The sequence below is a fragment of the Tachyglossus aculeatus genome, chromosome 5 (assembly GCF_015852505.1).
Source record: "Tachyglossus aculeatus isolate mTacAcu1 chromosome 5, mTacAcu1.pri, whole genome shotgun sequence".
Classification (NCBI taxonomy): domain Eukaryota; kingdom Metazoa; phylum Chordata; class Mammalia; order Monotremata; family Tachyglossidae; genus Tachyglossus; species Tachyglossus aculeatus.
Window position 1 is genome coordinate 284,452 of NC_052070.1, and position 72,089 is coordinate 356,540.

A 72,089-nucleotide genomic window follows, 5' to 3' on the forward strand; every position below is an offset into this window, starting at 1 on the left:
TGACCTTAAGTAGTACAGCCTACTGGGTTAGCTTTAATTCTATTTGTTCTGATGACATCTATCTACATGTTTTGTTTCATTGTCTGTCTCTCCCTTCTAGTCTGTGAGCCCATTGTTGGGTAGGGACCATCTTTATATGTTGCCAACTTGTACTTCCCAAGCACTTAGTATAGTGCTCTGCACACAGTAAGCACTCAATAAGTACAATTGAATGAATGAATAAGCACCCAACCCATGTGGAGTGGTCCTACTTTAGACTGTAAACTCTTAGTGTGCAGGGAACATGTCTACTAACTCTGTTACATTGCACTCTCCCAAGTGTTTAATACAGTGCTCTGTACACAGTAGATGCTCAACAAATGCCACTGATTGACTCAAAGGATTGACTACTTCCCCTGCATGCCATACCCTAGTTTCAGTTCTAGACTGTAAGCTCATTGTGAGCAGTGAATATGTCTGTTTATTGTTATATTGTACTTTCCCGAGCACTTAGTATGGTGCTCTGGACATAGTAAGCACTCAGGAAATATGATTGACTGACTTAACATCTCCAAGCCACATTAGCTTTTTAAAGAACCATCCTGAACTGACAGCTTCTGGCCAGCCAGGCACCCCCAGGTCCATTGTCTACTCTTAGTATACCCTGTCTTTCTCCATAACCTTTTTTATGGTATTTGTTAAGTGCTTGCTATGTGTGAGGCACTGTACTAAGCACTGGGGTAGATGCATGCTAATCAGGTTGGACACAGGCCATGTCCCACTTGGGGCTCACAATCTTAATCTCCATTTTACAGATGAGGTAACTGAGGATCAGAAAAGTTAAGTAACTTGTTCAAGATCACATAGCAGACAAGTGGCAGAGCTGAGATTAGAACACAGGTCCTTCAGACTCCCAGGCTCGTGCTGTATCCACTAGGGAACATTGCTTCTTCAGAGCTGCTTGGCTCATTCTTCGGTTCATGCCCTTGTGAAGTCTGCTACTGAACTGCAGCTTGTTTATAGAAAACCTCTTTTCAATTTTTCCAACTCATTTCTAGTTCATTTCTGTCTTTCAGACTGTTAACAAGGCAGCCAGTTGGAATGCCTGCTGCCAATGTAACAAGCACTCTTTGGATTCCTTCCTTCATTCATTCAATTCTATCATATTTATTGAGTGCTTACTGTATGCAGAGCACTGCTCTAAGGGCTTGGGAGAGTACAATATAACAATAAACAGACACAATCCCTGTCCACAGTGAGCTCACATTCTAGGGTAGGGGAGACAGGCATTTATATAAATAAATAAATTACAGATATGTACATAAGTCCTGTGGGGCTGGGAGTGAGGATAAACAAAGGGAGAAAGTCAGGGTGATGTAGAAGGGAGTGGGAGAAGACTAAAGGGGGGCTTAGTCAGGGAAGGCCTCTTGGAGCAGATGTGCCCTCAATAAGGCTTTGAAGGCAGGGAGAATAATTGTCAGATTTGAGGAGGGAAGGAATTCCAGGCCAGAGGCAGGATGTGGACAAGGGGTCAGTGGCAAGACAGAAGAAATCAAGGCACAGTGAGAAGGTTAGCATTAGAGGAGCAAAGTGTGCAGGCTAGGACAGTACTCACTACTGACCTAAGAGGGGGCAAGCTGATTGAGTGCTTTAAAGCCAATGGCTTTAAAGTCAGGACACCAGCAGTGACAGCAAATAGATACAGTACCCAGGGAACAACCCTCCTAGGGGGATAGTGAGTTACACATGATTTCTCTCATACAGCCCAGCATCCAGCAAATAGTAGCTCTCCACTAGACTGTAATCTCCTAAGGGCAGAGATCTTGTTGACTAACTCTCCTGTGCTCTCCCAAGTGCTCTATACTGTGATCTACACATAGAAGGTGCTCAGTAAACTACCCTTAACTGGTTGGTTGATGGAAAACTGTACTTTCTAAATTTATCATGTGGCAAAGAACCAAAGGTTTGACAGACTTATATAGATTACATCTAATGTTTCTCTTTTGTCTAGGTAGCCTGTCACTACTGTGACTAGTGAGTGAATATGTCCATGAGGACTCGGGTATCTCAAATTCACATTGTTTGCCATCTAGTATCCCAAATTCTAAAATAGATCACACATCATATCCAGGCTTGACTACTGTACAAGCCTCCTCACCAACCTCCCTCCTCCTGTCTCTCCCCACTCCAGCCCATACTTCACTTTGCTGCCCAGATCATTCTTCTACAAAACCATTCATTCCATGTTTCCCCACTCCTCAAGAACCTCCAATAGTTACCCATCCAACTCCACATCAAAAAGAAACCCCTTACGAGTGGCCTTAAATCAAGCAATCAGTGATATTTATTGAGTGTTTTCGATGTGCAGAGCACTGTACTAAGAGCTTGGGAAAGGCATCGTCAACATCATAATAATCATTATGGTATTTGTTAAGCACTTACTATGTACCAAGCACTGTTCTAAGTGCCGGGGTTGATACAAGGTAATCAGGTTGTCCCACGTGGGATTCACAGTCTTAATCCCCATTTTACAGATGAGGTAACTGAGGCACAGAGAAGTTAAGTGGCCTGCCCAAGGTCACACAGCAGACAAGTGGCTGAGCCAGGATTAGAACCCATGTCTCCTGACTCCCAAGCCAGTGCTCTTTCCACTAAGTCAAGCTTATCATCAAACCAAGATCATCATTATCAGTGGATTTATTGAGTGCTTACTATGTGCAGATGTCCATTCATTCATTCATTCAATCGTATTTATTGAGCACTTACTCTGTGCAGAGCACTGTACCAAGCGCTTGGGAAGTACAAGTCGGTAACATCTAGAGACGGTCCCTACCCAACAATGGGCTCACAGTCTAGAAGGGGGAGACAGACAACAAAACATGTGAACAGGTGTCATCAGAATAAACAGAAGTAAAGCTAGATGCACATCATTAACAAAATAAATAGAATAGCAAATATGTACAAGTAAAATAGAGTAATAAATCTGTAGAAACATCTGCACAGGGGCTGTGGGGAGGGGAAGGAGAAGCAGCGTGTCTCAGTGGAAAGAGCCCGGGCTTTGGAGTCAGAGGTCACGGGTTCGAATCCTGGCTCTGCCAACTGTCAGCTGCACGACCCCAGGCAAGTCACCTCACCTGTCTGGGCCTCAGCTCTCTCATCTGTAGAATGGGGACTGTGAGCCCCCGTGGGACAACCTGATCACCTTGTAACCTCCCCAGCACTTAGAACAGTGCTTTGCACATAGCATCATTATTTATTAAGGAGGTAGGGCGAGGGCTCAGTGTGGGAAGGCCTCCTGGAGGAGGTGAGGTCTCAGGAGGGCTAAGAGGGTGCAAATATGTACAAGTAAAATAGAGTAATAAATTTGTACAAACATCTGTACAGGGGAGGTGGGGAGGGGAAGGAGGTAGGGTGAGGGCTCAGTGTGGGAAGGCCTCCTGGAGCAGGTGAGCTCTCAGAAGGGCTAATGGGGGGAGAATATGTACAAGTAAAATAGAGCAATAAATCTGTACAAACATCTGTACAAGGGCAGTGGGGAGGGGAAGGAGGTAGGGCAAGGGCTCAGTGTGGGAAGGCCTCCTGGAGGAGGTGAGCTCTCAGGAGGGTTAAGAGGGTGCAAATGTGTACAAGTAAAATAGAGTAATAAATCTGTACAACCTCCACACACACACACACACACACACACACACACACACACACACGGCCCTGTCAGTGGCAGCCACCCTCTTAGTCCTCCTGAGACTTCACCTCCTCCAAGAGGCCTTCCCACGCTGAGCCCTCACCCTACCTCCTTCCCCTCCCCACCACCCCTGTACAGATGTTTGTACAGATTTATTACTCTATTTTACTTGTACATATTCTCCCCCCCCTTAGCCCTCCTGAGAGCTCACCTCCTCCAGGATGCCTTCCCACACTGAGCCCTCACCCTACCTCCTTCCCCTCCCCACCACCCCTGTACAGATGTTTGTACAGATTTGTTACTTTATTTTACTTGTACATATTTGCACCCTCAGCCCTCCTGAGACCTCACCTCCTCCAGGAGGCCTTCCCACACTGAGCCCTCACCCTACCTCCTTCCCCTCCCCACCTCCCCTGTACAGATGTTTGTACAGATTTTTTACTCTATTTTACTTGTACATATTGTCCCCCCCTTAGCCCTCCTGAGAGCTCACCTCCTCCAGGAGGCCTTCCCACACTGAGCCCTCACCCTACCTCCTTCCCCTCCCCGCCTCCCCTGTACAGATGTTTGTACAGATTTGTTACTCTATTTTACTTGTACATATTTGCACCCTCTTAGCATCTGTACTAAACACTTGGGAGAGTACAATAGAGTTGGTAGTCATGATCCCTCTCCACAAGGAGCATACAGTCTAAGGGGAGACAGGCATTAAAGTAGATTAGAGATAGGGGAATAGTAAAGTATAGGAATATTTACATAAGTAGCATGAGGCTGGGGTGAATATCAAAAGTACTCAGCTGAGAGCATTGTCAGTACAGAGGGGAGTGCAAAAAGGGGAAGTCAAGGGATTAGTCTGGGAAAGCCTCTTGGAGGAGATTAGATTATAAAAGGATTTTAAAAGTGCAGAAAGTGGTAGACTGTCAGATATGAAAGGTGAGAGAGTTCCAGGTTTGGGGGAGAATGTGAGCACAGAATCGGCAGTGAAGCAGATGAGACTGAGGAAAAGAGAGTAGGTTTGTATTAGAGGAGTGCAGAGTGCAGGTTGGGTTGAGCAGGAGATCAGTGAGGTTGTGTAGGAGGGAGAGAGCTGAATGAGTGCCTTGAAGCTGATGATCAGGAGTTTCTGTTTGAGTGAAGTTGGATGGGCAATGACTGGAGGTAGTTAAGGAATGGGAAGATAAGGATTGAATGTTTTTTTTAAAAAAATGATCCAAGAACCAGAATGCAGTATGAACTGGAATGGGGAGAGAGAGAAGGCAGGGAGGTCAGCGAGGCAGCTAATGCAGTAAACAAGGTGAGAAATGATGAGCGCTTTGATCAGTGTGGTAGTAGCTTGGATAGAGAGGAAATGGATGGCAGATTCTGGAGATATTGTGCAAGTGGAACGAACTGGATTTCATGACAGACTGCATATTGTACTGAATGAAAAAACAGAGTTGAGAATAGGGCCCAGGATATGGGCTTGGTAGACAGGGTAGATGGTGGTGTTGTCTACAGTGTGTGAAAGTCAGAGAGAAAATGGGGTTTGGGTGGGGAGGTGAGGAATTTTGTTTTGTACCTGTTAAGTTTGACATGTTGGCTGGACATCAAGGCAGGAAGAAATGTGAGACAGCAGAAAAGCACAGAGGTCAGGCCTGAAGATATAGAATTGGGAATCATCCATGTAGAGATGATAGTTGATGCCATGGGAGCAAATACTTCATTCTATACTTCACTCTGCTGCCCAGATCACCTTTGTGCAGAAATGCTCTGGGAATGTTACTCCCCTCCTCAAAAATCTCCAGTGGCTGCCTGTCAACCTCCGAATCAAGCAAAAACTCCTCACTCTCGGCTTCAAGGCTCTCCATCACCTCTCAACCTCCTACCTCACCTCCTTTCTCTCCTTCTGCAGCCCAGCCCTCACCCTCTGCTCCTCTGCTGCTAATCTCCTCACTGTACCTCATTCTCTCCTGTCCTGCCATCGACCCCCAGCCCACTTCCTTCCCCTGGCCTGGAATGCCCTCCCTCCACACATCTGCCAAACTAGCTCTCTTCCTCCCTTCAAAGCCCTATTGAGAGCTCACCTCCTCCAGGAGGCCTTCCCAGACTGAGCCCCCTTTTTCCTCTCTTTCTCCCCATTACCCCGCCCTACCTCCTTCTCCTCCACACTTGTATATATATTTGTACAGATTTATTACTCTATTTTACTCGTACATATTTACTATTCTATTTATTTTGTTAATGATGTGCATATAGCTTCAATTCTATTTGTTCTAATGATTTTGACACCTGTCTACATGTTTTGCTGTCTGTCTCCCCCTTCTAGATTGTGAGCCCGTTGTTGGGTAGGGACCATCTCTATACGTTGCTGTAAGCACTCAATAGTAAGCAGTATAGTAACAGTAAGCGCTCAATAAATATGATTGAATGAATGAATGATTATAATAATGATTGTGATATTTGTTAAGGGCTTTCTATGTGCTAGGCGCTGTACTAAGCGCCGGGGGTGGATACAAGCTAATAAGGTTAGACATAGTCCCTGTCCCACGTGGGGGTCACAGTCTCAATCTCCATTTTACAGAGGAGGGAACTGAGGCCCAGAGAAGTGAAGTGACTTGCCCAAGGCCGCACAGCCAGCAAGTGGTGGAACTGAGATTAGAACCCATGACCTTCTGACTTCCAGACCCATGCTCTATCCACTAGGCCGTGCTGCTTCCCCAGTGTGAATGAATTCTCCGAGGGAGTGGGTGACGAATAGGTAGAGGGAACTGAGGCACCGAAAAGTTAAATGACTTACCAAAGGTCACCCAGCAGGAAATCAATCGTATTTATTAAGTAGCGCTTTCAGTGCATAGAGCACTGTTCTAAGTGCTTGGAAGAGTGCATTATAACGGAGTTGGTAGACATGTTCCCCATCTAAAAGGAGCCTATAGTCTAGAGGGGGAGACAAACATTAAAATAAATTTTGGATATGCACATAAGTGCAAAGCTGGAAGTCTTCTGACTTGCAGGCCTGTGATTTTTCCACTAGACCATATTGCCTAGTGGAAAGAGAAGGGGACAAGTCGAGGTGCCAGCAAAAATTGTGACAATCTGCCCTTCCCCCCCACCAACACACAAACATACACACACACTGATCTAAGATCCTGGCACTCACCTCTGGCTTGATGTGGAGTTTGTCATGTGTCCTTCCAGCTGCTCCCATTCAAGCAGCCTCAGTCCTCCTCCTCCACCTCCACTGTGGGAACAGCTTTTCTCTGTGTTTCCATGTTTAATGTGTGGCTGTCAGCCATGCGATTTTCTGGTTTGTACCACCTTTTATCTAAACACTAGGGTGGTTTGAAGGGTTCTCTCTCGGTCTTAAATTGACTGTAGATTGATTGGTTGAATGATATAGCTGTTTCACCAAATAGCCAGATTCTGGTTCAATCTCTCATCCTATCCCGACTGGATTACTGCATCAGCCTCCTCTCTGATCTCCCATCCTCCTGTCTCACCCCAGATAAGTCTACACTTCACGCTGCTGCCTGGATCACCTCTGTGCAGAAACACTCTGGGCATGTTACTCCCCTCCTCAAAAATCTCCAGTGGCTGCCAGTCAACCTACGCATCAAGCAAAAACTCCTCACTCTCGGCTTCAAGGCTCTCCATCACCTCGCCCCCTCCTACCTCACCTCCCTTCTCTCCTTCTACAGCCCAGCCTGCACCCTCCACTCATCTGCCACTAACCTCGTCACTGTGCCTCGTTCTCACCTGTCCCACTATCCACCACCCGACCCATGTCCTTCCCCTGGCCTGGAATGCCCTCCCTCCACACAGCTGCCAAGCTAGCTCTCTTCCTCCCTTCAAAGCCCCATGAGAGCTCACCTCCGCCGGGAGGCCTTCCCAGACTGAGCCCCCTTTTTCCTCTCCTCCTCCCCATCCCCCCTGCCCTACCTCCTTCCCCTCCCCACAGCACCTGTATATATGTTTGTACAGATTTATTACTCTACTTGTTTTACTTGTACATATTTACTACTCTATTTATTTTGTAAATGATGTGCATCTAGCTTTTTTCTATTTATTCTGATGTCTTGACACCTGTCCACATGTTTTGTTTTGTTGTCTGTCTCCCCCTTCTAGACTGTGAGCCCATTGTTGGGTAGGGACTTTATATGTTGCCAACTTGTACTTCCCAAGCACTTACTACAGTGCTCTGCACACAGTTAAGTGCTCAATAAATATGACTGAATGAACAGAAGGGGACCCAGAACTGAACCCCTACAGTTAAGCTGAGGCATATTAAATCTGTCACCAAAATGGGAAGCAGCATGGTGTAGTGGATAGAGCACAGGCTTGGGAGCCAGAAGGTCATGGGTTCTAGTCCCGGGTCCGCCACTTGTCTGCTGTGTGACCTTGGGCATGTCACTTCACTTCTCTGGGCCTCAGCTACCTCATCTGTAAAGTGGGGAATGAGGTTGTGAGCTCCGAGTGAGACAGGACTGTCTTCAACCCGATTTACTTGTATCCACCTTAGCCTTTAGTACTGTGTCTGGCACATAGTAAGCACTTAACAAACACCATAAAAAAAGCTGTCAGTTCTACCTTCACAGGATTGCTTAACTCAGTCACTTCCTGCCTTCCAAAATGCTGCTATTCTTATCCAGATACTTTTCATATCCCACCTTGATTCCTGCATCAGCCTCCTCACTGACTTCCCTGCCTCCTGTCTCTTCCCACTCCAGTACATTCTTCACTCTGCTACTCAGATCATTGTTCTAAAAAAAACACTCAACTTACACCTCTCCACCCTTCCAAAACCTCCAAAGTTCGCCCATCCACTTCCACATCATAATTTACCATCGACTTTAAGGCATTCAATGAGTTGTCTCCCTCCTCCCCAACCTCACTGTTACCCAACCCACACACTCCACTCCTCTAATACCAACCTATACACTCATCTCAATCTCATCTATTCCTCCACTGACCCCTAGCACACTTCTGCCCTCAGGTCTCCCCCTTCATATCTGGCAGTCCAGTACTCGCCTCACCTTCAAAGCCTTATTAATAATAGAAGCAGCATGACTTAGTGGAAAGAGCACGGGCTTGGGAGTCAGAGGTCTTGGGTTCTAATCCTGCCTCCACAATTTATCAGGTGTGTGACCTTGGGCAAGCAACTTAAATTCTCTGTGCCTCACTTACCTCATCTGTAAAATGCGGATTAAGACTGCGAACACCACATGGGACAACCTGATTACCTTGCATCTACCCCAGTACTTAGAACAGTGCTTGGCACATAGTAAGCACTTAACAAAGATCATGATTATTGTAATTATTATTATTATCATCACAGCTGCTCCAAGAGGTCTTCCCCAAATAAGACCTCATTTCTCTACTCCCTCTCTCTTCTGCATCACCCTTGCACTTGGATCAGTACCTTCTAAGCACTTATGTACATATCCATAACTTATTTTAATGTCCATAGGAGTTTGCAAAAGAGAGGGAGGAGTGGTCAGAGAGGAGAAGCAGAATCAAGAGAGGACAGTGTCAGTGAAGTCAAAGTCAGATAACGTTTCAAGAAGGGGGTGCTCCACAGTGTCAAAGGCAGTGGAAAGGTTGAGGAGGATTAGGATAGAGTAGAGGCCATTGGATTGGGCAAGGAGGAGGTTTTTGGTAATCTTAGAGAGGGCATTTTCTGTGTAGTGTAATGGGTGGAAACCAGACTGCAAAGGATTGAGTAGGGTGTTGGGGGAGAGGAAGGGGAGGCAGAGAGCATAGGGCCCAGAAACCACCTCCCCCTCACTCATCTTCCGGTGCTTACATCCAGGCACAGACAGGAAAGGGACAGTTCTTCTTTGGAGGAAAGGACAGGCAACGGCTACTTTAGAGGTGGGCAAGAAGAACCAGACTTCAAGGAAGTGAAGGGGTTTGTCTAGAGTCACAAATCAATTTCTTAGCAGAATCAGTATTCTCCCTAAGCTTCTAACTCCTAGAGTGTTGAGAAGACATTGAGAAGACACAGCTTCACTGCTCAACACAAGGAAATTAAAGAGGGCATGGCCTCCTTCCATGCATGCTTGCAGCTTAAAATGCCACAGCAGGGTCAGTGAACCAAAGTCAGGGTAAATAAGCCATGCAGCGCAAAACCAACAGAAAGCTAAAAATGTGGCAAGAGCACTATATAACAAAACACTGTTATGCTTACCTTCTGGGGGGCAATGCAGCATCTAAAGTGATTTTATATTGCCAGTATGCCTTTCTGATGCTTCCAACACATTTTTTTCTATGAGACATTGGCATCTCAATTTCATTATGTTTTTGAATATTGCTTGTCAGAGGTAAGTGCGAGTATGTGAGTAAATAATAATATTTTAGGTTTCCACAGCTCCATTCTTCCTAGAAATAAAAAACCTCCCTCTCAGCCACTCTCATTTTACTCTTTCATCCATCCTGGGAGCTAAAATGAGTCAGGGATTATCATTCCGATTTTACATTTGGGGAAACTGAGGGACAGGGAAAGCAGAGAACTTGTCTACCAACTCTGTTTTACTGAACTCTCCCAAGCTCTTAGTGCAGCATGGCTTGGTGGATAGAGCATGGGCCTGGGAGTCAGAAGGACCTGGGTTCTAATCCCAGGTCCACCATATATCTGCTGTGTGAACTTGGGCAAGTTACTTGTTTTCTGGGCCTCAATGATCTCATCTGTAAGATGGGGATTAAGAGTGTGAGCCTCATGTGGGACAGGGACTGAGTCCAACCAGATTAACTTGTATCTATCTGTCCGTACACAAGACAAGGTTTGCATTGATAACAGATGTACGTGCACATGATATGGTTTGTAAAAGTACCAGTGATGCAAGTCACGCAAGGGCTATGTTTAATAAGTAGATTTAATAGGGAAACAGTACTCAAACCCCAATCTGTGCAGGGAGATGTCAACACAGCTGCCCAGGAGGACCGCAGGGAGCACAACAGACCAACATCGGTATCAAGTCATAATGGCGTCTCAACGAATTGGGTATAGTGTTCTGTTTAAATAGGGATTGATACATTAGCAATCCATCATAGCATGACAAGGGGGTAGAGTATGGAAATAATAGGCAATCAACATACCACAAGAGAAAGAGCATATTACAAAAATATGTAAATCACATAGATAAGGGGGCACTGAACATCGTTACAGTGGAAGAGGAGCCTACTCTGGTACCCCTAACTGGGCCATCCATTCTCCATAAATGCTTGCAGGACAGCTGCATCCTCTGGGAAGTCTCCTCCTCTTGACCAAGACCAGCATTTCCCCACAGCTCAGACTTTTGTGTTTGTCCTTGCTCAATGAGATAAGGACTACATTCCTGGAGTTGGACCATTCTGCACCTGGTGCAGGGATGTGGTTCTTCTTTATCAGGGGCCTTCTTCCCAGGAATATGAATCAAGGGGCCCACAGTTCTCGGATTGGCATTGGGAGATAGGGGTTGTGTTCATTCAGGCCTCGCAAGTTAGATTAGTTAAGTGCCACTAAGAGCCCTCTTCGTTATTCTTCTGTGGCATTCCCTTTACACTATCCCAGGTCTTAGAACAATGCCTGGCACACAGCAAGTGCTTAACAAGTATGATGATGATGATGATTATTGTTGTTATTATAATGAGTGGGAAAATTCATTAATTTACTGATTTAACAGAGAGGTTAAATGACTGGCCCAAGGGCACCCAGACAGTAGAAGAATTGTGTCGGGCACCCATATATGGGCATTTATCATTCATACTTTCTCCCAAGAACACTGTGTCTGCTTTTGAGCCTTTCTGCAAAGCTGGTTTTCTCTGCAACAACTCTTACAGAGAAAACCAACTTGTCCCCATAAACAGGAAAGAAGCAGGATACGCTCTGGGGCCTGACTTTGAACCGACAACAAGTTTTACCATGGCCAATGGTTATTAGAGCAAGATTGAGCCCAAAGAAGTCCCTTAAGGCTGCCACAAATCAGATGTTCCAGAAGGGTAATGGATTTCCAAAGGACCACGTTTTACAGTCCTAATTAGAAACCCGAGTTTTCTGGCCCCAAAGAGGGCTAGGGATCTACATTAAGGTTTTATTTTGTTTTTATGAGAGACATAAAAACTGATGTAAAATCTTCCTCCAGCATTCAGAGAACACTTACTTGGTGCTTGTTTCCACCATCCATTTACAGCTTCTAATTTTTAAAAATAAAACTTCTATACTTTTTTGTTTACAATTGCTGGCATAGGGCTTGAGAAAGCTTGGTTCTGATTCTCGCAATTTCTTTCTTGGTTCCTCCTGGCTTCTAATGGGTCCTGAAGCAGGTGGTTTCGTTTAAGGAACAGGGACTATAAACCAGCCCCCAAACCTGTAGATAAACATACACAGGTTTGTACATATTTGTTACTCTATTTATTTATTTTACTTGCATATCTATTCTATTTATTTTATTTTGTTAGGATGTTTGGTTTTGTTCTCTGTCTCCCCCTTTTAGACTGTGAGCCCACTGTTGGGTAGGGACTGTCTCTATATGCTGCCTTGTACTTCCCAAGCGCTTAGTACAGTGCTCTGCACACAGTAAGCGCTCAATAAATACGATTGATGATGATGATGATAAACACCAGAAATGCTTTATGATATTTTCATACACTGATCATCATTTAAGATCATTCATTCATTCATTCCTATTTATTGAGTGCTTAATATGTGCAAAGCACTTACTAAGTGATCATTTGAGAGAGTTTAGCAATTGATTACACTGCCTTTCTTCTTCTCTTTGGCATGAATATTCCAAAATATAATTGAATAAAATATATATTTCCAATTCAGTTCTGAGATTTGAAGTCAGTATGGTATTTACGTGGTGTCTCCTAATTTTTCAAACACAAAATTTCTTTGAAGGGTATTTCTGGGTATATACTTGTATTCTGGAATACCTATAGATAATGGCAATTGGAAAATCTGAAATTTTCCAGGAACATATTCCAGGTTTATGACAAGAAGAGTATTGATAATTAGGTTTGCTCCTTCTGACCATCTTTCATTTGCAAATGTTCTGAATACGGAAGGAGAATAATGGGCATATTGTTTATTTGTTGTTTTATCTGAGCCTGTTTCACTGCTCATGCAGAGGGCCCAATCAGGTGCCTTCTACATTGTGGTATTCTAACTTGGCTTTAAAGCTCTCCATCACCTTGTCCCCTCCTACCTCCCCTCCCTTCTCTCCTTCTACAACCCAGCCCACACACTTTGCTCCTCTGGTGCTAACCTTCTCTCTGTGCCTCGATCTGGCCTGTCTCACTGCAGGCCCCTGGCCCATGTCCTTTGGCCTGGAATGCCCTCTCTCCTCAAATCCTCCAGACAATTACTATCACCCTGAAGAGCCTTACTGAAGGCACATCTCCTCCAAGAGGCCTGCCCAGACTAAGCTCCACTTTTCCTCATCTTCCACTCTCTTCCGTGTCACCCTGACTCCCTTTGCTCTTCCCCACATCCCTGCCCCACAGCACTTTTGCATATATCTGTAATTGGTATTTATTTATATTGATGTCTGTTAACTTGTACTGATGTCTGTCTCCCTGGCCCCCCTCTAGACTGTGAGCTCCCTGTGGGCAGGGATTGTTTCTCTTTATTGTTGTATTGCACTTTTCCAAGTACAGTGCCCTGCACACAGTAAGCGCTAAATAAGTATGACTGAATGAATGCATGAATGAGTGAACTTCTAGCAGAATACCCAGGTAGCTGTCCCATGGAGATCTGAAACTGGGACACCAAGAGCAAGGAGGACAGAAGAAAAGTTTAAAGACATGGTAATGCTACACCTTTCTGGACCCCGGGAAGCAAACTACTCATTAAGAGCACTAGTCTGAGCACCTGAAATTGGCAGATCCTAATCCCAGCTCTGTATGGCCTGTGAGAAAGGATGTTCCTCAGACTGGTGAAGATTCAGCAATATCTTACACTGTCCTCAGAAGGACATAAGATAACATTTCTCATCTCGTTCCCATTAGAAAGGACCTGTGAGGTGATATTCAATAGCCACCCAGTAATACAGTGTGAAACTTACAGAAAATCCCAGAATCCCCCATGATGACCTTATAAAACACTGTTGTGAGTTAAACATTCATCTGAAATACTGCTCCCAGAGTGGTTTATAAAGCTGCAGTTGGTTGTTTTTTCATACCATGAAGGACATAATTAAATTGCAGGCTAATGCTTTACTAAGGGCAAGGAGGTAGATAGTGATTCCACCATTCAATGATGATTTGTTGTACTTAACTTATGGTTTCTGAACTATTGCATTCTTTCTTTCTTTGTGTCTGTTGCCAGTTGTACCCTTGTTGGTTGGGTCCCCTTATGGGATGGGAACAATGTCTAATCTACTACCCTGGACCGGCGCTTAATGCAATAACTGTATACAATTCAAGCACTTTAATGCAATTTTTAAAAAATGACAGCAGAATTAGAAGCCAGGAGGAAATGTCCTGCATTAATAGGTTTACATATTTCTCAGTATATGGGATAGTGAGGAAATGACCCGAAAATTCAGTGGCACCTCAATAATAATGGCGGTATTTGTTAAGTGCTTACTATGCATTAAACACTGTTCTAAGCACTGGGGTAGAATCAATGTGATCAGATAAAAGATAACTTTGTCACAGCCCCACATGGGCTCACAGTCAAAAGGGGGAAAGAGAACAGACATTGAATCCCCATTTTACAGATGAGGAAACTGAGAAGTGAAGTGACATGCCTAAAGTTCCACCAGGCAAATGGCAGAGCCACAGTTAGAACCCAGATCCTCTGATGCTGAGGCCTTTGTTCTTTCTACTAGACCATGAAGCTTCTCAATCTTCACCACCCTTGAAAAGAAAGGTGAGATAGCAGACTGCAAAAGGTGCTGTGACATTTTTAAAAGTCTGGATCACTGGACTTTAAGTAGAATGTGGAGACTGGCTTTATATTATTTTTTGTTCCTCAGATTACAATAGCTGATATTATAAAGTCCATTGGCAGAAAATTCCTTTAAATGCACAAATTTTCTTTAAATGGTGAAGCATTTTCCTTTTTTTCTTTTTTGGTAAAGGGAGAAGTAAAATGTGCGGACAGTTTAGTTATCTATTAGTTTGTTGGTTCAAATACACAATGAAAATGGGCAATTATATTGGCATTAATGGGATTGCCTTCAACCAGATTTCAATGAGAAATAATGTGCTATGTGCTAAAAATAAAAACTTGAATTTCAGTTGCAGGTGAACATTAAGGCTCAAAATGCTAAATTAAATTTAATCGAGGGAATATTTGATTCTATAGCCACCATTATTGATTTGTGAGTTAATTTATGACTAAATTGGAATAATTCAGTTATACCTAGGCAATAGTTCAAAGGTCCATGATTTGGATTATTGCTATAGAAAATGTTCACTGTTCAAGGAGCGTGTAATCTCCCTAGATGCTGGGTTTTCCTTGCTACTGTTTGAAGCAAACATTAATCAGTGAAAATCTGTCAAGCATCAGTGGCAATTAGTGTCACCTGACCACTGTCTGAAGCTACACTCCCTTTGTCCTTTATTTGTCTCCACATGTGGTCTCTTTCCTGCCTGCTGGCTGCTTTCACTCTTTAGGGCTCTTTGCAGTGTGTTTGTTGCACTTTTCAAACATGTTTGCATACATCAACCTTTCTTATTTCCTTTGAAAACCATGGTTTCCTAAAAGACCATTATTCAGTGTGCTGTTTGTCTTAATCCATCAATCTTAGGTATTTATTGAGTGCTTACTGGGTGTCGACTAGGAATAATAATAATTATGGAATTTGTTAAGCACTTGCCATGTGCCAAGCCCTGTACTAAGCGCTTGCATGGATACAAGCAAATCGGGTTGGGCATAGTCCCTGTCCCACATACGGCTTAGTCTCAATCCCCATTTTACAGATGAGGTAACTGAGGCCCAGAGAAGTGAAGTGACTTGCCCAAGGTCACATAGCAGACTAATGACAGAGCCAGGATTAGAACCCATGACCTTCTGACTCCCAGGCCCGTGCCCTACCCACTATACCATGCTCCTTCTCAAAGTAAAGAATACTAAGTGCTTGGAAGAGGAAATACAACATAGTTCATTCATTCATTCATTCAATTGCATTTATTGAGCACTTACTGTGTGCAGAGCACTGTACTAAGCGCTTGGGAAGTACAAGTTGGCAACATATAGAGATGGTCCCTACCCAACAGTGGGCTCACAGTCTAGAACGGGGAGACAGAGAACAAAACAAAACATATTAACAAAATAAAATAAATAGAATAAATATGTACAAATAAAATAAATAAATAAATAGAGTTAGCAGACATGTTCCCAGAGCACAGTGGGTTTACAATCTAGAGGGGAAGACAACTGAAGAAAACCTCTCTGGGCAGCCCTGTGACACCTCAAGGTAGTAATAATGGTTTGTTTATTAAATGCTTATGGAATGCAGAACACTGTACTAAGTGCTGGGAAAGAATTCACAAGTGGGAATTAAGCATGGTCCCTATTCCTCAGGGGGGTCACCATCTAATTTCCCTAAATGGGAAATTTGTGGAGTGTCATGCCTTCTTTCTTCCCATTTTCCCAATTGCAACAGCATGAGTTCTATTTAGCCACATTTTTTATTGGAATGATTTGTGATCGGGACAAAGATCTAAGTTGCCTATAAATGTCAGCCTCAAACCTGAAATTTACTGGCTATGAGTCACCCTCATTCACATATCATTCCTTCCAGGCTAACCTCTTCCAGACACCGAGTAGCGGCCACAGAGCCAATGTCATGAAAGTGAAAATAAGTGATCCCCATACATTCGTAAATTACAAAATGATGTAAGCTATTTAATGGCACATTGTACTACTTGCTCAACTTCTAATTGTCACCTTTACTGATCTCTGGCTTTGCAGTGGTTGACAAAGCAGCAGTCTGGTCTGCAGCAGTGCCTGAAAAACTTGTGATTGGAGGAAGGGTTTTGAAGCGTATCAATCACATCCTTTGCCTTTACCATGGATTTATATTTACTTATTTTACCTTCACAGAGCTTTTTCTTCTGACTGATTTTGGGTTTATTTTAATATCGATTAAGCACCTACTACATGGGAAAGCAACTTGGTCTAGAGGGTAGAGCATGGTCCTGGGAGTCAGGAGGACCTGCGTTCTAATTCCAAGTCTACCAATTCTCTGTTGTGTGACCTTGAGAAGATACTTCACTTCTCCGTGCCTCAATAACCTCATCCATAAAATGGGGATTAAACTGTGAGCCCCACATGGGACAACCTGATTACCTCCTATCTACCCCAGTGCTTAGAACAGTGCTTGGCACATGGTAAGCACTTAACAAATACCATCATTATGATGATCTCCTAGCCTCTGTTCTCCAGGAGTTGTCCCTTCCCTAATAGCTGAATGCTAGACCTAGATTGCTCAATCTTCTGCTGTTGTCTCCCAACCATCCATGGGCAAGCCACATCACTGGTGGCTTGGCTTCATTATAGCTTTAAAATGTTTCTTTTGTCCACCTGTTTGTGGTTTCCCCATGTCACCTCATCAGAACTGCTGTTCAGGTCTCCCTTTATCATCTATTCTCTCTGCATGTCCCACCCAGAAAAGACAAGTCAAGCATTTCTTCAATAGTGGTAGTTGAACTGTTTCAGGATGTTTGTAGGGGGACAACTACAGCCTTGATCTTGTGTAAAGACAACATTCATTACAGCGTCTGCAGATTTTATATTTGTACATACATCTATGTTGACAAGTTGTTGAAGGTCAGGAGGAGATCTAAACTCAATGCAGCTGTATTTTTTATATGCCTGAACGATTTCTGAGGCAGCAGGTTGTTGTCTTTGACATTTAAGTAAGTGAAAATCAGACAAGGACAACTGATGGAATTTGTCTGAAAAAAATGCTTATTTGTTCAGCTATGGAGGGTGGCCAAGTGACAATGCTGATTGTGCATTCTAGGTACAGATAATGCCAATAATCAGATTATATGCTGCATTCAATCTTCTCCCTCCAGACAACTCAACAAAATGGTGCAGTGACAACATGGAGCAGATTTCATAAAATGATTCCTTTGCATCATTTTCTGGGGATACACTCTTCATGGATCGGTGATCTGAAGCACACACACACACACACACACACACACACACACACACACCCTCTCTCCCACCCCCTCCACTAGCTTTTCCCTGGTTGATAAGTTAGTATAGCGCCTACGGAGATGGTGCCCAAATTTCTTCAAAGTCCTTTTCTTCTTATCACATAAACTCATGATGTTGGTGTTATCCTTGACTCCTCTCATTAAACCCACATATTCAATCCATCAATAAATCCTATTGATTCGACTTTCACATCATCACTAAAATTCAACCTTTCCTCTCCATTCAAACAGGTACCACGTTAATCCAATCACTTACCCTAACCCACCGTGATTACTGTACCAGCCTCTTTGCTAACCTCCCTGCCTCCTTTCTCTCCTCACTACTATCCATACTTCATTCTGCTGCCCAGATCATTTTCCTACAAAAAAAGTTCAGGTCATATTTTCTCACTTCTCAAGAAACTCCAGTGGTTGCCCATCCATTTCTGCATCAAACAGAAACTCCTCACCATTGGCTTTAAAGCACTCACTTTACCCTCTTCTACCTTGCCTTGCTACTCTCCTACTGTAACCCCGCCCACACACTTCACTCCTCTAATGTTAACCTTCTGACTGTACCTTGATCTTGTTTATCTCGCCGCCCACGTCTCACCCACATCCCGCTTCTAGCCTGGAACGCCTTCCCTCGTATCCAACAGAAAACAACTTTTCCCCACTTCAAAGCCTTATTGAAGGCACATCTCCAAGAGGCCTTCCTTGACTAAGGCCTCCTTTCCTCTTCTCCCACTCTTTTCTGCATCACCCTGACTTGCCCCCTTAATTCATCCTCCCAGCCTCACAGTACTTATTTATATATCTGTAATATATTTATTTCTATTAATGTCTGTCTCCTCCTCTAGACTGTAAGCTCCATATGGGCTGGGATTATGTCTGTTTATTGTTATACTGTACTTTCCCAAGCCCTTAGTATAGTGCTGTGCATGCAATCAGCACTCAATATGATTGTCAGACTGATAATGCAAGTTCTCTTCCAAGGTTCTTTGGGTTCAGAAAAGTCTCACTGGCTTCAGGTCAGCATCCCAGGGTCTGAAAACTGAATCATTTTGTGACCTCCAATAGGTCATTTTACATGTCTATGGCTGCTTCAATACCTGCAACTTGGAACTAAAGCTTGCTTTGAGTTCCCTGGCAGAAAGACCTGGGCCCAGTACAGATTAGTGGATTACTACTCTGAGAGCAAAACAGTCTAAGGACTATTTTGGGGATTCTGTGACAGCCTGGTAGAAATCACTTTCTGGTGAATTAACTTGAGCTTGGCTTTCCACATTTGTAAATTTGCCTGCTGGGAAAAAAAGCCCTCCATGTCCTCATCCTCACTCTTTATATTTTCTCCTGAGTGGCTTTCTGTCCCTTCTCCACCCCCACCCCCGACCTCCAATCCCAAACTCCCTCCAATACCTTGCCCCACACTCCCCCCCAAGTTTGGTGGACCCAGAACTATAACCAGCCCTTTTTGTTTTCTGACTTGGTTACTGCAGCATCATCTTGCTCCTGCCCCTCCAAACGCTTTCCAGCCCAAACCTGCAAGGCAGCAGTTGGGCAGGACAGGATGGCCAGGGTCGGGGGGGAGAGCAGGAGTGGCTATGGATGGGGGCCTGGGAGGGCACTGACACTACTTATCTTGGTTAGAGGTGGAAGGGTTGAAGCTGGAGAAGGGATAAGAGGCAGCCACCAAGTCCAAAATAAGTTTTAAAGAGAGCAGAGCCATTCATGAGGGCTGAACTCACCTAGCCTTGGGACTGAGGGAAAGGGGCAGGAAAGTCATGCCAGTGGACATTCCAAGAGCCAGGAGGCAGAGATTTCATTACCCCAACAGAAAGCGGGTCTTGTGTCATGCATTTGCCCAACAGCACAGTGCAAGTTGCAGCGCTGTCAGGTGTCTATTTTGGGAAACAAAGATGTCCATGGGATAGGTTCACTGGAAGAAATGGTGCTTATCTCTACTCTCTTCTTTCACTCTCTCTGTCCACTCACTCACTCCCACATTATCCAGATTCAGAGAGAAGTAAATGAGAGAAAAAATACTCCCAGTCTCTCAGGAACAGTGGCTAATTAGTTAGTTAGTGTGTTTATTCAGTGTTTAGCTTGAATAAAATTGACTACTGATTCAATCCCAGCTGGATCCAGCTTTAGAACTTGCAGCAAGTTTGTGTTGTAACTCTTGGGCTCCACCTCCCCTTGGCTAAGAGTCATCTCACACCAGTGGATGTCGGGGCTTAGCCTGTGAGATGGACTGTCCAACCAACCTTGGACACATTCGGGTGGTCTCACAAGGCTCACGGAAGGACACAAAGGCTGAAAACAAAATTACTGTTGGACAACAGAACAGATGCTCAGTGTCAAAACCCATTATATTCCTCCAGAAAGCATGCAGTTTCAGTGGCTGGGTGCCAGGTAGCAAGCACAAAACTGTCACTCCAGAGGAGGGAGAGTGAGTGACTGGGGCAAAGTGACTTAGATGATTATTTTAATTGCAAATAAAAGGAAGAACATAGGCTCTGGAGACATTCAAGGGCAAGAAGTGTGGCTTAGGGGAGAAAGCATGGGCCTGGGAATTAGGAGGACCTGGGTTCTAATCCTGACCCTACCATTTGCTTGATGAGTGACCTTGGGGAAGTTACGTCACTTCTCTGTGCTTCCGTTTCCTCAACTATAAAATGGTGATACCTGTTCTCCCTTCTATTTAGACTTCGAGTCCCATGTGGAACAGGGACTGTGTCCAACCTAATTACCTTGTATCTGCCCCAGTGCTTGGAATAGTGTTTGACCTATAGTAAGCGCTTAACAAATACCATTAAAAAATCCCCACAGTATCAGGGATAATTCATCTCATAATAACCCCCTTCCAGAAACAACTTAGAAAAAGCCATTGAGTAATGCTGTTTTTTCTATCAGTCCAGAGGGAGAAAAAGCTTTATTTCCCCATTGTCCTGAGGAAACAACTGAACCCTCTTCAAATTGCAAACCAAGTTCAGGTTTTATTGTCTAACAAATTGGTTTGAAAACTTGCCTTTTTAGTATTCAGATCCTCTCCTATTTGAAGGCAATGAAGACATAAATATTTTCCATACAAGAAGAATAGAATTGTCTCATGGAAAATAAAGTACTTTGGCATCCATTTGCTTAAACAATCATTTTAAAGAGGGAGAAGCAGTTTCAGACAATGAGGTGGAGCAGCAAACTGCTCAGAGACAAGAGCAGCCAACAGGCCAGTCTGGTATGCAATATCAGGGAAAATAATAATAATAGTAATGGTATTCGTTAAGTGCTTACTATGTGCCAAGCACTGTTCTAAGTGCTGGAAAATCACTCTCCTCCCAACTAAACTTTAGGAAGATGAGGATACCAAGGAAGGCATATTTTAAAACAAAGCCAGGTACTGACAATGGCAAAACCATCATTAATGGTCACAGACCTCCCCTCCTCAAAGACTCCAATGGCTACCCACTTCTTCCCTCATTAAGCTAAAACTCCTGACCCTGGGCCTCGAAGCTCTTCACCAGAAATTACCTCCATATTTATCTGTCCTGTTCACCAACTCTTACCCAGCACACGTTCTACACTCCTCCCAAGCAAACGTGCTCCCTCCTCCTTTTTTCATGTCTCCCACCTGTGGTCTCATGCTCATATCCTCGCTCTCTGCTGCCTAGAAACTCTCTGAAATCCGTTTGGCAAGGATCCACCAGACCTCTGATTCTATAAGTAACCTTTCCTGTGGGAACAAAAATGACTGCCCAGTTCAATGATGGGATGCGTCAAGATTAGTTTCTGGTTCCCGTCACATTGCTTTGGGGTCAATGGAGCCAATTTGGGTGTTTTTTTTAGAACAAGTCATCTGGAGGTCCAATGGAATCAGTTCCATTTGTCTTAAAAATGGGAGTCAAGGGGCAAGGGGAGCTCCCTTTGCTGGTGGGAGAAGATTTATTTCAGACTGGAGAAAGCAATGAAAACATTGTGAAGGAATCGATTTTACACTTCAAGTTCTGGAAGTGATTTAATGGAATTCTTCCTCCAGGTCATATTGAATAGAGACCCGGCTTAGGTCACAGGAAAGATGCACTAAATTAAAAATCTCTTTTAGTTCAAGCAGAAAACATTTGTCTTATTCAAAAACCAGGAGAGTGATACCAGCATATGTTCATTTCATTACTCCCGAAGGAATATAATCAGTGAAAATTGCCCAATTGGCTGGAAGATTTCTCAGGTGCATCAGCTCTTATTGGAAAGGAGTAAGACAACTAGAAACAATGGCAAATCTCACTTCGGGGTTACATTTGACCACTGAAAAGCACTGGTCTCCCCTCATCCTTCCCTAACTCAATACTCCTAAAACCAATCTCAAGTTAAGGAGATTTTTAAGGTAAAACTATTTGAAAGAATTTGCTTAGGCTGGGAGTTATTTTCTTTAATAGGAAGGGTGGGGGCTGATTTGGGGCTGGAGTTGGCAAACACATGAAAAGATCTTTGAATTTTGAAGGTACTGGCCGTGTAGTCTGAAGAGCTACAAGTTCATCTAGTGAATCTGTGTGCAAAATGCAAAAGACACAACTGATGATTTCCAAATATTTTGAATCCATATAAGTGACTTTTTCCCTTGGTAGAAAATACGGTTATTAGAGCAAATTTGCCAATAGCCAGCCCATCAACTGACCACCCAGTTTATGTTACTGGTATCTGAGGTGGATAAACAAGCCCTTCATTGACCACCTAGGCTCTGTCACTGGTGCACACAAGCCTTTCACTGACCACTCTCTTCCCTCATAACCTGGGGAGAGACCCAGGTCACAAATCAGGTGCTGCAGAGCACAAATAGCCCATTGGAGTCTGAAGGAATCAATTCAGGTGGCCAAAAATTATATGTGACAGGGATTTAGGTCAGAGGTGAACCTGCAACTTTGGCATGATCCTTGACTCCTTCCTCTCTTTCAACTTCAGGTTGTACTCTGCCCAACCTATCTTGTTTCTATCCCAGAGCTTACCATGTGCCTGGCACTCACATAGTGAGTGCTTAACAAATACCATGAGAAATATTTAAAAAATTTTTTAAAAAACTTCATCTAGTCATTTGCCAAATTCTGTTAATTCTTTCCCTTACCACATTTACAGAAGTCACATTTACTTCTCCATCTAAATGCCCACCACACTGGTCCAAGGAATGATCATATCCTGCCTTAACTACTGTATCAACCTCGTCACTGACCTTCTTGACTCCAGTCTCTTCAGTCCATACTTTGCTCTGCTGCCTGAATCATTTCTCAACAACATAGCTCTATCCTTGTCTCCTCTCTCCTTCAAAACCTCCAGTGGTTGCCTATTCTTCTTTTAATCAAGAAGAAATTCCTATCAACTATAAGGCACTAAATCAACCTTCAATTTATCACCATCAATTGTATTTCTTGAGCGCTTACTGTGTGCAGAGCACTATACTAAGCACTTGGGAAGTACAAGTTGGCAACATATAGAGACAGTCCTTACCCAACAGTGGGCTCACAGTCTAAAAGGGGAAGACAGAGAACAAAACCAAACATACTAACAAAATAAAATAAATAGAATAGATATGTACAAGTAAAATAAATAAATAAATAAATAAATAGAGTAATAAATATGTACAAACATACATACATACATAGATACAGGTGCTGTGGGGAAGGGAAGGAGGTAACATGGGGGGGATGAAGAGGGGGATGAGGGGGAGAGGAAGGAAGGGGCTCTGTCTGGTAAGGCCTCCTGGAGGAGGTGAGCTCTCAGTAGGGCCTTGAAGGGAGGAAGAGAGCTAGCTTGGTGGATGGGCAGAGGGAGGGCATTCCAGGCCCGGGGGATGACGTGGGCTGGGGGTCGATGGCGGGACAGGGGAGACCGAGGTACAGTGAGGAGATTAGCAGCAGAGGAGTGGAGGGTGCGGGGTGGGCTGTAGAAGGAGAGAAGGGAGGTGAGATAGGAGGGGGCAAGGTGATGGAGAGCCTTGAAGCCCAGGGTGAGGAGTTTCTACCTGATGCGCAGATTGATTGGTAGCCACTGGAGATTTTTGAAGAGGGGAGTAACATGTCTAGAGCGTTTCAGGACAAAGATAATCCGGGCAGCAGCATGAAGTATGGATTGAAGTGGGAAGAGACACGAGGATGGGAGATCAGAGAGAAGGCTGATGCAGTAGTCCAGACGGGATAGGATGAGAGCTTGAATGAGCAGGGTAGTGGTATGGATGGAGAGGAAAGGGCAGATCTTGGCAATGTTGCGGAGCTGAGACCGGCAGGTTTTGGTGACGGCTTGGATGTGAGGGGTGAATGAGAGAGCAGAGTCGAGGATGACACCAAGATTGCAGGCTTGGGAGATGGGAAGGATGGTAGTGCCACCAACAGAAATGGGAAAGTCAGGGACAGGGCACGGTTTGGGAGGGAAGACAAGGAGTTCAGTCTTGGACATGTTGAGTTTTAGGTGGCGGGCAGACATCCAGATGGAGATGTCCTGAAGGCAGGAGGAGATGCGAGCCTGGAGAGAGGGGGAGAGAGCAGGGGCAGAGATGTAGATCTGGGTGTCATCAGCGTAGAGATGATAGTTGAAGCCGTGGGAGTGAATGAGGTCACCAAGGGAGTGCGTGTAGATCGAGAACAGAAGGGGACCAAGAACTGAAACTTGGGGAACCCCCACAGTAAGGGGATGGGAGGGGGAGGAGGAGCCTGCAAAAGAGACTGAGAATGAACGACCAGAGAGATAAGAGGAGAACCAGGAGAGGACGGAGTCTGTGAAGCCAAGATCAGATAGCGTGTTGAGGAGAAGGGGTGGTCCACAGTGTCGAAGGCAGCTGAGAGGTCGAGAAGGATTAAGACAGAGTATGAGCCGTTGGATTTGGCAAGCAGGAGGTCATTGGTGACCTTTGAGAGGGCAGTTTCCATGGAATGTAGGGGACGGAAGCCAGACTGGAGGGGGTCGAGGAGAGAGTTGTTATGGAGGAATTCTAAGCAGCGCGTGTAGACAACTCGTTCAAGGAGTTTGGAAAGGAATGGTAGGAGGGATATGGGGTGATAACTAGAAGGTGAGGTGGGGTCAAGAGAGGGTTTTTTTTAGTATAGGAGAGACATGGGCATGTTTGAAGGCAGAGGGGAAGGAACCAGTGGAGAGTGAGCGGTTGAAGATGGAAGTTAAGGAGGGGAGAAGGGACGGAGCGAGAGATTTAATGAGATGAGAGGGAATGGAGTCAGAAGCACAGGTGGCCGGAGTAGCACTTGAGAGGAGGGAGGAGAGCTCCTCTGAGGATACTGCTGGGAAGGATGGGAGAGTAGCAGAGAGTGTTGAGAGCCGGGGGGGTTGGAGAAGGGGGGGAAGTGACTTTGGGGAGGTCGGACCTGATGGATTTAATTTTGTTAATGAAGTAGGAAGCCAGATCGTTGTGGGTGAGGGAAGGAGGAGGGGGAGGAACCGGGGGCCTGAGAAGGGAGTTGAATGTACGGAAGAGCTGGTGGGGGTGATGGGCATGGGTGTCAATAAGGGAGGAGAAATAGTTTTGTCTGGCAGAAGAGAGGGCTGAGTTAAGGCAGGAAATTTATCCTCACTTCTCTCTGCCAACTCAAGCTTGCATGCTTTGTTCCTCTCAAATCAACCTACTGACTGTTCCCCACTCTGGTCCCAGTAGTTTCCAACCTCTTGTACACACACTCCCTCCTTGCATCTGTCAGACTACCACTCTCCCCATATTAATTTATATTTATTTATATTAATGTCTGTTTCCCCCTTTGGCAGGGAAAGTGTCTCCCAACTCTGTTACATTGTATTCCCCCAAGTGCTTTTAGGTACTCTCTTTAACTGTGCTTATGTACATTTCTTTATTCTCTATTCCTTCCTCCCATTTATAATTTATTTCAGTGTCTTCTTGCCCTGCTAGATTGTAAACCCCTTGAGGACAAAGATTGATTAATGTGTTACAAAGTGAGAAAAGTGATTATTTTTAGTCACCATTTTTCTGCCCCAAACCACACTCATGCTGCTGATCTTCTATATTTTTCTCTACACAATTCCATATGAAGGGGCCAAAGCAATTTCTGTGGGTTATTTAATACTACATCCTGAAATAGCCTCCAGATCCACAACAAGAAACCTGGAGTTCCAGAGCTTAAAGCAAAGTAGAAAAGAGAGACACCGAAAATGAAATTCTTGCCGATTTAAAAGCAAACCAGGAATCACCAGTTTGGGGCTGTACATTATATTTCACTTTGTGTGGTGCAGAAAAGAACACGAAATCTGAAAGAGGAGATAGAAGTTCAGTGTACTGCTATTTGATTTATAAGAGAAGCCATGGTAAAGATACTGTCAACTTTTGAAGAGTTTATAAATAGATTAAAAGATGCACCAAAATCAGATTCCTGAGCCACAGGCAAATCTCTCATTCTAAAATTGAATGGCGTTGATCCTTAAAGAATGGGAGATTTGGGAGAAAACATAAGGCTGCAGGCTGATTCTTGGTGTCATAAGCCATAAAGCTGTAAAGATCCAATTTTGCCCAGTGGATAAGCTGCTGCTCTTAAAGGATTGCCCTGGGACATGAAGACAGAAAGTGGGAGGAGACTGCCAGACTACCACTGGGCACTGACTAACACAATGAAGGGGGAAGGATGTTTTATTATATTTATTAAGCACTTATTGTGTGCTAGAAACTGTGCTAAGTGCTGGGGGAGATAACAAAAATAATAATAATAATTGTGGCATTTGTTAAGTGCTTACTATGTGCTAGGTACTGTACTAAGCGCTGGGGCAGATACAAGCTAACCAGGTTGGATGTAGTCGCTGTCCCAAATTGAGCTCACAGTCTTAATCCCCATTCTACAGGTGCAGAGAAAAGTTAAGTGACTTGCCCAAAATTACACAACAGACAAGTGGCAGAGTCAGGATTAGAACCCTGGTCCTCCTGACTCCCAAGTCCATGCTCTATCCACTAGACCAAGCTGCTTCTCTAAGGACAAAATAATAATAGGAATTGTTAAACATTATTATTATTATCATTATTATTATTATTATTATGTGTCAAACACTATTATAAGTGCTGGGGAAGATACAAGATATTCAGTTCAGATGCAGTCCCTGCCCCATTCAATGTTCACAGTCTAAGAAGGAAGGAGAACAGGTGCTGAATCTCCATTTTACGTGTGAGAAAACTGAGGCATGGAGAAGTGAAGCAATTCGACCCAAGGTCACACAGCAGGCACGTGGCAGAACCAGGATTAGAACTAAGGTCCTTTGATTCCCTGGACTATGCTTTTATCACTAGGCCATGCTGCTCCTTAACCAAAACAGAGGAGTTTAGTGTAAGAAAGTTAGAGAAAGTAATAGTAAATATAGCAATAGTATTTATTAAACACCACATGCAGAGAGCTGTAATAGGCAGGTGCTGGGGGAAAAAAAAACACGTGAGAATTAAACACAGTCCCTGGCCCTCAAGGGACTCACAGTTGAAGAATACAAGGGGACAGGAAGCAGACACATAATAGGAGCAATGAAATATTAAAAAACTAAAAACAATATAATGTCAAGGATAGAGACACGAAAGAACAACAAAAGTCAGTAGGGAGTTGTGGCATGGCCCAGAGTTCAGGGCACACCCACAATAACCACTACCACACCCTTTCCCTGCAGTGTTCCTGAGGTTTTCTGGAGGCCTCATGCTGAGGGTCCTGCTCTCTGTCCCGCTAGGTGGTCAGGGAGGCAGGATAGGATGGAGTCTTCTCAATGGCATGGAGGAGGAGAGCCAGGGCTGAGTCCCGAGGAGGAGGCTAGGCCTGCTGTCTGACTGTGGGCACCCCGGGTGTGCTGAACTACAGTCTGAAACCCCAGGACCCAGTAGGCACAGAGCTGGAGACGGGAGCATTGGCAGTTACTGGTGGCTTCATTCTGCCCCGGTACAGAGCATAAAGTCTCCAAAAATCACCTCATCCTTTCTGTGGGACTAGGCCAAATGAGTATGTTGAAGTCACTGTCCTCATCAAAAATAATTACACTTTCGGCCTGAGTCTGCCTAGAACAGAATTAATGCCAACCAACCAAACATTAACTGGGCTCTTTTTGTGACAGCAGAAGTGATGTCTTTGGAACCATGAACCGTTAGTTTGGAGTCTAGCCTGGGAATGCTGCTGACAGCACTGTCCCGGGCTGCATTGCAGACTTCTTCAGCCCCTAGCCCCATCTCCCTACTTTACTGCTGAGCCAAATGGACTCAAGAGTGCTCCCAGCATCCAGGTGAGCTCAGAGCAAGGGGATGAGCGCAGCTAGCTCACTTCCTCCCTTCAAGGCCCTACTGAGAGCTCACGTCCTCCAGGAGGCCTTCCCAGACTGAGCCCCTTCCTTCCTCTCCCCCTCGCCCCCCCTCCATCCCCCTCATCTTACCTCCTTCCCTTCCCCACAACACCTGTATATATGTATATACGTTTGTACATATTTATTACTCTATTTATTTATTTTACTTGTACATATCTATTCTATTTATTTTATTTTGTTAGTATGTTTGGTTTTGTTCTCCGTCTCCCCCTTTTAGACTGTGAGCCCACTGTTGGGTAGGGACTGTCTCTATATGTTGCCAACTTGGACTTCCCAAGTGCTTAGTACAGTGCTCTGCACACAGTAAGTGCTCAATAAATAAGCTTGATTGATTGATTGATTGATTGACGAGGACAGCTCAGAGTTGCCATCTCCCCAGGGATCAGTTGTCAATTAAGCAATCTTCCAAGCCACGCTGGGGTCAGAAGGGTCCAATCAAAATGGAAAAAATTACTCAGGTGTGTTTACAGGCCTCCACACTTCTTGTTGCAAATCAGCATGAGGGGCTCAATACATTAAATTTCTCTTCCACAAGGCTAATTCCAAGTAAGATATTAGTACCATTAAACAAAAATCAACCATCAGTACTTACTGAATGCTTACTGTGTGCAGAGTATTGTACTAAGCACTTGGGAGAATATTCATTCATTCATTCATTCAATTGTATTTATTGAGCGCTTACTGTGTGCAGAGCACTGTACTAAGCGCTTGGGAAGTACAAGTCAACAACATATAGAGACGGTCCCTATATTAATCAATTAATGTTATCAATTAATAGTGGCATTTATTAAGAACTTACTGTGTGAAAAGCACTGTACTAAGCATGTGGGAAAGTACAACCTAATAGAGTTGGTAGGCATGATAATAAAATGAATTAAATAATAAAATTATCATTATTAATGATAATCATGACCAGTAATAATAATAATCACATGGTCACCCACTTGTATGGGGAGTCAGGCCCGACACACAAAAATACCAGCAAGTAATTGGGCAAAAAACCCACATGCCAAAGGGGTAAACTAAGAGTTCATTATTGGGTGATCAGGACTCAGTAAGCACACACTGTAGTGCTCTACTCATACTGTTGACTGAGCAATTAGATGCAGATGTGAGGGAGGAGAGGGATGGGACTTCACTAATCACAGCTTCCTCAACCCCAAGTTTTAAACCCACTGGGAGAGGCGCTGTCAAATTCAGACTTCCCAGGTAACTCCGCACCTGCAAAACTGGAACAAAACACCAGTTCTTCCTTCCTCTTAAGACTGAAAGAGACCCAGGTGGGACAGAGACAATCTGATCTGATGATCCTGTATCTACCCAGTGCTTAGCATATTATACATGTTCAATAAATTCCATTATCATTGCCACATTAAATATAATGAAGGACATTGCTTCAATGAACTAGTACCATGCTTCGGCTCTAGTGCCTAAAGGAGAGCACTAGAGAGTGGTTCTCTCCTGAACAAAAATCGGTGACTTTCCCTGCTGCGTCCGCAGGTGCTGCAACCTCTCCAAATTAACAAGGAGGGTTGGGGTTCTGCCCGTGTCCTGCAGGGCAAAGGGAGGGACAGCACACAGGACCGGGTCCATTCAACAGGTAAAATGCATGCTCCAATCAATCAATCATATTTATTGAGCGCTTATTGTGTGCAGAGCACTGTACTAAATGCTTGGGAAGTACAAGTTGGCAACATAGAGATGGTCCCTACCCAACAGTGGGCTCACAGTCTAGAAGGGGGAGACAGAGAACAAAACAAAATATATTAACAAAATAAAATAAATAGAATAGATATGTACAAGTAAAATAAATAAATAAATAGAGTAAAAAATATGTACAAACATATATACATATATACAGGTGCTGTGGTAAAGGGAAGGAAGTAAGGCTGGGAGAATGGAGAGGGGGAGGAGGGGAAGAGGAAGGAGGGGGCTCAGTCTGGAAAGGCCTCCTGGAGGAGGTGAGCTCTCAGTAGGGCCTTGAAGGGAGGAAGAGAGCTAGCTTGGCGGATGTTGGGAGGGAGGGCATTCCAGGCCGGGGGGTTGACATGGGCAGGGGGTTGATGGTGGAACAGGCGAGAACGAGGCACGGTGAGGAGATTAGCGGCAGAGGAGCGGAGGGTGCAGGCTGGGCTGTAGGAGAGAAGGGAGGTGAGGTAGGAGGGGGTGAGGTGTTGGAGAGCCTTGAAGCTGAGGGTGAGGAGTTTCTGCCTGATGCATAGGTTGATTGGTAGCCACTGGAGATTTTTGAAGAGGGGAGTAACATGTCCAGAGCGTTTCTGGACAAAGACAATCCGGGCAGCGGTGTGAAGTATGGATTGAAGTGGGGAGAGACAAGAGGATGGGAGATCGGAGAGGAGGCTGATATAGTAGTCCAGACAGGATAGGATGAGAGCTTGAATGAGCAGGGTAGTGGTTTGGATGGAGAGGAAAAGGTGGATCTTGGCAATGTTGCGGAGCTGAGACCGGCAGGTTTTGGTGATGGCTTGGATGTGAGGGGTGAATGAGAGAGCGGAGTTGAGGATGACACCAAGGTTGCAGGCTTGTGAGATGGGAAGGATGGTAGTGCTGTCAACAGTAATGGGATAGTCAGGGAGAGGGCAGGGTTTGGAAGGGAAAACAAGGAGTTCAGTCTTGGACATGTTGAGTTTTAGGTGGCGGGCAGACATCCAGATGGAGATGTCCTGAAGGCAGGAGGAGATGTGAGCCTGGAGGGAGGGGGAGAGAGCAGGGGCAGAGATGTAGATTTGGGTGTCATCAGCGTAGAGATGATAATTGAAGCCGTGGGAGCGAATGAGGTCACCAAGTGAGTGAGTGAAGATCGAGAACAGAAGGGGACCAAGAACTGAACCTTGAGGAACTCCCACAGTAAGGGGGTGGGAGGGGGAGGAGGAGCCTGCAAAAGAGACTGAGAATGAATGACTGGAGAGATAAGAGGAGAACCAGGAGAGGAACCAATCTCCCACTGGGTCCTAGCCGCCCCTAGGGCAGTGAGTCCTGAGGCCCATGGGCTGGCTCACTACACCTCAGCACACTAGTTTCACAGATCACTTTAAGAAACCCTGCAGAGGGACAGAATAGAGAGTGTAAACTGGATAATAATAATAATAACAGCATTTATTAAGTGCTTACTATGTGCAAAGCACTGTTCTAAGCGCTGGGGAGGTTACAAGATGATCAGGTTGTCCCTCGTGGGGCTCACAGTCTTAATCCCCATTTTACAGATGAGATAACTGAGGCACAGAGAAGTTAAGTGACTTGCCCAAAGTCACACAGCTGACAATTGGCGGAGCCTCAGTACGCCAGGAAAGCCATGCCTCGTGCCTCGTAGTCCAGGCCGGCTCCGGAACAAGGGGCCCCGAATACAACAGTATAAAATCTGAGGCATTTTCTGCAATCTGCCCGTATGTTTGCCCTGGGTGGCCCCAGCAACTGATTCGTCTTTAATAACAAAGATGCCACAGAAACTCAGGTTTAAGGTCTGTTCTGAAAACTATCCAAAGTAGGAGCATCCAGTAGCAAACAGTGAAAAATCAACGTAGTTTTGAGTAAAAGCTAAAAACTCTCTACCAAGAACAGACTCTGGAGGCAGTTGGATAACATCCTTGCTAAATGTCGGGGAATTGACAAGGCCTAGCCATGTGACCACTATCGCACGCTCCCTCTCCACCAACCCTGGAGTGGCAGCAGAGAATCCAGGCTCACACCTCCTTAGTTAGAAGAGATTTTACCTCTGTTAATGACTGTGCTTATGTGAATCCCCCAGAGCCTAGTCATCTGCATGAATTTGAGGGCAGGGCTTTTGCCCCCTATATCTCTTGTGCTCTCCAAGTGCTTGGTACAGTGCTCTGCACTCAGTAGGTGCTCAGTAAATACCACTTTTTGATGAAGTTGTTACTGAATGACTGTCTCAAAGACTCTGAAAGATATTCTCCCTTTGAGTTGGAAGACTTTCCCAGTGCTTCAGAGTCATATTTCAGTTTGCAGATCTTTCACTGCATAATAGCAATATTTGTAAAGTTCTTACTCTGTGCCAGGCACTGCACTAAATGCTGAGTTAGGTACAAGGTAATCAGTTTAAACATAATCCCATGCTTCTCATAGGGCTCACAGTATAAATAGAAGGGAGAAAAGGTATTGAACTCCCATTTTACAAATGAGGAAACTGAGGCACAGAGGTTGAGTTGCTCAAGGTCACAGAGCAGGCAAGTGATAGATCTGGGATTAGAACCTAGGTCGGTTAATGTCCCGGCCTGTGCTCTTTCCTCTGGGCCACACTGGCTGAACATGACTTTGCCAACCATAGAGGCCTGCTCCATTCTGATAGTGATGGGGAGAGGGTCAGGCAGGGTTCTTTCAACTCTGACTCACCAACCATTCATCGAGAGAAAGCCTAGGAAATTTGGTGCATTTCTTAGAACTGCCAGATTTGCTTAGAAACATTGCAGACCTTTTTGTAAAGGAAGAGCCACAGTAAACTGTATTGGTGATACTCTCTGCACTTACCTCTGCTGCTGAGCTCCTTGCCCCAGCTCCAATCATTCCATAGTATTTACTGAGTATCTACATTGTGTAGGAAACTATATTAGGTCATTGGAAGAGTAGAATAAAGATAATAGGCTCAATCCTATCTTTGAGGAACTTTCACCCCTATAGCAGAAAGTTAGGTTTCTAAGGCTCATGCCTATCATGGTGAGATTGGCAGGGCAGGGGCTAATTTTCACAACCACCCAATCTAGATAATAGGCTCAATCCTATCTTTGAGGAACTTTCACCATTATAGCAGAAAGTTAGGTTTCTAAGGCTCATGGCTATCATGGTGAGATTGGCAGGGCAGGGGCTAATTTTCACAACCACCCAATGTAATGGAGAACACCTGGTCCCCTTTCTGTTGGTTCCTTTGGGAGGTATCAGAAAGCCATAATACTTGTCATAAATCAGCATCACAAAAGGCTTCTTTCCTACCTCGTGCTTTTGTTTACACCTTGGACACTATTCTCTTTTATGCCACATTTTTATTATAATAATGACAAGAATGATAATAATAGTGGTAGTTGTTAAGCTCTATATGCCAAGCACTGTATTAGGTTCTGGAGAAAATACAGTATATGAAGATTTGACACAGTCCCTGCCCCACGTGGGGCTCACAGTCTAAGCAGGGGGCAAACAGGCATTTAACCCCCATTTTGCAGAGGAGAAAACCAAGGCACAGAGAAGTAAAGTGATTTACATATAGCAGAGCTGGAATAAGAGCTCAGGTCCTCGTACTCCCAGGCCTGCACTCTTTCCACTAGGCCAGTCTTTCTTTCTCAGAAACCTTCAGGGTTCCCATCAACTTTGATAGAGTTTTAATTTAAAGCTACATGCTGTGAGTTTCTGAATTTGGGTTCCTCCCCTCCTTTTCAGTAATCATGGCCTGGAATTGCCCACCCAGGTGGAAGGGGCAGAAAAAGGTGACGATACGTTGTTGGTTTTTTTCCTTAGGTTTGTTTTGCTTTTTCTGTAACCTGCCAGGTAGCAGCTGTGCTACCCAGAGCCTCTCCAGCCCATCCCTGAAATAAAGGTGTCATTTCCCTGGGGCCACACGGAACTGGAGTACAGTAATCGTTCATCCTCCAGGCCGGCACAGTGCTATGGGACTCGCTGGTTCCACTTGAAGTCCAAGATGGGTTTGCCCTGTATCGATAAGCTAAGTCTAGTGGATCTGCCCTCTAGACTGTAAGCTCATTGTGGGCAGAGAATGTGTCTTTTATATTGTTATATATACATTGTTATATTGTTATATACAACAATAGTACTATAATGTTGCATATTGTTATATTGTTGTGTTGTACTCTCCCAAGCACTCAGTATAGGACTCTGCACACAGTAAGCTCTCAATAAATATGATTGACTGATTGACAGCAGCATCCTGCATGAAGCCCATGGAATCGAGGACACTGAAACTCAGGGTCCAGTCATGATACATTAATGTGTAGTTTAGATGATCTCAGGGGACCGATTCTTCAACACTTTAAACAGGAGCTTGCTTTCAAATGGGCTAATCAATCACTCAGTAGCATTTATTGAGCACCTAATGGGTGTGGAGAACTGTACTAAGCACTTGGGTTACTACAATAACTGGGTTACTCCCACATCAGCCAATTGTCAGCTGTGTGACTTTGGGCAAGTCATTTAACTTCTCTGGGCCTCAGTTCCCTCATCTGTAAAATGAGGATTAAGACTGTGAGCCACCCGTGGGACAACCTGATCACCTTGTAACCTCCCCAGTGCTTAGAACAGTTCTTTGCACATAGTAAGCGCTTAATAAATGCCATCATCATTATTATTATTATTATTAATACAATAGAGTTCATAGACATGATCCCTGCCCCTGAGGAGCTTACAACCTAGGCAGTTTGTCGACATTATTCTAACATGAGCATGTCGACAAGAATCCACCTTGCAGGAAGCCTGCTAAAGCATCCTTACTGCTGAAGCTTTTCATCTTTACCTTCACCTCAGTTTGATTCAGACAATAAAACTGCCATGCACACTTGCATCAAGCTAGGGAGAGCCTCAAGCTGCTATGTCATCTGGTGAAGGCCCCTACACACCAGCCATGTGGGCAGCTGATATCACTTCCTTCACCTGACTTCAAGTCACTGAAGGGCAATGAGTCCAGGGGCTAATTTCTCGAGATTTCCTTAGTAGATGGGATCAGGTAGCTCAAAGGATTGGTATGCATGACAACAAACCACGCAAATTCTCAGAACCAGGAGAGTCACAGCAGGGTTCTCCCAGGGTTCTGGCTAGATGGGAGAGTCACCAGCACACTTATGGGAGGACAGATTGAGCCCGGGGACCTAGCCAACCCAGCCCTTAGGTGGGAACCTGACAGCCAGTTCTGGGCTGAACGTCTGGGAAAAATCAAGGTCAAGTCCATTTATTAGTTTTGTTTAGAAACGAGAAGAAACAAAGACAAATATTTTTTATTGATTATGATTATTTTGCAGTTTTTCAAGACTCAAAGTGCCTTTTTGGTCTCAGTCCCACTAATTCTCACTCTTTGAATGCCCTCCCTCCACACATCTGCCAAGCTAGCTCTCTTCCTCCCTTCAAAGCCCTACTGAGAGCTCACCTCCTCCAAGAGGCCTTCCCAGACTGAGCCCCCTTCTTCCTCTCCTCCTCCCTATCCTCCCGCCCTACCTCCTTCCCCTCCCCACAGCATCTGTATATATGTTTGTACAGATTTATTACTCTATTTATTTTACTTGTACATATTTACTATTTTATTTTGTTAATGGTGTGCATTTAGCTTTAATTCTATTTGTTCTGACGACTTGACACTTGTCCACATGTTTTGTTTTGTTGTCTGTCTCCCCCTTCTAGACTGTGAGCCCGTTGTTGGGTAGGGACTGTCTCTATATGTTGCCAACTTGTACTTCCCAAGCGCTTAGTACCATGCTCTGCACACAGTAAGCACTCAATAAATACGATTAAATGAATGAATGAATGAATGAGGCAAAAACTCCTCACCCTCGGCTTCAAGGCTCTCCATCACCTCGCCCCCTCCTACCTCACGTCCCCTCTCTCCTTCTACAGCCCAGCTTACACCCTCTGCTCCTCTGCCACTAATCTCCTCACTGTGCCTCATTCTCACCTGTCCCGCCATCGACCTCCAGCCCAAGTCATCTCCGTGGCCTGGAATGCCCTCCCTCTGCACATCTGCCAAGCTAGCTCCCTTCCTGCCTTCAAAGCCCTACTGAGAGCTCACCTCCTCCAGGAGGCCTTCCCAGACTGAGCCTCCTCCTTCCTCTTCCCCTCCTCATCCCCCCGCCTTACCTCCTTCCCCTTCCCACAGCACCTGTATATATGTATATATGTTTGTACATATTTATTACTCTATTTATTTACTTTGTACATATTTATTCTATTTATTTTATTTTGTTAATATGTTTTGTTTTGTTGTCTGTCTCCCCCTTCTAGACTGTGAGCCCGCTGTTGGGTAGGGACCATCTCTATATGTTGCCAACTTGTACTTCCCAAGCGCTTAGTACAGTGCTCTGCACACAGTAAGCGCTCAATAAATACGATTGAATGAATGAAACATTGTATAGCACATATAGGAACACTGGATCTGAAGCTCCCTGAATTTCCAGATTGTAGGTGCCTTGCCTTTACACTGTCTGCACTCTGATTACTCAGAAATGCTAACTAATGATAAATCTCAGCCTAGCACTAACAAAACTAGGGGCAAAATCCAAGTCTTATTATTATTAATAGTAGTAGTAATGATAACAATAATGATTATTATAATTATCTGCAACTTCTAGATGGACAGAGACCATAACAACGACAACAGAAGAACAGTTAGAAAGGTTGCAGATTATGGCAGAGGCAGAACGTCCTGGAGAAAGTACACCTATGGAGTCACTATGAATTGTAAACTACTCAATGGCACTTTATAGTAATAATAATAATAATAATAACAATAATTGTAGTCTGTTAAGTCCTTATTCTATGCCAAGCATAGCACTGTATTAAGCACAGGGATAATTACAAGATAATCAGGTTGGACACAGTCCCTGTTTCAGATAGGACTCACAGACTGAGTGTATGAGTGACAACAAGTATTGAATCCCCATTTTACATAGGAGAAAACTGAGGCACAGAGAAGTGATTGGCCAAGATCACATAGCAGGTAAGTAGTAGAGCCGGAATCAAAACTCAGGTCCTCTGACTCCCAATACTGTGCTCTTTCCTCTATGCTAAACTGTTTCCCTATCCCATAGGGGCTTCACAGGATAAGTAGAAAGGAGAACAGGTATTGAATCTCCATTTTACAGATGAGGAAACTGAGGCACAGAGAAGTGTCAAGCCTGAAGTTACACAAAAGGCAAGTGGCAGAACTGCGATTGGAACCCAGGTTCTCTTACTCCCAGGTCGATGCTCAGTCCACTAGGCCACAATGTCTCTCTTGATTCTGAATCCATGCTTCAGTCCAGCTGGCACACATTTGATCCTTTAGAGGAAACTGGGCCTGATGGCCAGCTGAGGAATGGAGACAGGGAAGGAAAGTTTGGTGTTAAGCCACTCTGCAATATTGAATTGGGAAATTTAGCCCTGTTGTCATCCGGTGGACAGAGCAGGTTGCTGGGAACCAAGACACCTGGATTCTAGACCTGACTCTGCCTGCTGTGGTCCAGTGAATAGAGCAGGCCTCAAGGAACCTGGACACCTGACTTCTAACCCTGGTTCTTCCTGCTCTGGTCCAGTGGACAGAATGTGCTGCTGGGAGCGAGGTGATCTGGGTTCTAGACCCAGCTCTACCTGCTGTGTTCTACTAGACAGAAACTCCTTACCATAGGTATTCAACCAGCTTTCCCACTCCTACCTTACCTGCCTGATTTCCTACTACAAAGTAACCCACACACTTAGCTCTAGTGCCAAGCTAGTCACTGTACCTTTGTCTTGTCTATCCCACTGCCGACCTCTCACCCATGACCTGCCTCTGGCCCGGAACGCCCTTCCTCTTCATATCTCACAGACAATCACTCTCTCCTCCTTCAAAGCCTTATTAAAAGTATATCTCCTTCAAGAGGCTTTCTCTCACTAAACCCTCAATTCCTCTTCTCCCACTCCCTTCTGTGTCATCCTTGAACTTGGAATTGCATGGCCCTTATGTACTAATCCGTAAGTTATTTATTTATATTAATGTGTGTAACCTCCTCTAATAATAATAATGATGGTATTTGTTAAGTGCTTGCTATGTGCCAAGCACTGTTCTAAGCTCTGGGATAAATACAAGGTTATCAAGTTGTCCCACTTGGGGCTCACAGTCTTAATCCCCATTTTACAGATAAGGTAACTAAGGCACAGAAAGTTAAGTGACTTGCCCAAAGTCACACAGCTGACAAGTGACAGAGCCAGGATTAGAACCCATGACCTCTGACTCCCAAGCCCGTGTTCTTTCCATTAAGCCATGCTGCTTCCCTAGACAATAAGCTCCTTGTAGCCAGGGTACTTGTCTACCAACCCTGTTATATTGTACTCTCAAGTGCTTAGGACAGTGCTTGGCCCACAGTAAGTGCTCAATAAATGATTGATTGATTGATAGATAGATAAAAGATAATCAGGTTGGACACAGTCCTTCTTCCACCCAGGACTCACAATTTAAGAAGGATAGAAAATAGGTATATCATCCCCATTTTACAGATGAGAAAACTGAGGCCAACAGAATAGTAATAATAATGGCATTTGTTAAGTGCCTACTATGTGCAAAACACTGGGGGGGATACAAGGTGATCAGGTTGTCCCACGTGGGGCTCACAGTCTTAATCCCCATTTTACAGATGAGGTAACTGAGGCTCAGAGAAGTTAAGTGACTTGCCCAAGGTCACACAGCAGATATGTAGCAGAGCCGGGATTAGAACCCATGACCTCTGACTCCCAAGCCCAGGCTCTTTCTACTGAGCCATGCTGCTTCTAGTTACTTGCCCGAGGGCAGATTGCTGGCAAGTGGTGGGTCCAGTTTTAGAACCCAGGTCCCCTGACTACCAGGCCAGGTCACTTTCCACTAGGCCATGCTGCTTTCCAGTTATAATCTAAGGGTAATAATTTCCTCTCTGGATTGACTTGGGGGCTGCTTTGTTGTATACCATCGAGCTAGGCTTACTGGCCATCCCAAATTCAACATCTCCTGAGGCCGAATATTATTCAAACAATGGTTTTTTTTGAGCACTTACTGTGTGTTGAGCACTATAGTAGACATTTGGGAAAGCTCAACCAAGCTCATGAACTTCACTCCTCTAAAGTTAACCTCACTTTACCCTGATTTCGTCTATCTCACTTCCAACCCCTCACCCTTGTCCTGCCTCTGCCCTGGAATGTCCTTCCATCCTCAGATCCGACAGACAATTACTCTCCTCCCAGTTCAAAGTCTTATTGAAGGCTCATATCCACGGGCTTTCCATAACTAAGCCCTCCTTTCCTCTTCTCCCATTCCCTTCTGTGTTGCCCTGATTTTCTCCCTTTACTCACTCCCCACCCACAGCCCCATAGCATTTATGTACATATCTGTAATTTATTTATATTAATGTCTGTCTCTCCCATAGACTGTAGGCTCATTAAGGGTAGGGAATGTGCCCATTTAATGTTATATTTTTCTCTCCCAGCACTTAGTACAGTGCTCTGTACATAGTAAGTGTTCAATAAATACAATTGAATTAAATGATGAATGAAGATCAATACAACAGAGTTGATAGATACCATTCCTGCCTACAGGGAGTTCAGAGTTAAGACTCCAACCAGCTCCCCGTGATTGAGGTTGTATAGGCAGCTGCTCCGGGAATTGACCTAGACCCACAAACGGCCAAAGTAGACCATCAAGACTTAATTAGTAGCACAAATACAGAGATGCAACCCAGAGTATTAAAGGAGACCTTTGCAAGGCAATGAGTTGTCTACAGCTCCTGTAGACTTTTAAATCTGATTAAGGAAGTCAGCCTGAAAACCAGGCTGACCCAAGCTAGGTTTTACTGTTTGGGCAACTCTAAGAAACTGGGTTTAGGCTGAAATTGCCCACAGATGACTTTCATTATAAAGTTAACCCACCTTAACCTTTCTTTTATCCCATATATGCTCCCTCTAGAATATAAACTTGTTATGGGCAGGTAACATGTCTGCTAGCTCTGTTGTATTGTACTCTCCCAAGAACTTAAAACAATGCTCTGCACTAAACTGCCCTCTCAAAGATCACCAATGAACTCCTTCTTGCTAAATCCAATGGCTCCTACTCCATCCTAATCCTCCTCAACCTCTCATATGCCTTTAATACTGTTGACCATCCCCTTCTTCTCAACACACTATTCCACCTTGGCTTTACAGACTCCATCCCTTCATGGTTCTCCTATCTCTATGGCCATTCATTCTTAGTCTCCTTTGTGGGTTCCTCCACCCCCTCCCATCCCCCAACTGTAGGGGTTCCTCAAGGGTAGGTTCTTGGTCCCCTTCGATTCTCCATCTCTACTCACTCCCTTGGTGAACTCATTCTCTCCCAAGGCTTCAACTATCATCTCTACACAGATGACACCCAAATCTACATCTCCTCCCCTGTTCTCTCTCCCTCCCTCCAGGCTCATCTCTCCTCCTGCCTTCAGGACATCTCCACCTGGATGTCCACCTGCCACCTAAAACTCAACATATCTAAGATAAGAGCTCCTTATCTTCCCTCCCAACTCTGTCCTCTCCCTGACTTTCTCATCACTGTGGATGACACTACTATCTTTCCTGTCTCACAAGCCCACAACCTTGGTGTCAACCTTGACTCCGCACTCTCATTCAACCCACACGTCCAATCCATCACCAAAACCTGCCAGTCTCACCTTCACATCGCCAAGCTCCACCCCTTTCCTCTCCATCCAAACTGCTACTTTGTTGGCACAAACTCTCATCATATCCCGACTGGATTACTGCATCAGCATCCTTTCTGCTCTCCCAACCTCCTCTCTCTCCTGGCTTCAGTCTATACTTCACTCTGCAGCCAGTTTATCTTTCTACAGAAACACTCTGGGCATGTCACCCACCTCCTCAAAAATCTCCAGTAGTTGCCTATCAACCTTCATATGAAGCAAAACCCCCTCATTATTGGCTTCAAAGCTCTCCATCACCTTGCTCCCTCCTACTTCGCTTCCCTTCTCTCCTTCTACAGCCCAGCCCACATATTCCGCTTCTCTGCCACGAACCTCCTCACTATGCCTCATTCTCAACTGTCCCACCATCGACCCCTGACCTACATACTACCTCTAGCCTGGAATGCCCTCCCTCCACACATTGGCCAAACAAGCTCTGTTTCCCCCACCCCCCAACTTCTAAACCCTACTGAGAGCTTACCTCTTCCGGGAGGCCTTCCCAGACTGAGCCCCCCTTTCCTCTGCTCCTCCTCCCCTCCCCATTGCCCCTACTCCTTCCCTCTGCTCCACCCCCTTCCCTGCCCCACAGCACTGCTGTATATTTGTACATATTTATTATTTTATGTATTAATAATGTGCATACATCTATAATTCTATATATCTATTTTGATCCTATTGATGCCTGTCTACTTGTTTTGCTGCCTGTCTCCCCCTTCTAGACTGTGAGCCTGTTGTTGAGTAGGGATTGTCTCTATCTGTTGCCGAATTGTACTTTCCAAGCACTTAGTACAGTGCTCTGCACACAGTAAGCACTCAATAAATATGATTGAATGAATGAATAAATACGATTGATTGACCAATATGAAGAGAGAAAAAGAGAGAGAAATACCTTTACCCCAACCAGCAGTTCTGGCTTCATCTTTCAGGTCAGAAATCAACCTGGGGCTTCCAACCCAACTCACGTCAGCTGCTTTTGCTCAACATTCACTAGAGCTCAGCTCCACCCCCTGGCTGGATAAAGGGGTTGGGGAGGGCTTTTTCACCGGATTGGCTAAAAGTCCAAGCCTCCCAGAATATTCCAAATGACTCTGGAAGTATGGGGGGATAAATAACTTAACTCCAACAGGATTCCGAAAAATATTTGGCCAATTTGGGCAAAGACCACAGCAGTTACCAAGGACACGGGGTCATGGTCAGGAGAAGCAGCATGATGCAGTGGATAGAACACAGGCCTGGCAGTCAGAAGGTCAAGGTTCTAATCCTGGATCCACCATTTGTCTACTCTGTGATCTTGGGCAAGTCATTTCACTTCTCTGGGTCACAGTTACCTCATTTGTAAAATGGGGATTGAAACTGTGAGCTCCATCTGGGACAAGGACTATGTCCAACCTAATTTGCTTGTATCCACCCTAGTACTTAGTACAGTGCCTGGCCCGGAGTAAGCACTTACCATTATTATTATTATTATCATTTTTCTTCTTATTATTATTACTAAGGCAAAATATCAGGACAAGGCTGTGCTCACTCTGCTTTAGGTGGATCCTGCATGTAAAATACCTCCAGGTGCACTTCACAATGGGCTGCACCCCTGCCAGCCTACTCCCTCATTGCACTCTGGGCCCCAGAGGAATTGTGACTGCCAAGAAAGAGAAGAGAGACACAGTATAGGCCTCTGGCACTAAATCACATGGACACACACACACATTCTCAGCCTGAAGTCTCAGGAGTGAGGCTCGTTCACTGTTCTGTTCCATCGTCATTAATAATGTGAAAATACCGGCAGTATGTGACTTTGGACCTCCTCTCACTCCTCTACTCAAAGCTCCTCCTGTTCCATGACACACCACAAACTTACCCATTTGGGCACACACTTGATTTTACAATATCTAGTCACTGTACACTCTCTAATCTCACCAACTCTGAAATTCCTCTATAATAATAATAATAATGGCATTTGTTAAGTGCTGACTGTGTGCAAAGCAGTGTTCTAAGCACTGGGGAGGTTACAAGGTGATCAGGTTGTCCCACGGGGGGCTCACAGTTTTAATCCCCATTTTACAGATGAGGTAACTGAGGCACAGAAAAGTTAAGTGACTTGCCCAAAGTCACATAGCTGACGGCAGAGCAGAGATTTGAACCCATGACCTCTGACTCCAAAGACTGTGCTCTTTCCACTGAGCCACACTGCTTTTCTATCAGAGCCCCAACCTTCTCACCTGCTCTCTTTCCCATATGCCCATTCCCCTCTCTCATCTTTTCACCCCCTCCAACAGTGTAAAGCCATCTTGTCCCATCTGGTCTTCACATCCAAACTACTTTCTCTTGATGCACAAATCAACATCCTCAACACCACCTTCTCCACTAATAATAATAATAATAATAATGATAATTGTGTTATCTCTTAACACTTACTATGTGTCAGTCACTGTACTAAGTGCTGGGGTAGATACAAGTTAATTGGTTTGGACACAGACCCTGTCCCACATGAGGCTCACAGTCTTAATCCCCATTTTACAGATGAGGAAATTGAGGCACAGAGATGTGAAGTGATTTGCCCATGCTCACACAGCAGACAAGTATTGGAGCCAGGAGTAGAACCCAGGTCCTTCTGACTCCCAGGCCCCTGCTCTATCCACTAGGCCATCCTCAACTCCCTTGTTTCCCCATCCCTCTGACAATCTTGTACCACTAACCAGCAACCCTGGATCACCTCCACAGTACGCTTCCTCCTGTGCCTGAGCTGCAAAATGCTGACCCCATTCATTCCTACCTTATTAAAACATTTGCCTCCTCCCTTCTTCCCTCCTTGATTGCCATCGTTAAACATTCACTTCCCAACAGCATCTTTCTCATTGCTTTCAAACACTCACATAATCTCAATCCTAAAAAAATTCCCTTGACCCCACTCTAGTTATTGTCCCAACTTCCTCCTCCCATTCCTGTCCAAACTCCTTGAACAAGTTGTCTACACCCTCTGCCTCCACTTCCTCTCTTCCAAATCTCTCCTTGACCCCCTCCAATCTGGCTTCTGCCCCCTTCTCTCCTAAGAAATAGCCTTCTCTAACACAACCAATGACTTTGTTCTGACCATATCTAATGGCTTCTACTCCATCCTAATCATTTTAGACCTGTCAGCTGCCTTCAACACTGTGGACAGCCTCCTTCCAGAAACTTTATCCAACCTTGGCTTCACTGACACTGTCCTCTCCTGGTTAGTAAGCGCTTATTACAGTGCTCTGCATACAGTAAGCGCTCAATAAATATGATTGAATGAATGAATGAATGGTTCTCCTCCTATTTCTCTGACTGCTCTTTAGGTCACAGATCTGTAAATCTGTACTATTCCCCACAAGGAACTCTGCTCTTTTGACCCCATCCAATTATCTCAACTCATCATGCCCCAGTTGGCCTCCGTATCCAAACTACCATCCCTTGATGACCAAATTGACACTCTCAACACCACCCTCTTTACTGAACTCAAACTCACTAGCTCCCCTATCCCTTCATTGATCTTTACCACTAACTCACAGCCCTGGATAACCTACACAGTCCGCCTCCTTCACTCATGTGCAAGAGCCAGAGAATGCTGCTGGTGGAAATATAATTATCAGCCAACCTCTTTCACTTCACGTTTATCCGTGCAAACTTTAATAATACTAATAATGATGGCATTTGTTAAGTGCTTACTATGTGCCAAGGACTGTTTTAACTCTGCTCTCTTCTCTTCCCAGCAAAATTATTTCTCCACCCATTATTGACACCAATGCCCATCACCTTCATCACTTGTTCCAGATATTTAACTCCCTCCTCAGGCCTGCTGTCCCTCCACCTCTGCCTTCCCTTGCCCCCAGTGACCTGGACACCTACTTGATTAAGAAAATTGACACTATCAAGTGTGAGCTTCCCAAACTCGCACACATCCCTCCTCACTCCCTCTCTTCTCCCACCCTGGCTTCATCTCTCCCATCCTTCCAGCAGTATCTCTAGAGGAGAGCTCTTGCCTCCTCTCAAAATTCACACCCTCCACCAGCACATCTGACCCCATTCCTTCGCACCTTATCAAAACACTTGCACCCTCTCTTCTTCCCTCCTTATGGTGAGTAGGAACCATCTATCCTGTTTGCTAACCAATGGCTTCTTCCCCACTGCTTTCAAGTATGCCCATGTCTCCTCTGTCCTCAAAAAACCCTCCCTTGACTCCACGGCTCTCTCCAGTTATTGCCCCATCTCCCTCTTATCATGCCTCTCCAAACTCTTTGAGTGAGTTGTCTACACCCATTGTCCCAAATTCCTCTCCTCCAATTCTCTCCTAGACCCTCTCCCAACCGGCTTCTGTCCCCTTAACTCCACAGAAACTGCCCTCTCAAAGGTCACCAATGATCTCCTTCTTGCCAAATCCAACAGTCTGTACTCCATCCTAATCCTCCTCAACCTCTCAGCTGGCTTCACCACTACCACCCCCTTCTCCTGGAAGCATCCAGTGGATGCCCATCCACCTCTGCACGAAATTAAAACTCCTTTATTCATAATTTCAATTCATTCAATCATATTGAGTGCTCACTATGTGCAAAGCATTGAATTAAGTGCTTGGGAGAGTACAATTCAACAACAGACATATTCCCTGCCCATAACAAGCTCACAGTCTAGGGGAGGAGACAGACATTAATATACACAAATAAATAAATAAATAAATTACAGATATATACATATGTGCTGTGGGGATGGGAGGGAGGAGGAATGAGGGAGGAAGGCAGGGTGACAGAGGGAATGGGAGAAGAGAGGAGGTCTTAGGGAAGGCTTCTTGGAGGAGATGTGCCTTCAAGAAGGCTTTGAAGTGGGGGAGAGAATGTTTATCCTTTCCTGCCTTAACTCAGCCCTCTCCTCTGCCAGACAAAACTATTTCTCCTCCCTTATTGATAGCCATGCCCATCATCCCCATCAGCTCTTCCGTATATTCAACTCCCTTCTCAGGCACCCGGTTCCTCCCCCTCCTCCTTCCCTCACCCACAACGATCTGGCCTCCTACTTCATTAATAAAATTAAATCCATCAGGTCTAAGCTCCCCAAAGTCACTCCCCCCCTTCTCCAACCCCCCGGCTCACAACGCTCTCCGCTACTTCCCATACTTCCCAGCAGTATCCTCAGAGGAGCTCTCCTCCCTCCTCTCAAGTGCTACTCCAGCCAATTGTGCTTCTGACCCCATTCCTTCTCATCTCATGAAATCTCTCACTCCATCCCTTCTCCCCTCCTTAACTTCCATCTTCAACCGCTCACTCTCCACTGGTTCCTTCCCCTCTGCCTTCAAACCTGCCCATGTCTCTCCCATCCTAAAAAAAAAACCCTCTCTTGACCCCACCTCACCCTCTAGTTATCGCCCCATCTCCCTCCTACCATTCCTTTCCAAACTCCTTGAATGAGTCGTGTACACGCGCTGCCTCTAATTCCTCAACACCAACTCTCTCCTCGACCCCCTCCAATCTGGCTTCTGTCCCCTACATTCCTTGGAAACTGCCCTCTCAAAGGTCACCAATGACCTGATTGCCAAATCCAATGGCTCCTACTCTATCCTAATCCTCCTCTGCCTCTTAGCTGCCTTCGACACTGTGGACCACCCCCCTCTCCTCAACACACTATCCAACCTTGGCTTCACAGACTCTGTCCTCGCCTGGTTCTCCTCTTATCTCTCTGGTCATTCATTCTCAGTCTGTTTTGCAGGCTCCTCCTCCCACTCCCATCCCCTTACTGTAGGGGTTCCTCAAGGTTCAGTACTTGGTCCCCTTCTGTTCTCGATTTTCACTCACTCACTTGGTGACCTCATTCACTCCCGCAGCTTCAACTATCATCTCTACGCTTATGACACCCAAATCTACATCTCTGCCCCTGCTCTCTCTCCCTCCCTCCAGGCTCGTATCTCCTCCTACCTTCAGGACATCTCCATCTGGATGTCTGCCTGCCACCTAAAACTCAACATGTCCAAGACTGAACTCCTTATCTTCCCTCACAAACCCTGCCCTCTCCCTGACTTTCCCATCACTGTTGATGGCACTACCATCCTTCCCGTCTCACAAGCCCGCAACCTTGGTGTCATCCTCGACTCCACTCTCTCGTTCACCCCTCACACCCAAGCCGTCACCAAAACCTGCCGGTCTCAGCTCCGCAACATTGCCAAGATCCGCCCTTTCCTCTCCATCCAAACCGCTACCCTGCTCATTCAAGCTCTCATCCTATCCCGTCTGGATTACTGTATCAGCCTCCTCTCTGATCTCCCATCCTCGTGTCTCTCCCCACCTCAATCCATACTTCACGCCACTGCCTGGATTGTCTTTGTCCAGAAATGCTCTGGGCATGTTACTCCACTCCTCAAAAATCTCCAGTGGCTACCAGTCAACCTACTCATCAGGCAGAAATTCCTCACACTCCCCTTCAAGGCTCTCCATCACCTCGCCCCCTCCTACCTCACCTCCCTTCTCTCCTTTTGCAGCCTAGCCTGCACCCTCCGCTCCTCTGCCACTAATCTCCTCACCATGCCTCATTCTCACCTGTCCCGCCGTCGACCCCCAGCCCACGTCATCCCCCTGACCTGAAATGCCCTCCCTCCCCACACCTGCCAAGCTAGCTCTCTTCCTCCCTTCAAGGCCCTACTGAGAGCTCACCTCTTCCAGGTGGCCTTCCCAGACTGAGCCCCCTCCTTCCTCTCCCCCTACCCCCCCTCTCCATCCTCCCCGCCTTACCTCCTTCCCTTTCCCATAACACCTGTATATATGTATATATGTTTATACATATTTATTACTCTATTTTACTTGTACATATTTATTCTACTTATTTTATTTTGTTAATATGTTTTGTTTTGTTCTCTGTCTCCCCCTTCTAGACTGTGAGCCCACTGTTGGGTAGGGACCATCTCTATATGTTGCCAACTTGGCAACAAGAGTACAGTGCTCTGCACACAGTAAGCGCTCAATAAATACGATTGAATGAATGAATGAATGAATGAATCTGTCTGATATGAGGAGGGAGGCCACTCCAGGCCAGATGTAGGATGTGGGAGAGAGGTCGGTGGTGAGATACACGAGCCCGAGTTACAGTGAGAAGGCTAGCATTAGAGGAATGAAGTGTGTGGGCTGAATTATAGTAGGAGAGTAGTGAGGTTGAGGTAGGAGGGGGAAAGGTGATTGAGTGCTTTAAAGCCATTAGTGAGGAGTGTTTGTTTGATGAGGAGGTCGATGGGCAGCCACTGGAGTTTCTTTAGGAGTGGTGAAACATGGTCAAAACGTTTTTGAAGGAAAATGATCCAGGCAGCAAAGTGGAGTATGGCCTGGAATGGGGAGAGACAGGAGGTAGGAAGGTCAGCAAGGAAGCAGATACAATAATCAAGGCAGGATAGGATAAGTGTTTGCATTAATGTGGTAGCAGTTTGGATGGAGAGAAAGGTGGGGATTTTAGAGATGTTGTGAAGGTAGAACTGACAGGATTTAGTGATGGCTTGAATATGTGGGTTAAATGCAAGATAGGAGTCAAGGATAATGCCAAGGTTAGGGGCTTGTGACAGGAAGGATGGTGGTGCCATCAACAGGGATGGGAAAGTGAGTAGGAAGACGGAGTTTGGAAGGGAGGACAAGAAGTTCAGTTTTAGACATATTAAGTTTAAGGTGACAGGAAGTGACTCCACACAATTGGTTTTAAAGCAGTCAATCACTTTGGCCCCTCCTACCTCACCTTGCTATGCTCCTACTACAACCCAGCCCACACACTTTGCTCCTCTAATGCTAACCTTTTCACTGTGCCTCGATCTCGTGTATCTCGCAACAGACCTTTAGCCCACATCCTGCCTCGGGCCTAGAACACCCTCCCTCCTCAAATCCAACAGACTATTACTCTTCCCCACTTCAAAGCCTTTTTGAGTACACATCTCCTCCAAGAGGTCTCCTCTAAGCCCTCTTTTCCTCTTCCCCCACTCCCTTCTGTGCTGCCTTTACTTGTTCCCTTTGTACATCCCTCCTTCCAGCTCCACAGCAATTATGTACATATCTGTAATTTTATTTATTTATATTAATGCCTGTCTCCCTCTCTAGACTGCAAGCTCGTTGTGGGCTAGGAATATGTCTGTTATATTGTCATATTGTACTCTCCCCAGCACTTAGTACAGTGCTCTGCACATAGTAAGCACTCAAAAAATGTGATTGACTGACTGATGTAGTGCTCACAGTCTTAATCCCTCATGTAACAGATAATGTAACTGAAGCCCGGAGAAGTTAAGTGACTTGCTCAGAAGCAGCATGGCTCTGTGAAAAGAGCCCAGGCTTGGAAGTCAGAGGACATGGGTTCTAATCCCAGCTCTGCCACTTGTCAGCTGTGTGACCTTGGGCAAGCTTCTCTGAGCCTCAGTTACCTCATCTGTAAAATGGGGATGAAGACTGTGAGCCCTACGTGGGACAACCTGATTACCTTGTACCTCCCCCAATACTTAGAACACTGGTTGGCACATAGGAAGCACTTAACAAATACCCCAACATAATTTACTTATTAGTATGTGGTGACATGTGGTAGAACCAGGATTAGAACTCAGGTCCTTCTAACTCCCAGGCCCATACTCCTTCCACTAAGCCACACTGCTTCTCCAAGGCTGGAGTAGATACAAGTTAATCAAGTCAGTCATAGACCCTATCCCATATGACGTTCTCACAGGTATCGAATTCCCATTTTGCAGTTTGGGAAACTGAGGCACAGAGCAATTAAGTGCCTTGCCAATGGTCACACTGCTTGCAAGTTGTGGAGCCAGAATTAGAACCCAGGGTTTCTATCTCCTAGTGCTTTATACACTAGGTCACACTCCTTCCCAGCTACACTCTAATCCCAGCTATCTCACTTGCAGGCCTCTTCTTCTCCCACTCCCCCAGACTCACCGGAAAAGGAGGAGGTGTCGGTTTCCTTCTCGCCCCCCAATGTCGCTTTTGCACTATCCCTCCTCCCCCTTCCCTTTCCTTCCCTTCCTTTGAAGCCCACATTATTCGCCTCTACCACCCCCTCCAGATTCTTGTAGCCGTCATCTACCGCCCTCCCGGCCCCACTTCCAACTTCTTTAACGACTTTGACCCCTTCCTCACCTTCCTTCTCTCCTTCTCCATGCCCACTCTGATTCTCGGAGACTTCAATATCCACATGGATATCCCTAACGACTCCTCTGCCGCCCGCCTTCTATCTCTCCTTGACACTGCCATCCTCTTCCTCCACCCCACCTCACCCACTCACCAATTTGGTCATACCCTCGACCTCATCATCTCCTACCGCTGCACTGTGTCCACCCTCACCAACTCTGTAATCCCTCTCTCTGATCATAATCTTCTCACCTGCCTCCTCACTCACACTCCTTTCCCCTGTAAATCCGTATTACTCCCTCACAGAGATCTCCGCTCTCTGGACCCCACCCACCTTTCAGAGTGCCTCACACCCCACCTCGCCGCCCTCTCCTCTCTACCCAGTCTTGATGATCAGATTACTGCTCTCAACTCTACCCTTTCTACTCAGCTAGACTCACTCGCTCCCCTTTCCCTTTGCCGCTCTCGCACCACTAACCCACAGCCCTGGATCACTGCCACTGTCCGCCTCCTTCGCTCTTATGCTCGAGCTGCTGAACGCTGCTGGCGAAAGTCTAAACACCATGCCAACCTCGTTCACTTCAAGTTTATCCTTTCCTGCCTTAACTCAGCCCTCTCTTCTGCCAGACAAAACTATTTCTCCTCCCTTATTGACACCCATGCCCATCACCCCCGCCAGCTCTTCCGTACATTCAACTCCCTTCTCAGGCCCCCGGCTCCTCCCCCTCCTCCTTCCCTCACCCCCAACGATCTGGCTTCCTACTTCATTAACAAAATTAAATCCATCAGGTCCGACCTCCGCAAAGTCTCTTCCCCCCTTTCTCCATCCCCCCCGGCTCTCAACACTCTCTGCTACTCTCCCATCCTTCCCAGCGGTATCCTCAGAGGAACTCTCCTCCCTCCTCTCAAGTGCTACTCTGGCCACCTGTGCTTCTGACCCCATTCCCTCTCATCTTATGAAATCTCTCGCTCCATCTCTTCTACCCTCCTTAACTTCCATCTTCAACCGCTCACTCTCCACTGGTTCCTTACCCTCTGCCTTCAAACATGCCCATGTCTCTCCCATCCTAAAAAAACCCTCTCTTCACCCCACCTCACCTTCTAGTTATCGTCCCATATCCCTCCTACCATTCCTTTCCAAACTCCTTGAACGAGTTGTCTACACGCGCTGCCTAGAATTCCTCAACAACAACTCTCTCCTCGACCCCCTCCAGTCTGGCTTCCGTCCCCTTCATTCCACGGAAACTGCCCTCTCAAAGGTCACCAATGACCTCCTGCTTGCCAAATCCAACGGCTCATATTCTGTCCTAATCCTCCTCGAACTCTCAGCTGCCTTTGACACTGTGGACCACCCCCTTCTCCTCAACACACTATCTGACCTTGGCTTCACAGACTCCGTCCTCTCCTGGTTCTCCTCTTATCTCTCCGGTCGTTCTTTCTCAGTCTCTTTTGCAGGCTCCTCCTCCCCCTCCCATCCTCTTACTGTGGGGGTTCCCCAAGGTTCAGTGCTTGGTCCCCTTCTGTTCTCGATCTACACTCACTCCCTTGGTGACCTCATTCGCTCCCACGGCTTCAACTATCATCTCTACGCTGATGACACCCAGATCTACATCTCTGCCCCTGCTCTCTCCCCCTCCCTCCAGGCTCGCATCTCCTCCTGCCTTCAGGACATCTCCATCTGGATGTCCGCCCGCCACCTAAAGCTCAACATGTCGAAGACTGAGCTCCTTGTCTTCCCTCCCAAACCTTGTCCTCTCCCTAACTTTCCCATCTCTGTTGACGGCACTACCATCCTTCCCGTCTCACAAGCCCGCAACCTTGGTGTCATCCTCGACTCCGCTCTCTCATTCGCCCCTCACACCCAAGCTGTCACCAAAACCTGCCGGTCTCAGCTCTGCAACATTGTCAAGATCCACCCTTTCCTCTCCATCCCAACCGCTACCCTGCTCATTCAAGCTCTCATCCTATCCCGTCTGGACTACTGCACCAGCCTTCTCTCTGATCTCCCATCCTCGTGTCTCTCTCCACTTCAATCCATACTTCATGCTGCTGCCCGGATTATCTTTGTCCAGAAATGCTCTGGGCATATTACGCCCCTCCTCAAAAATCTCCAGTGGCTACCAATCAATCTGCACATCAGGCAGAAACTCCTCACCCTGGGCTTCAAGGCTCTCCATCACCTCGCCCCCTCCTACCTCACCTCCCTTCTCTCCTTCTACTGCCCAGCCCGCAACCTCCGCTCCTCCACCGCTAATCTCCTCACTGTACCTCGTTCTCGCCTGTCCCGCTGTCGACCCCCGGCCCACGTCATCCCCCGGGCCTGGAATGCCCTCCCTCTGCCCCTCCGCCAAGCTAACTCTCTTCCTCCCTTCAAGGACCTGCTGAGAGCTCACCTCCTCCAGGAGGCCTTCCCAGACTGAGCCCCTTCCTTCCTCTCCCCCTCGTCCCCCTCTCCATCCCCCCATCTTACCTCCTTCCCTTCCCCACAGCACCTGTATATATGTATATATGGTTGTACATATTTATTACTCTATTTATTTATTTATTTATTTTACTTGTACATTTCTATCCTATTTATTTTATTTTGTTGGTATGTTTGGTTCTGTTCTCTGTCTCCCCCTTTTAGACTGTGAGCCCACTGTTGGGTAGGGACTGTCTCTATGTGTTGTCAATTTGTACTTCCCAAGCACTTAGTACAGTGCTCTGCACATAGTAAGCGCTCAATAAATACGATTGATTGATTGATTGATTGATTGACTTGCCTGCTGTGTGAACTTGGGCATGTCACTTAATTTCTCTGTGTCTCAATTTACTCATCTGTAGTCTGCAGATTAAATTCCTACTTTCCTTCTTATACCAGGAGCCTTGTTTGGGGCATGGACTGTGTCTGACTTGGTAATCTTGTACCTACCCCTGGACTTTTTATAGTGCTTGTCCCATAAGGGTTACAGTGGCCTTAATTATTATTGTTTCAGTAGAAAGGGAAATAGAATGAGGAAAGGAGAGATTAGTCAGGGAAGACTTCCTGGAATTTAGGGCCATCCATCTCTTTCTTTTTATCTCCTTTTCTCAATATCTGAATGTAAACTATCAAGTTCTTGTAGCAATTAAGGTAATTCATGAGTTGTCATTGATCAAGGTGAGAAAAATGGACTTAATATCCATAATCTATTTTAATGTCTATCTCCTCCTCTAAAATGTAAGCTCCTTGTGGGCAGGGAATGTGTCTCCCAACCTTGTTGTATTGTACTCTCCCAAGTGCTTAGCACAGTGCCCTGCACACAGTAAGCACTCAGTAACAGCGCTTAGTACAGTGCTCTGCACACAGTAAGCGCTCAATAAATACGATTGAATGAATGAATGAATATCATTGATATTAATATTTAATGAATTTACTGGTTCAGTTTATGTAGTAAAGCCATTTCAGTGTCAAAAATGTTATCTCCTGCAGGTGAAGTCTACTGTTAGAGAATGATCAAAATGATCAAAAATCATGAACAGAATGAAGCATTCTGAAGTTAAAAGTTAAAAATTACAGCAAAAGACTCTGTCACAGTTAACTGCTGCCTAGAGAGTCTATCCCCTGGTGGTCAATTTGAAATCCACTGAACCTGCGGTTATGGAATTGAAATTTAGATAAAGGTTTGGTAATAAACTATAAAGCCACTTGCCTGGATGAAAAATATTAACTTAGGGTAACCAGGGGCTTAGGTGAGGTTGGGAGTTGGGGGAAGTTTGCTTCATTGGGTAGAGTCTATGAATGGAGGGAGAAACTTTAGCAAAAGAAGGAAGTGGTCTTTGTTTTATAGCTATTTGCAGAATTGTGCCAATACAGGTCATTTAGTAAACCAGTCAGTCACTAGTATTTACTGAATGCTTACTGTGTGCAGAGCACCTTAAACTGTAAATTTCCCTCTAGCCCCTTGTGGGCAGGGCTCGTGTCTATCAACTCTGTTTTGTTGTACTTTCCTAAGCACTTTGTACAATGATTGAGAGAGTACAGAAAGGTTTGGTAGACACAATCCCTGCCCTCGTGGTGCTCACAATCAAATGTGGGAGACAAATAATAAAATAAATTACAGATAAGGAAGCAGTGTAACCTAGAGCATGGGCCTAGTAGTCAGATGACCTGGATTCTAATCCCGGCTCTGCCAATTGCTTGGAGTGTGACTTTGGGCAAGTCAGTTAACTTCTTTGTGCCTCAGTTTCCTCAACTGTAAAATGAGGATTAAATACCTGTTCCCCCCTCCTACTTAGACTGTGAGCCCTATGTGGGGCTAGGACTGTGTCTGACCTAATTAACTTCTACTTACCCCAATGTTAGAACACTGTTTGACACATAAGCAAATGCTTAACAAATACCATAAGAATAACAGAAATAAGGCTATTGATATATATGTATGTTTACATATATATGGGGGGGGGGGGGGAATAAATGCCTAAATGCTGTGAAGATGCAGACTCAAGTGCATAAGTAACACAGAAGGGAGGGAGATGTGAGGTTAGTTAGGGAAGGCTTCCTAAAGCAGATGTGATTTTAGAAGGCCCCTGAAGACACAGATGCTGCCCCACTCAGGGCTCGCAATCTAAGTAGGAAGGAGAACAAGTATTGAATGCCCATTTTACAGGTGATGTAACTGAGGCCCAGAAAAGTTAAGTGACTTGCCCAAGGTCACACAGCAGACATGTGGTGGAGGCGGGATTAGAACCCATGACCTCTGACTCTCAAGCCCAGGCTCTTGCCACTGAGCCACGTGTACTAGGCACTTGGGAAGAACAGAATAATCAAGTATCTCATTCCCTGCCTACCAGGAGCTCAAATTCTAGTGGGGGACACAAACATTAAAATATTTACAATTGGGCCAAAAACAAATGAAGAGACATAGACACACCAGTGCTGAGAAGGGTGTAAATAAATTCATAAGTGCTAAAGTTGGTTGCATTCATTCACTCATTCATTCATTCAATCGTACTTCTTAAGTACTTACTGTGTGCAAAGCACTGTACCAAGCACTTGGGAAACTACAATACAACAATAAACAGTGGCATTCCCTGCCCACAATGGGCTCACAGTCTAGATAATTATTATTATTATTATTACTGTATTTGTTAAGCACTAACTATGTGCCAAGGACTGTTCTAAACACTGTGATAGATACAAGATAACCAAGTTGTCCCACATGAGGCTCAGAGTCTTAATCCCCATTTTACAGATGAGGTAACTGAGGCACAGCAAAGTTAAGTGGCTTGCCCAAGGTCACACAGCAGACAAGTGGCAGAACCAGGATTAGAACCCACATCCTTTGACTCCCAAGCTCTTGCTCTTTCCATTAAGCCACACTGCTTCTCAATAATAATTATAGTACTTGTTAAGTGCTTATGATGCCAAGTGCTGTTCTATGTGCTGGGGTAAATACAAGTTGGTTAGTCAGGTTGGACGTAGTCCCTATCCCACATAGGACTCACACTCTTAAACCCCATTTTATGGATGTGGTAACTGAGGCCCCAAAAAGTAAAGTGACTTACCCAAGGTCACACAGAACACATGTGGCAGAGCTGGGATTAGAACCCATGACCTTCTGACTCCCAGGCTCGCACTCTATCCACTACTGCCTCTGAGTGACAGCTGGCTCGGTCCTCTACCAGGGCACTGACATACGAGAAAAGAGTGAGAGATGAACTCCCTTTTCCACCTAAACCATGCTGCTTCTCAAGATGGGGGCAGACAGACATCAATACCAATAAATAAAATTACAGATATATACAAAAGTGCTGTGGGGCTGGGAGCCAGGTGGGGAGGACAAGGGGAACAGGTCAGGGTGATATAGAAGGGAGTGGGAGATGAGGAAAATTGGGGTTTAAGCTGGGAAGGCCTCATGGAGGAGATGTGCCTTCAATAAGCCTTTGAAGAGGGGAGAGTAGTTGTCTGTCGGATTTGTAATTGTAGCTGTTCCACTTTGAACAGCACAGCCTGGGTGAGCCACTGTGCCCTGGAGCTCCCATGGAATTTATTCTGGTCCTTGTAGTTTTATGTTATTGTATGCTTTTGGTGGTTTCATGTTTCAACTGGGTGTCTGTCGCCAACTCTCTGGAGGGATATTTTTTGATTGTGCAAAGCTCTGTACTAAGTGCTGGGAAAAATATACAGATGAGAATTGGATATGGTCTCTGGTCCTCGAGGGACTTATATACATCATTACTCTGAATTTCAGGGGATAATATACACCATAATACAACCAAATTTCAAGGAACATAATTCAGCTGTACTGGGAGGCATATGCTCCTTAGCTCACCTTAGCTTGTTCACTCTCTCCAAACAACCATGTCAAGGGCCCAGAGCTAAAGGAAGTCAGGACATAGGAGTGCTGCTGCTGCTGCTGCTGATGATGATGATGATGATGGCACTTGCTAAGCACTTAATATATGCTAAACAATGTTCTAAATACTGGGGTAGATACAAGGTCATCAGGTTGTCCTACGGAGAGCTCACAGTCTTAATCCCCATTTTACAGATGAGGTAACTGAGGCACAGAAAAGTTGAGTGACTTGCCCAAGTCACACAGCTGACAAGTGATGGAGCTGGGATTAGAACCCATGACCTCTGTCTTCCAAGCTCATGCTCTTTCCACTAAACCTCGCTGCTTCTCTAGCACAGACACACACCCTGTTAGCAATCCACTGACTCTGTTCAAGCAGACTACCCGGAGGAGGAGGAAGAAGTGGAGGATAATTCCTCACTATTGCTTTCAAAGCTTTCCATTACCTTGCCCCTTCCTACCTCACCTCCCTTTTCTCCTACATCCCAGCCCGCACACTTCACACCTCTGGTGCTAACCTTCTCACTGTGCCTCAATCTCACCTGTCTGAACGCTGACCCCTAGCCCACATCTTACTTCTGGCCTGGAATACCCTCCCTCCTCAAATCATCTTACTTCTGGCCTGGAATACCCTCCCTCCTCAAATCCACCAAACAATCACTCTTCCCTCCTTCAAAACCCTACTAAAGGTACACCTCCTCCCCAAGCTAAGCTTCCATTTCCTCAGATCCCACTCCCATCCGCATCACCTCGACTCGCACCCTTTGCCCTTCCCCCCCACTCCCCGCACCACAGAACTTTTGTATATATGTATATATCTATAATCCTTTTTATTTATACTGATGCCTGTTTACTTATATTGATGTATGTCTCCCCACCTCTAGACTGTAAGCCCATTGTGGGCTTTCCAGGTGTTGAGTACAATGCTCTGCACACAGTAAGTGCTCAATAAATATGATTGAATGAATGAAGGATAAGGAGGAGGAGGAAGAGGAGGAGGAGGAAGAGGAGGGTCCTAAGAACCTGAGGACCCCAGGAATGACTCTGTCGCTTAGCAGTGCGAACAGTACCTGGAGGGAGTGGGTGCTCTACCACTGAGCAGTCTTTGGGACACTTGTCTGGCTGCCAGTTTGAAGGATAGTTTACCTAGTCCTGATGCTGGGGTGGGAGTGGGGTGAGGGGGTGTACAGTTTTCATACCCTGAGAAGGGCAAAGCCCCTGCAGGTTGCAATGGCTCCTACAAATCCCAGAATGCTAACCACTGCTCCATTCGGGTTTCACATTGCTCCACGGAAAAGGCCATGGTTTTTTTTTTTTTTTAAATTCCTGTCCCCAGCAACTCAAAGAAATACCTAGTTGCCTGATGGGTAGCTAGGACAGAAGGGAGCTTTTAGTCTTCAGGGGGATAGCAGATGAAATCCTCAGGTTCTCCACTCCATTCCAGTCTCTGTGGAAGTGTCTGACCTTGGTCAGTTTCATGCTCTTTCAGGCTCAGCCCAGCCCTGCCTGCCCTAGCAGAGGCCCTACAGAGATGCCAGGAAGGCAGGGAGGACTGGGAGCTTTCCAAGAGCTCACTGGGTTCGGTGGACTCTCATCTCAGTGCTAGAGAAGAAGAATATCCACATCCCCAGGGCTACCAAGTTGGGAAGTTATCAGGATGAAGACGACAGAAAGGCCACTGTTCTTCCCCACCAGCTCTTTCTAAAACAGCCTTTCCCTCTTCTTATGATGGAAAGAAAGAATGGGATCAAGAGCCCCTGTCCCACATGGGACTCACATTCTCACTGCAAGTTAAATCTGCGATAAATTCAAGAAGTGATTTCAATCCTGTTGACATAGTAAGGGGACTGCAGTCCCCTTACTGTGGGGGTTCACCAAGGTTCAGTTCTTGGTCCCCTTCTGTTCTCAATCTACACTCACTCCCTTGGTGACCTCATTCGCTCCCACGGCTTCAACTATCATCTCTACGCTGATGACACCCAAATCTACATCTCTGCCCCTGCTCTCTCCCCCTCCCTCCAGGCTCGCATCTCCTCCTGCCTTCAGGACATCTCCATCTGGATGTCTGCCCGCCACCTAAAACTCAACATGTCCAAGACTGAACTCCTTGTCTTCCCTCCCAAACCCTGCCCTCTCCCTGACTTTCCCATCACTGTTGACGGCACTACCATCCTTCCCGTCTCACAAGCCCGCAACCTTGGTGTCATCCTCGACTCCGCTCTCTCATTCACCCCTCACATCCAAGCCGTCACCAAAACCTGCCGGTCTCAGCTCCGCAACATTGCCAAGATCCACCCTTTCCTCTCCATCCAAACCGCTACCCTGCTCGTTCCAGCTCTCATCCTATCCCGTCTGGACTACTGCAGCAGCCTTCTCACTGATCTCCCATCCTTGTGTCTTTCCCCAGTTCAATCCATACTTCATGCTGCTGCCTGGATTGTCTTTGTCCAGAAACGCTCTGGGCATGTTACTCCCCTCCTCAAAAATCTCCAGTGGCTACCAATCAATCTGCGCATCAGGCAGAAACTCCTCCTCATCATCATCATCAATCGTATTTATTGAGCGCTTACTGTGTGCAGACCACTGTACTAAGCGCTTGGGAAGTACAAATTGGCAACATATAGAGACAGTCCCTACCCAACAGTGGGCTCACAGTCTAAAAGGGGGAGACAGAGAACAAAACCAAACATACTAACAAAATAAAATAAATAGAATAGATATGTACAAGTAAAATAAATAAATAAATAAATACAGTAATAAATATGTACAAACATATATACATATATACAGGTGCAGTGGGGAAGGGAAGGAGGTAAGATGGGGGGGATGGAGAGGGGGACGAGGGGGAGAGGAAGGAAGGGGCTCAGTCTGGGAAGGCCTCTTGGAGGAGGTGAGCTCTCAGTAGGGCCTTGAAGGGAGGAAGAGAGCTAGCTTGGTGGATGGGCAGAGGGAAGGCATTCCAGGCCCGGGGGATGACGTGGGCCGGAGAAGCGGATGGTGCGGGCTGGGCTGTAGAAGGAGAGAAGGGAGGTGAGGTAGGAGGGGGCGAGGTGATGGACAGCCTTGAAGCCCAGGGTGAGGAGTTTCTGCCTGATGCGCAGATTGGTAGCCACTGGAGATTATTGAGGACTATTGAAATCCTCACCCTCGGCTTCAAGGCTCTCCATCACCTTGCCCCCTCCTACCTCACCTCCCTCCTCTCATTCTACAGCCCAGCCCACACCCTCCACTCCTCTGCCGCTAATCTCCTCACCGTGCCTCGTTCTCACCTGTCCCGCCATCGACCCCCGGCCCACGTCATCCCCCGGTCCTGGAATGCCCTCCCTCTGCCCATCTGCCAAGCTAGCTCTCTTCCTCCCTTCAAGGCCCTACTGAGAGCTCACCTCCTCCAGTAGGCCTTCCCATAATGAGCCCCCTCCTTCCTCTCCCCCTCGTCCCCCTCTGCATCCCCCCGTCTTACCTCCTTCCCTTCCCCACAGCACTTGTATATACGTATATATGTTAGTACATATTTATTACTCTATTTATTTATTTATTTTACTTGTATATACCTATTCTATTTATTTCATTTTGTTAATATGTTTTGTTTTGTTCTAGACTGTGAGCCCACTGTTGGGTAGGGACTGTCTCTATATGTTGCCAACTTGTACTTCCCAAGTGCTTAGTACAGTTCTCTGCACACAGTAAGCACTCAATAAATATGATTGATTGATTGAGTGATTGACAGAGCCCTCAGCAAGTCCCAGGCTGTGATGTAACAGCAGTCCTGGTGTTTCGAATCCCCCACTAAGATGTCCTACATCACTACATGCCCTACATCCTCATGTTCTCCAGTCAGGCTTAGAAAGGAGGCCTGTATTTCCCTTCACCTAACAGGCCCAGAGATTCCCACCCAAGGGAAACTTTTAGCAAACTCCAGGCGAGCAGGGAGACAGAGTATTTCCTAGTGGCTAGAGCATGAGCCTGGGAGTCAGAAGGACCTGTGTTCTAATCCTAACTCTGCCACTTGTCTGCTGTGTGACCTTGGGCAATTTCCAACTTCTCTGTACCTCTGTTACTCATCTGTAATATGAGGATTAAGACTGTGATTCCCCATGTGGGACAGGGGCTCTGTCCAACCCGATTTCCTCATATCCACCCTAGCACTTAGTACAGTACCTGGCACATAGTAAGTGCTTAATGAATACTATTATTATTATTAATATTATTATTGTTAAGTGGGCAAGGGGTACCACTGGTCCAACCCTAAAATCCAAACCCCCCCTTCCCCTTCTTGTGTGCTTGTCCTGGGCATGTCCCTTTCAGCCATGGCACATTTCACTAGGCCTGAGAAGAGCCTCATCCCTGGGTAGCTAGGAAATATGAACTAGGAAATGGTCATTTGGAATGGAGGGGTTTTCTTCACACCAGGAGGATTTAGAATGAGTCATCAAGTGCTCGCTGAAGGCCCATGAGGATTTTAGGGATGATTGGTTGAGAGAAGAGTCCAAACAGGCCACATGGGAGTCACCAGGCTACCACCAAGCAAATCAGAAGGTCTAGTGGGACCAAGATGGAGTGGGGAGGGGGGGCACCTGAGGCAGTGATGAACATCAGACCCCTCTTAGCGGATAGGAAGCTACAGCTGTGGGCTGTGTTAGATTTGTTTCATATCCAATTGTGATGTCACACAAGAACACCTGAGAAGGTTCACTGCAGAAATCCATAAAATCTAGAACATATCACCAGGTGGACCCTTGTTCTCCTCCATTGCCCCACAGACATTGTGTTAACTCAGCAGCAGTAATAGAAGTGGAGGGAGCCTGGGCACAGAAAATAAAAATCTCTGACAAAGGCATGTGAGGTTGTAACAGTACCAGACTGGAGTTAGACCCACTGAAAGCCATACTGTCCAGTTTAACACTGGACAAATGTCCACCTGAGGTTTATAACTACCCCTTACACTAGGCAATAACTTCCTCAACACCAGGGATCGTACCTATCAGCTCTGTTGTATTGTTCTCTCAGCAGGGCCTAGTGGATAGAACAGGGATCTGGGAGCCAGAAAGCCATGGGTTCTAATTCCAACTCTGCCATTTGTCTGCTGTGTGACCTTGGGCAAGTCACTTAACATCTCCATGCCTCAGTTCCCTCATCTGTAAAATGGGGATTAAGAATATGAGCCCTGTATGGGACAGGGACTGTGTCCAACCCAATTATCTTCTATCTACCCCAGTGCTTGAACAGTGCCTGGTACATAGTGTTTAACAAATACCATAGCTATTGTTATTACTCTCCCAAATGCTTAGTACAGTGTTCTGCACACAGTAAGTGCTTAATAAATCCCACTGATTGATTGACTGATAGCTCCTGGCCTAGTAGCTTAATTATACTAATGTCCATTTATTTATATTGATGTCTGTCTTCCCCACCTCCACCTCCCCAAACTGTGAGCTCATTGTGGGCAGGGATTGTCACTCTTTATTGCTATATTGTACTTTTCCAAGCGCTTAGTACAGTGCTCTGCATACAGTAAATGTTAAATAAATATAATTGAATAAATGAGAAGCAGCATGGCCTAGTGGATAGAGAATGGGCCTGGGAGTCAGAAAGAACTGGGTTCTAATTCTGGTTCCGCCACTACATATCTATTCTATTTATTTTATTTTGTTAGTATGTTTGGTTTTGTTCTCTGTCTCCCCCTTTTAGACTGTGAGCCCACCGTTGGGTAGGGACTGTCTCTATATGTTGCCAATTTGTACTTCCCAAGCGTTTAGTACAGTGCTCTGCACACAGTAAGCGCTCAATAAATACGATTGATGATGATGATGATGATGTGGCCATGGTCAAGTCACTTAATTTCTCTATGTCTCAGTCACCTCATCTGTCAAATGGGGATTAAGACGGGGAGCCCCATGTGGAAAGGGAAGGTACCCAACTTGATTAGCGTGTATCTACCACTGCACTTAAAACAGTGTTTGACATATAGTAAGTGCTTAACAAATACAAATATCATCAGTACTCCCCTCAGCACAGTACTGATTGACTACCACCTTGGAACAGCTTCCACCGATCCTGATTTGGACAACATCTCTGCTCTGACCTGGGGGCCCAGGAGGTCTGATAAGCAAGCAGACAGGACAGGACGAGGCAGGGCAAGGCAGGGCAGGGCAGGGCAGGATAAGGCAGGGCAGGACGGGGCAGGCCTCAAAGCCCAATTGACTCAAAAAAGGACCTTTTCTCCTGCATATTCACTGCAAAGAAATGAGGAAAATGCTTGACTGCCCCTGTAGGTGCCATTTTGCCCAACACAGTTATTTTCCCCCTTCCTAGTAATACATTGGGATTTCTACAATATAAGCCTGCTTTGTATCTGTCAGTACCATTTAATCTACAGGTACATCTGCTGTCTGAAGTCATTATTTAAGCCTCCCATTAAACCACCAGCCTCTCAGCTTGCCAGAGCTGCCCAGGAATGGGGCTGACATTTGAGGAAAGATGGCAACACTGACAGAAACAGGATTCAGGGTGGTCCAGAAATCCATGTGACACTGGAATGGATTCTGAGCTGGGGGCCCTCGAGGTACTTGTCTTATTAAATGTCACCGGTGGCAGAAAGCCCAAGCCATGCTGAGTTGCTGGCCATAGCTTATATTACACCATTAACCTTCTCTGGGCAGGTTTTTTTAAAATGTTATTTGTTAAGCACTTACTATGTGCCAGGCATTACACTAAGCACTGGGAGAGTTACAAAATAGTCAAATTGGACAAAATCTATGTTCCACATGGGGCTCGCAGTCTTAATCCCCATTTTATAGATGAGGTAGCTGAGGCACAGAGAGGTGAAGTGATTTGCCCAAGATCACACAGCAGGTAAAGGATGGCACCAGGACTAGAAGCCAGACCTTCTGACTCCCAGGCCCATGCTTTTCCACAAGGCCAGGCTGTTACTTCCTATACATGGCCCCCTGGGACTCCTAAATGAAATGGCTGTAGAACTGACTTCTCTAAGTCTCTCAGTAACAGAACCATTTCTTCATGCTGCCATTAAGTAATATCCCCTAAAGTGAACATTATTACTGGTATTGAGCAAATATTAGATGATGAACATTAAATGAATCTAAGATGGAAAAGATGAGCAATAATTGAAATACGCTAGAGAGGGAAGTTGCCCAGGCTGACTGTCTGACTTGTTCAGAATGGATGGTATGGGCCACATCTGCCAGAGGGGAAGAGCCCCAAATTTGGTTTTCAGGAGTGTTTTGAAGAGGGTTCACAGGAAGCACAGCTGCCTGCTGTGAATGACAGTATCTTTGGTAGAAGGGATAGTGTCAGAGATCCAAACATGGGGAAAGAGGATCATTTCACACCCCTCTTGTTAAACAACTCAAGGAGTCTCAACTGGCTACATGGAGAATAATATAACCCTCAAATAATGGACAATTTATCAATGGTATCTTATCAACCCCCCTCCTGAGTGCAAAGCACTATACTGAGCACTTGGTAATGTACTCCAGAAGCCTAGCATGTCATCCCAGCTCATACAGCAGCTAGAAGTCCATTGGGGAGACTGATAAGCACACATTTACCAATAATGAGAGTAAGATCTAACAGGGAGAAGTGTGAATGTCAGGTTGAAGTAAGGGCACAGTCATTGGATTTACAAATGACTGTACACATATGCCTAAATGCTGAGGGTAGGTCTAAGTAAATAGCGTGCAAAAGTGCTAAAGGCAGAAGTTGGGTTGACAACCTGGGAATTAATCAGGAATAGGCTTCTTGGAGGAAGTGGGGTTTTAGGTGGCCTTTGAACTTGGAATGGCAGATTTTGGTATTAGAGGCAATGGTCAGGTATTAGGTATTAGAGGTAATTAGGTATTAGAGGTATTAGGGCAATGGTGAGGGAGAAAGGAAGGAGATCAAGGCCAGGCTGGAGCTGGGGAAGAGTTGGGATAGTTCGACTCAGTAGCTGGAGTGAGCTGGGGAAGAAAGCCAGGAAACAAGGGGGAGAGCCTGGAAGTCAGTAGGAGGGAGTGTTCGATCAGCTTCTGAGGGGAAGACATGACAAACAGGTTTTCTATGTTTTATGTAATTTAATTCAGCTCCCTTTCCAAATGTATATTCAGTGTATGTACAAGGACTCTTTCCCCATGCAGGGGTGTAGGAGACAAGACAAGAAAGGAACATAAATCATGATAACAGCACCGTCTAGCCAGGATTTCCAGGACCAGCTCGGTGTGGCTGCTTCAGATGAAGGCCATTAGGCTCAGAAGCAGCTAGGGAACTGTATTAAGTGTTTGCAATTAGCCCTTCATTCCTCTAGCTAGGGCTAACTCCGGGCCCTGGGTGCTCAGCTTAACTTCCTTTCTCCCTCTGACCTCAGAATCAAAGCTCAGAATCCCCCTTAATCAAATAGTGCAGTTTTTGTACCCCTGCTCTCAGAGAGGGGTCCCAAAAAGCCCTCAGTCACTGAAGCTCAGCACCTGTCTCATGTCAGCAAATACAGGGGTCTGTGTCTGTATTTGGTGTGATGCTACATGGCAGCAGGTTTATGCCATGGCACCCCAAAGCAAAGAGAACACACACTCCACCCCACACACTGACCCATAAAATTCCCTTTCCCTTGTGGTAACATTAGCCATTCATTTTGAAGCTTTTGGCTTTCATGCTTCATTGCAAGAACACTGATGCTTTCAGGATTTGGATCTTTTCACTTGTACCGGGGAATTTGCTTGATTTATCTGTGCATATAGTTTTTTTGTCATTTTGTTTCAAAGCATTTTCATTAACCTGTCTCACACTAATAAGTGTCACAGAAATGAAGCAAGGGGTTCTGGCAGCTTGAAGGATGTGTGCTCTGAGAAACAAGTCTGAATATTTAAGCACCAGGATTCTTGTCTCTAGGCTTATTCCTCCCAAGCCCCTCCTGAAGAGATAATGTACCCTGGGTCCTGGGCCTGCACTGACCTGTGTGGCTGACTTGACTTTACCCTGACACCATTCGGGATGGTACAATTCTGGGGTCTATACCCTATTAAGGACAAGGCAGCCCATATGAAAGAGTGGAGAGAAGAAGTTAAGGATAGCTCTGCTTTCTAACCCTGTTCTAAGGCAGTTGGGTAGTTTCAAATGGTTTCTGAACAAGAGCTGATTAACTGATCGATTTCCCATTTCATATATATTGTGAAAATGAAGATAATAGATTGGAAAATGAATCAGAAATAGTAAGTGCCTGGGAAGCACAAAGCATGATTGCTCTCTAGACTGTAAGCTTGTTATGGGCAGGAGCATACCTACCAATTATTTTGTATCACACTCTTCCAAGTGCTTGTCCCAAGGTGACCCTTGGGTACCAGCCATCTCAAGGTCAAAAGCTATCTCGTGACCACCTGAGCCAGCAGGCGGAACTCGGAAGTGAGGGTGGGATACCGCCCCCACGACCAAATCTGCTAGATTGACAGCCCAAGCTGGGAATACAAAGGTGTCCCTCGCCCCCGTGCCAATCAAATTAGGTATGGAGGAGGGGGGAGGGCAGAGATTGGATAGGCTGAGACCGGAAGCTGGAATGGCCTATGGGCACAGGCAATAAATACCGGTCGCCTCTGACCTTCAGGGTCAGAACACCAGGACATGCAGCAGCAGGAGCAGCCGCTGCAGCAGCAGCAGCAGCAGCAGCCCACGTGTCTCTCCCTGCCCCGAAGGCCAGATGCCCGCTCTACAACCAGAACCAACACACTGAGGCAAGGGCCGCGGGATGGGTGAGTGTCTCATGGGTGGGACCCAGGTACCCTGCTGCTGATGGGAATCATGAGTGGATTTCTCCCATGTAGGGAGAGCACATTGTGAGAGCTAGCCGCCCACCACGTGTGCGGGTAATGTAATGAATTCTTCCCATGTGGGAAAGTAAGTGGATTCTTCCCGAGTGGGAAGTGCACATGGGTGAGAGCTAGCCGCCTCACCCACGCGCGATTAACATATGATTGTGCTCCTCCCGTGTAGGGAAGCTCTAATATCGCTAATTGATTATATTCCTCCCGAAAGGGAAGTTCAATCCATTGCACCTAAACAATTACATAAATTCAATTTGCCTTGCGGAATAAATTTTATATAAAACTCAGACTTTCCATCCCCGGCCTCTCTCTCTTTCTCTCACCTCGCCGATCACTGAACGAACCCATCCCCGAACGACGGGTGACAGTGCTTAAAACACATTAAATGTCCAATAAATATGACTGATTGATTGAACTCAGAAAAGTGAATTTCTTCCCAGGAAGGGAAAACAGATAAAAGCAATGGATCCTTTCAGATTCAGTATCTATGGTGAAATAGCTCATGCATTTCCTATCCTTGCTCTATGTTAGCAACTAACAAGGCACAAACTAGCTGTCCAATTTGTCATCCAGGAACCAGAAGGCAGATTTTTGTTCTAAATCAAAGGTGGAAGTGATCCACCAACCCCCACATTTGATTACTCAGGAGTCAATGAATCAGCTCAAAAATCCTCCTAACACAAGTGATCAGGCACAAACTGGACATTTTCTAGAAAAACCTTTCTGGAGAACCCCTAAAGAACATGCTCAGCCACCCCTCAAATAAACATGGGTTATTGGGCTGGTTGAGGCCTTGAGAGGGTCCCTCAGCAAACACCAGAGGACAGTAAGATGTGTCACCTGCAGTTTGGCACAAAATGAGAAGCCAAGGGAATGAAGGATATTTGACCATGTCATTTGTTTCTGAGATCAGTTCTGGAAGAGTGACTTGATATTAGCTTTCAATTGGTAACCATCAATGCCAGTGGAAGATGTGGTTGTGGGATTTTAAACACAGTTGGATACTTGGGTTTGTTAGAGCCCCCAGTTATTTGCTGCTTAAGGTGCCACCTTTGCATTTCAATGACTGCTCCCTGGTCTAGTCTGACCTTCCCAGTGTAATTTTGCAGAGTCAGTAGGTAGTACAAAATTGCATCAAGACCCAGGGGATAATGCAAAATTCTGAAAAGTGAGTTTGAAAAGTGGATTGCAATGCAGAAAAATCCAAATTAAGCCTGTATGCTGGGGGAGAGGGTGTGTTTTAAATCCACCTTTTAACTAGAACATGGAACTTCAAACCACTAAAAAACAGAACTCTCCTAACCCCACCCAAGCCAGAAACATCGCCCAAGATTCTGAATCAATCCATTAGTCTGCTTGTTATTGACTTCCTGTGCTCAGCAGTGAAGACTTGATTTAGCAAAGCACTTTTGGAAAGATTGTTCTCCCACGACTTCAACTCCCAACTCTATGTGAATGAATCCCAAATCTAACTTTCCATCCCTCAACTTTTTCCTTCTATGCAGGCTCACATTTCCTCCTGCCTTCAAGATACCTCCACCTGAATGTCCTGCTGACACTTAAAATTGAACATGTCCAAAATAAAACTCATCTTCCCGTGCAAATCCTAGCTTCCCTCTGATTTTTTCATACTATAAACAATACCACCATCCTCCCAGCCTCATAAGACAGTAACCTTGGCGTTATCCTCGACTTGGCTCTCTCATTCAACCCACATATTCAATCTGTAATAAAATCCTGTCATTTCTACTGTCACAGTATCTCTAGAGCCACTCTTTTCTTGCCATCTAAACTGCTACCATGCTGATTCAAGCTCTTATTCTAACCCACCTTGACTACTCCATTAGCTTCCTCACTGACCTCCTTGCATCCTTCCTCCAACTTGAGTTCATATTTCTCTCTGTTGCCCAGTTCATTTTCCTGAATAACCTTCAGCCCATGTCCCCCTACTCCTCAAGAACCTCCATTGGTTGCCCATCCACCTACTTATCAAACAGAAACCCCTTTCCATTGGCTTTAAAGCACTCAGCCAACTTTCCCCATCCTACATAACTTCACTAATCTCCTTCTACAACGCAGCCCATACAGTTCACTCCTCTAATGCAAACTTAATCTCAACTCTCTTGACACTGATTCCTTGTCCATGTCCTCCCTCCAGCCTGGAACTCGCTCTCGTACCAACCCTCTTCCAACTAAAATAATTATTATTATTATGGTATTTGTTAGGTGCTTACTATGGGCCCGGCACTGTACTAAGTGCTGGGGTAGATACAAGCAAATCAGGTTGGACACAGTCTTTGTCCCACTTGGGGCTCACAGTTCAATCCCCACTAAATAGATGAGGGAACTGAGGCCCAGGGAAGTGAAGTGACTTGCCCAAGGTCACACAGCTGACAAGTGGTGGAGCCAGGATTAGAATCCTCAACCTTCTGACTTCAAGACATGTGCTCTATCCACTGTGTCATGCTGTCCTCGTAAAATCACATCTCCTTCAAGAGGCCTCTCAGGACTGAGCCCACATTACCCCTATTCAATCTCTCTTCCTTCTGCTTCATCTGTACACTTGGACCTGTACCTTTAAACCCTTGATATTCACCCCACCCTCTCTGCCCCTGATAATTTATATACATATCCTTCTGTCCTGCTATTTCCTCTGTCTTTAATGCCATTTCTTCATTTATAATTTATTGCAATGTCTGTTTTCCCCTCTAGACTGTAAACTTCCATGGGCAGGGATCATGTCTACCAATTCTATTGTACTGCATTCTCCCAAGTGCTTAGTTCAGTGCTCTGCCTCCAATAAGTGTTCAATAAATGCATATTTATTACTCTATTTTATTTGTACATATTTATTACTCTATTTTGTTAATGATGTGTATATAGCTATAATTCTATTTATTCTGATGGTATTGACACCTGTCTATTTGTTTTGTTTTGTTGTCTGTCTCCCCTTTCTGGACTGTGAACCCATTGTTGGGTAGGGACCGTCTCTATATGTTGCCAATTTGTATTTCCCAAGCACTTAGTACAGTGCTCTGCACACAGTAAGCGCTCAATAAATATAATTGAAAGAATGAAGTCTTGAGGGTTATATCCCTCCCAGGCAGTCAGTCATGTGACCCAATCTCCTGGGCCAATCAAGGGCAGGTACTCAATCAATCAATCAATCAATCAATCGTATTTATTGAGCGCTTACTATGTGCAGAGCACTGTACTAAGCGCTTGGGAAGTACAAATTGGCATCACATAGAGACAGTCCCTACCCAACAGTGGGCTCACAGTCTAAAAGGGGGAGACAGAGAACAGAACCAAACATACCAACAAAATAAAATAAGTAGGATAGAAATGTACAAGTAAAATAAATAAATAAATAAATAAATAGAGTAATAAATATGTACAACCATATATACATATATACAGGTGCTGTGGGGAAGGGAAGGAGGTAAGACGGGGGGATGGAGAGGGGGACGAGGGGAGAGGAAAGAAGGGGCTCAGTCTGGGAAGGCCTCCTGGAGGAGGTGAGCTCTCAGCAGGGCCTTGAAGGGAGGAAGAGAGCTAGCTTGGCGGATGGGCAGAGGGAGGGCATTCCAGGCCCGGGGGATGACGTGGGCCGGGGGTCGATGGCGGGACAGGCGAGAGCGAGGTACAGTGAGGAGATTAGTGGTGGAGGAGCGGAGGGTGCGGGCTGGGCAGTAGAAGGAGAGAAGGGAGGTGAGGTAGGAGGGGGCGAGGTGATGGAGAGCCTTGAAGCCCAGGGTGAGGAGTTTCTGCTTGATGCGCAGATTGATCGGTAGCCATTGGAGGTTTTTGAGGAGGGGAGTAATATGTCCAGAGCGTTTCTGGACAAAGATAATCCGGGCAGCAGCATGAAGTATGGATTGAAGTGGAGAGAGACACGAGGATGGGAGATCAGAGAGAAGGCTAGTGCAGTAGTCCAGACGGGATAGGATGAGAGCTTGAATGAGCAGGGTAGCAGTTTGGATGGAGAGGAAAGGGCGGATCTTGGCAATGTTGCGGAGCTGAGACCGGCAGGTTTTGGTGACGGCTTGGATGTGAGGGGTGAATGAGAGAGCGGAGTCGAGGATGACACCGAGGTTGCGGGCTTGTGAGACGGGAAGGATGGTAGTGCCGTCAACAGAGATGGGAAAGTTAGGGAGAGGACAAGGTTTGGGAGGGAAGACAAGGAGCTCAGTCTTCGACATGTTGAGCTTTAGGTGGCGGGCGGACATCCAGATGGAGATGTCCTGAAGGCAGGAGGAGATGCGAGCCTGGAGGGAGGGGGAGAGAGCAGGGGCAGAGATGTAGATCTGGGTGTCATCAGCGTAGAGATGATAGTTGAAGCCGTGGGAGCGAATGAGGTCACCAAGGGAGTGAGTGTAGATTGAGAACAGAAGGGGACCAAGCACTGAACCTTGGGGAACCCCCACAGTAAGAGGATGGGAGGGGGAGGAGGAGCCTGCAAAAGAGACTGAGAAAGAACGACCGGAGAGATAAGAGGAGAACCAGGAGAGGACGGAGTCAGTGAAGCCAAGGTCAGATAACGTGTTGAGGAGAAGGGGGTGGTCCACAGTGTCAAAGGCAGCTGAGAGGTCGAGGAGGATTAGGACAGAGTATGAGCCGTTGGATTTGGCAAGCAGGAGGTCATTGGTGACCTTTGAGAGCGCAGTTTCCGTGGAATGAAGGGGAAGCCCCTGCCCTTCCCCTTTTGGAGTGTGAGCTGCACAGAGTCAACAATTCCCTAGCCTCCTTCTATTAGCTAAAACAGGAGGCTGGGAACAGAAGGTTCATTAAAAGCAAGCAGGATCTGATCCATTTCACTTTTGTCAATTGGACATAAGGTTAGTGTAATGCAGTCCTATGCAGTGAGAGAGGCAGTAAGGTCAGGGCCGCGCATGGAGGAAAAGCGGTTGGGGAATAATAATAATGGTGACTGTTTAATAATAATAATAATAATAATGGAATTTATTAATTGCTTACTATGTGCAAAGCACTGTTCTAAGCACTGGGTAGGTTACAAGGTGATCAGGTTGTCCCATGGGAGGCTCACAGTCTTAATCCCCATTTTATAGATGAGGTAACTGAGGAAAAGAGAAGTGAAGTGACTTGCCCAAAGTCACACAGCTAAGTGGCAGAGCCTGGATGTGAACCCATGACCTCTGACTCCAAAGCCCATGCTCTTTCCACTAAGCCACGCTGCTTCTCTAAAAGTTAATCACTTACCATGTGCCAAGCACTGTAGTAAGCACTGGGATAGGTACAAGATGAGGTCAGACACAGCCCCTGTCCCACATGGGACTCACAGTCCAAGTAGGCAGGACTAGAATTTAATCCCCATTTTACAGATGTGGAAACTGAGGCTCAGAGAAGGTAAATTAACTTGCTATCTCTCCCTCTGGACTGTAAACTCATTGTGGGCAGGGAATGTGTTTGTTTATTGCTATATTGTACTCTCCCAAGTGCTCAAGACAGTGCTCTGCACACAGTAGGTGCTCAGTAAATATGACTGACTGGCTTACACTGTAGACAAATCGAAGAGTTGGGATTAGAGCTCAGGTCCTTTGACTCCCAGGACTGGGTTCTTTCCACTAAGACATGCTGCCTGGAAGAGCACTGCTGGAGTTTGGCCAATCCACAAGAGAGGCAAAAGAAGTTCTAGAGAAAAAAATACACCCCTACTCCTTCCCGCTCCAATGCTCCCCGCCCCGGCCCCGCCCCCTCCCCCAGTAAAAGAGGGATTTAAATATTAGCTGTTTCGGGTCCAATATCTAACAAAGTGAAATAATCCCCTTTAAAGCGAATGCACCACCCTTTTATTTTTAATGAACAGGAGTGGGACTGGTAAATATTCATGAAAAGTCTCCAGATGTGAAATCTGTGACCAATGAGAAAAAGCAGGCTGAAATAACAAAAGTAGGGTCACTGAGTATTGGTGCAGTCTGACTGGAGATCCTTTCTGTGGTGGGAGCAGAAGTCTCTATTGCTATGGATGCCTTGCCACTGTGGAGGTCTTTCAGTCAATCTATAAATAGCCCAGCACTATTAGGCCAACAGAAATCATCTCTTTGCAGCTACACTGCAGCTTTGGGCTACAGAGTACAGTACTATACTGAAGCTGACTCCCAGAGAAAAGAGTCTACAACACTAAGTTTCAGATGACAAGGACAGAAACAAAAAGATGATACAGGAGTAGAAAAAGCTGCATTTTTGAAGGAAGTGACCCTAATCACTACTCTTTGGAGATACTGTATACTAAGCAGGGAAATAGGAAGGATTTAAACCTCCAATGGTGGTCTGTCACCATAACAGATATGTGCACAGTTGGCTTCAAGGGTCTCCACTTCCTCTCCCCAGCTTACATATCACCATTCTTTACCCACTGCTTCCCA